This window comes from Myotis yumanensis, unplaced genomic scaffold, assembly GCF_028538775.1.
Source record: "Myotis yumanensis isolate MYYU_CA2020_CCGP unplaced genomic scaffold, mMyoYum1.0.hap1 SCAF_10, whole genome shotgun sequence".
NCBI lineage: Eukaryota > Metazoa > Chordata > Mammalia > Chiroptera > Vespertilionidae > Myotis > Myotis yumanensis.
In genome coordinates, this window is record NW_027223761.1 from 41,120,973 (window position 1) to 41,193,061 (window position 72,089).

At 37.1% G+C, this 72,089-nt stretch overlaps 7 protein-coding genes across 7 annotated transcripts; 4 read left to right on the forward strand and 3 right to left on the reverse strand.

Annotated features, from left to right (window-relative positions):
• Positions 1-4,916: 4,916 nt before the first annotated feature.
• On the reverse strand, positions 4,917-5,867 carry LOC139018130 (olfactory receptor 52A5-like). The gene has a single exon (XM_070426773.1). The coding sequence runs from the start codon at positions 5,865-5,867 to the stop codon at positions 4,917-4,919; it is 951 nt and encodes a 316-aa protein (XP_070282874.1).
• A 15,204-nt stretch (positions 5,868-21,071) lies between these two features.
• On the forward strand, positions 21,072-22,025 carry LOC139018131 (olfactory receptor 52P1-like). Its single transcript, XM_070426774.1, has one exon. It carries the CDS (start codon positions 21,072-21,074, stop codon positions 22,023-22,025), a length of 954 nt encoding a protein of 317 aa, XP_070282875.1.
• A 6,456-nt stretch (positions 22,026-28,481) lies between these two features.
• On the reverse strand, positions 28,482-29,432 carry LOC139018132 (olfactory receptor 52A5-like). The gene has a single exon (XM_070426775.1). The coding sequence runs from the start codon at positions 29,430-29,432 to the stop codon at positions 28,482-28,484; it is 951 nt and encodes a 316-aa protein (XP_070282876.1).
• A 15,302-nt stretch (positions 29,433-44,734) lies between these two features.
• Positions 44,735-45,736, forward strand: LOC139018411 (olfactory receptor 52A5-like). Its single transcript, XM_070427024.1, has one exon. It carries the CDS (start codon positions 44,735-44,737, stop codon positions 45,734-45,736), a length of 1,002 nt encoding a protein of 333 aa, XP_070283125.1.
• A 3,805-nt stretch (positions 45,737-49,541) lies between these two features.
• On the forward strand, positions 49,542-50,489 carry LOC139018412 (olfactory receptor 51V1-like). Its single transcript, XM_070427025.1, has one exon. It carries the CDS (start codon positions 49,542-49,544, stop codon positions 50,487-50,489), a length of 948 nt encoding a protein of 315 aa, XP_070283126.1.
• Positions 50,490-55,712: 5,223 nt separating this feature from the next.
• On the reverse strand, positions 55,713-56,663 carry LOC139018133 (olfactory receptor 52Z1P-like). The gene has a single exon (XM_070426776.1). The coding sequence runs from the start codon at positions 56,661-56,663 to the stop codon at positions 55,713-55,715; it is 951 nt and encodes a 316-aa protein (XP_070282877.1).
• Positions 56,664-68,052: 11,389 nt separating this feature from the next.
• LOC139018134 (olfactory receptor 51G2-like) lies at positions 68,053-69,024 on the forward strand. The gene has a single exon (XM_070426777.1). The coding sequence runs from the start codon at positions 68,053-68,055 to the stop codon at positions 69,022-69,024; it is 972 nt and encodes a 323-aa protein (XP_070282878.1).
• Positions 69,025-72,089: the final 3,065 nt, after the last annotated feature.

Genomic DNA, 72,089 nt, shown 5'->3' on the forward strand with positions numbered 1-72,089 from the left:
TCTGTAAGTAAATTACATCAAGCCTTAATTACTTTAAATTTTTCACCTTGACATTTTTTCACTTGTAATGCTGATAGCAAGACACATGTGGTGTCAGAATAAACCAAAGGAAAATGGTTTGGAAAAATGAAAAGATCTCGAGTCTAATTTATAGAAAGGTCGCTTTATTAACCTTTGGTATAGGATATGCTTATATATTTTCAGAAAACTCCAAGCCTGTGTGGATTCCTACAGCAATGCATCTGAGAGAGAAACTGACCAGGCTATTCCAGCCAGAGATGACTGTGGCCCCAAGCAACATGCTGACAAGACAGAGGAGAAACAGTCCAGAGATGGGGGATAGTAAAGACACCTTGCCATGCCGGCAGTCATTAGCTGTGCATTTCTACAGGTTGCCCAGGAACAAGCCAAAGAAGATCAGACCTGCATTGCCATTGCTCACCGTTTGTCCACCATCCAAAACTAGAGTATCATTGCTGTCATGTCACAGGGGACAGTGATTGGGAAGGGAACTCATAAAAAACCGTTGGACAGTAATTGAGAAGAAAACCCACAAAGAAAACCTTTTGGACAGTGATTGGAAAGGGTACTCAAAGAACAGTTGGCCCATAAAGGAGCTTACTGCAGACTGATCCCTTTGATGCCTGGCAGCAATTTAAAAGGACATAAAAGAACTCAATCCTTTGAATTGAATTTAAAAATCTTAAAAGGACCCGAGCTCTGCAGATGGCATACATTCTTGTTAAATTTATTAAAACAAAAAAGGGGGATATGCTGGGAGCTAAGGACAGTATTTAGCATAATAAATGTGACAAGTTCATCAGAAGGCTGATGAGCTGAAGATCGGCATATTATTACGTGCTGCCAAACAGCTGAGGGCAATTCCCCTAACCTGATAATCCTTTATTGTTTACCAAACCTTACCTTTGATATGTATATCTGCTTTGCTAAAGGGCAAAATAAAAAACTGTGAATAAAAAACTGTGGTTCCGGACATTCGGGAGCCACTCCATTAGAGAGCTGGTTTCTGTCTGGTTCCCCCAATGCCTTCCAAATTTATTTTTCTTGTCTAATCTCTATCCATTTATGTCACAGCCCCTTCTCCAGATTCCTAAACCCTTGCTATGAAAAGACTGCAGCATTTAAGTAGGCCTATAGTGCTATGAATGTCCCTCTCAGGACTGTTTTCATTGTATCCTATAGATTTTTGATTGTGTGTTTCATTTTCATTTGTTTCTAGGATGTTTTCTATTTCTTCTTTGATCTCTTTGATAACCCACTTATTGTTCAATAGCATGCTATTTAGCCTCCTTTTGTTTGATTGTTTTTTATTGTTTTTATTGTCATTGATTTCCAATTATATGCCATTGTGATCTGAGAACATGCTTGGTATAATTTCAATATTCTTGAATTTGTAGACACTTAGCCTGTGCCCTAATATCTGGTCTATCTTTGAAAATATCCCATGTGTTCTTGAGAAGAATGTATGTTCCATGGCTTTAGGGTGAAATGTTCTAAAGATGTCAATTAAATTCATGTGGTCTAGTGAGTCATTTAGGATTGCCGTTTTGTTTTGTGGGGTTTTTTTTTTTGTTTGTCTTTTTTGCTGAATTTTTGTCTAGAGGATGTATCCTTAGATGACAGTGGGGTAATAAAGTCCCCTATAATGATCATATTGCTATTAGATATCTCTCCTTAGATATCTTCCAGAAGATTTTTTGTTTTTTTTTTTTTGTTTTTTTTTAATATATTTGGGTCTCCTGTATTGGGTGCATATATGTTTAACAGAGTTATATCCTCTTTTTGAATAGGTCCCTTTAGTATTATGACGCTGCCTTCCTTATCTCTTGGTATAGCCTTCACTTTGAGACCAATTTTGTCAAATATAAATTTTAATACCCCAGCTTTTTTTTTTATTTCCATTTACCTGAATTTTTTTTTTTCATCCCTTGATTCTTACACATGTTGGTGAATTTATCATCCAGCCTATTGAGCATCCTTATAACCATTACTCTGAATTCTTTCTCTGACAGATTGCTTGCCTCCATTTAATTTATTTCCTTCTCTAGTGATTCCTCATTTTTGTTCATATGGGGATTGTTTCTTTGTCTCCACATTTCTACCATTTCTTTGTGGTTGTTTCTATGTATTAGAACAAACTGCTATGCCACCCAGATTTTTTGAATTTGTCTTATGTAGTATATGTTTTGTTCAGTACAGTGATGCAGGATCTCAGGTCTTCTGGGCTGGGTATCTAGTAATGGCCCCTACTTGAGATATTTGGGTTCTTTTGATGTTGTTGGGTCTTGAATGTTATTGGCCCATTACTGGCTGGAATCTCCTCTCAGGGTGTCATGATGTGGATCGCTCCCTATCACACCATGACAACCATTGTGGAGGGGCTGACTGAACAGCACAAACTACAATACGACAATACACGACACAAAAGTGACAGAACATGAATATACACAAGACACTTATAACCTCAATAAAAGTTACACCAGAGAAAAGAGAACTAGAAGACAGAAAAGAGAACAAAAATGATGTCAAGAAAATCAAAAATTGAAAGAAAGAAAAAGAAAAGAATATGGGGAGAAAACACCACAAAACAAAAAATAAACCAAAAAGCACATGCAAAAAACACACACACACACACACACACACACACACAGAGAGAAAAAGGGCGAGGGGCAGAATCTATAGAGGCTGAGGTTAAATACAGAAAGAAAGGTTAAGGATTTGGATTAACAAATGGATGGACACAGTTTAGTATAGAGGTGGTAAAAAAAGAATGAGTGGAGAAAGAAGGAAAAAACAAAAGCAAAAATAAACAAATAAATAAAATTAAAATATTTTTAAAATTTTTAAATTTATTTATTTATTGAAAAAGAGAATAAAGGAGATAGCATATAGGCTTTAATTTAGGTAGTGAAATTAATTTAAAAATTAGGAGAAGAAAAGAGCAAGATAGGAGAGACAAATGTTTAACTAGCAAAGAAAGAGAAAAGAGAAGGGTGGATGGAGTAGTAGCAGGGTGGAATAAATTAGATATTTGAATAAGCCAACAGAGACTACAATAATAATAATACAGAAGATAAAGAAGATCAATTTTCAACAAGAAGTAAAAAGAAAGGAAAGAGATAAAAACTAAAGTGGGGACAGGAAAAGAAAAAAGTAGGCAGGAAAAGGGAGAAGCAAGAAACAGAAAGATGGGGGAAAAAGAAAAAGAAGAAGATAAAATAAAATAGCAATTAAAATAAAAGTCAAATAAAGAAAAAAATAATACTAGAAAAATTAAAGAATAAATTAATTTAAAAAATTAAAAATGTGAAGTGTCGTTCACTTCAGCCAACTTTTAATGCCCCATGGTCACTGGTTTAGGATCCCTTTTTTCTGTTTTGTCTGCCAATTCTGGGCCTCCTGTAGTTAGGAACTGTCTTTGGCATTTAGCACAGTGCTGAAGCTCCATGCGATCCACCACTCCTCTGTTCCTGCCTGTCTCCACAGGCCTTGGCTGCAAGCAGGCAGGACCAATCTTCCCACTTTGCCTGTCTGCTAGCTGTCAATCTTAATCACTCAAGCTTCTGTTTCCTACAGGGCTTTAGGTGGGGGTGATGCTGTTTCGCTCTCTGAGAATCAGATAGTTATTTCTTCCCTAACCCAGCGCTACTCTTCTGCAATGGCCCAAAGTATTACTCTGTCCTTATTTGGTCAGAGTTCTTTGTATGGAGACTAATGGCATTGGCTGGCAACCTGGAGTTGTCAATCAGTCTGGTTTCCAGAATACTGGGGCTGAACTGGCCTCTCTTCCAACCCAGCCACTGAGAGCTCTTTGAGGCTATTCAGAGCCTTTGTTCCCTTTGTGTAGTTCAAATGGAGGTATGAGGCAGGTGGGGAGGATGATAGGCTGTATTACCTGTCTTGAGGCTACTGGGAGGAGCTGGCTCTTCGGCAGAAAAATGGCCACTTAGGTTTGGAAGTTTACAAGTATCCCAATGCTGGATTTCTGGTCATGTCTCCCTGTCCTACTTCCCTCCACAGCCTCTTCTCAGGCTCCACAAATATGTGCCTCGATCTATGCCACAGCCTCAGGTGAGTGTTTGTAACTGAAAGGTCCTATGAACTGGGTTTAGCAGAAAGCAAAGACAAAACAAAGGCAAAACAACCACAAAACTGCTGGTTTCTCTCCTGCCAGCACTGCACTACTCCGGCCATTTATCAGGCCGCCTTTCTGCAAACAGCCTTTCTCATCTATGGTCTTAGATCTAGATTCCCCGGCTGTAGGCAGCCCTGTGACTTTTCCTCTCCACAGTTGAATGTTACACCTGTCCCCAAGGGAAGGGGCTTCAGTGCAGTGCAGCTTCCTCCTCACCCTCTCAGCCCACTGGTTGTGTATCACTCTCTAGCCCAGATCCCCTTCCCTACCATTCTCCAGGTGTCCTCTGCCCCTCCTGGTTGCAAATTGTCATCTCAGCTTGTTAATCTAACTTGTTAATACTGGGTGGATGATCTCCAATTTAGTTGCTTTTCCAGGATGGTCACAGGAGTAGGTGCACAACACATTAGCCAATTTGGCCACCTTTTTCCTTCTAATTGTCATTTGATATTTTTAAACAGAGGCTAAAACATTAATATTTAGTTGTACTTTTACAGAATGTACTTTACTAAAAGCTGATTTAACTACAAACAGGGATTCATAATTTCTTTTTTATGTCATTTATTGGCTAAACATATGCTCCAAATCTAAATTTATAACAAAATAAATTATTTAAGGAATCAAATCCTTTCTGTCTCTAAAGGAAACCAGGAACTTTAGATTTTAACATATAATAAACTATATAAAGGACAGAATCTCACAAAAAACCTAGTGTTTCTTATGTAAAATTATTGATATTTGAAAAAAGATTAATAAGAAATCAAGAGGCATTCTTAGAATGAAAAATGTGGGACACTCGGTCTCGAATCTGTTTGGTCTTTACACCATACACAATAGGATTGAGCAATGGTGGGACAAGCAGGTAAAGGTTGGACAGAAGAATATGAATATAAGGTGGAATGTGGAAGCCAAACCTGTGTGTAAAGAAGGAGAAGAAAGCCAGGAGGTAAAACTCAAGGAAGACACAAATGTGAGCAATGCAGGTGTTAAAGGCTTTCAGCCTGGCTTCCTTCTGAGGCAGACTGAAGACAGTTATAAATATTTGAATGTAAGATACTGTGATGAAGATTATATCAAAGCCAAGTACACTGAAAGCCACAAACAGACCATAGATCTTGTTGACTCTAGTATCTTCTGCTGCCAATTTCACGATGGCCATGTGCTCACAGTATGAATGGGAGACCACAGTGGTCCAGTAATACTTCAACCGGCATTTGATGAGGATGATACTAGGAATCGCAAGAAGGGCTCCTCTGAGTGTCACCCCAACCCCAATCTGAGTGAGAAGTTGGTGGGTAAAAATGGTTGCATGTCTCAGAGGATGACAGATTGCCACATAGCGGTCCAGGGCCATGGCCAGCAGGATACCTGACTCAATGGCCTGGAAGGTGTGAATAAGCCACATTTGCAAGAGACAGGCATCAAAGTGTATCTTTGACAGATGAAACCAGAATATTCCTAGCGTTTTTGGCAGGATGCAGGTACTGAGAGCAATGTCTGTGGCTCCAAGCATTGCCAGGAAGAGATACATGGGCTCGTGGAGGCTGCGCTCAGATTTGATGATGACCAGGATCAGAGAATTCCCAAACAGAGCAACGATGTACATGGCACAGAAAGGGATGCCAATCCAGGCCTGAACAGACTCCAGACCGGGGATCCCCACCAGTGTCAGCACCGAGGGCATGAAGACTGTGCCATTGAGCTTGAACATGATGGCTTAGACTCCCTGCTTTAAAGCTACTGATTCAAGGTTTCAGTGTGGGTTATCTCTCTTGTATTTTCTGTTCTCACTTAGATTTCTGCAAAATCTGAACTGGAAACATTTTTTACCTAATAGAATAACAGCCATATATTAATATTTGTTGTAGTTGCTTATGTAGAAAGCTTTTTAAAATCACAATCTGATTGATTAATAATATACCTATTTTTTCATATGTGTGCAAAAACATATTATTCAAAATTATTTTACTAGAATAAATCAGTAAACATCAAAACCAAGAATATGAAATGTCAAATATACTCTGCATCATGGACATCCAATTGTAAATGGGCCAAAAATGTGGTCTATTACATTGCTCCCTTAGCCTCATAGTGCTATACATTCAACAGGTTATTTGTTTGTTTGCTTGTTTTTCTGAATCACCCCTCATCTTCGCTAGCGAAAGAACACATCAAGCTCTCTAGCCATTTACCTCTCCCTTATTAATTCTTATTTTCAGCTCCTCATACCTTCACTGAAGTTCTTCATGTAAGACCCATATTCTCTCAGTTTATCGTTGCTGCCTGATTCACATTTTTCCTGATTCACATTCTTTTCTAACTCTTATTCATTATAACACATTAACTACTCCTTGACCATCTGACACAATGTCCTTGTCCCTTTAATTATCTACCAGCAAGTGTCTGAAAACCTCACATTATAATCTATACATTTATTTTATCCAACAAATAAACTAAATAACATTAGAAAAATATCACCATTCTGGAATGGTTGCCACTAAAAATTATGCAGCTCTGAGTTCCATGGCTGATTTCTAGTTATTTCTATTCATACATTTCTCCCTTTTTTCACTCTATAATAATTTATCTCCAGCAGATATATTTGTTACAATTTTACTAATTCATATTTTTTCTCTTTGCCATTCTTCACCTCAGTAGGAACGAAGTCTCTTTAAGCTAATTTCCCTAATTAAGTTCTGATATCTACTTATGATTTCCTACTCCTACTCTATGAACTTATTACTTCCCCCCCAAAAAAACCCTGCATTTTCATCATACACTCAATTACTAATTATTTCCTTTATGATAAAATATGTTTCAGCTTTAAACACATTTTTTATAATAGGTACTGTCATTTCCTCTTGCTAATATTCTCTATGTCATTTTAATTGCCTCTATAATCCTGAGTAATAATTTGCAGTGTTTTGTTAATCAGTATAAGAGATTTTTCAAAACATTGCCATAAACATTTGCATCCACATCTTTTTAAACATTATTACTCTGAAAAAAAAATCAAATTGAAATTCTATCCAAACAAAATGAACTGTTTAAAGGTCTCTCCTAAGTTGGTATTAGTGAGAAGCGCTACATAATTTTCTTTATAAAACTCATGTTTTGTTTCTATAACACACTTTATCCTGTTTTTCTTCCTGTATCAAAACAACTCATTTGTTGCTCTGTCTGAATCCTTTTACACTGCTGATGCTGTGAATTCAATTGAGGACTATGTTCCTCTACATGTTTCTCTTTACACTCATTTTATATATCCCCTGCCCAGCAGTATTGCCCAGTCCATAGTGTCACTAACCACTGCTTAAGAGTAAATAAATATTGCCTCTACATAAATCTAACCTGAACACAGGACACATACACTAAACTGACTTCTAAATAGTTCCAACTTGGTGAAGTGTCTCTACTTCTGGGAGCAGGGACAAGTAGTAAAAACATTACCTTCTGTATAAAGAATCTCCTAATATTCTAGACAAAATTTTTTTTCTGTCCTCAATATATGACTATTAAATACACCTACTTGAAATTAATATTTTATTTTCTCTATAACTATTTAATATGAAAAAAATGCATAAAACTTAATGCAGATGCAAATTCACTTGCCCTGTTTTCAGGTGTATATCTGCATGGAAGGGTGTGGAGATTAGCAAAAGTAAAGAATAAGTCTAGGAAAAATGCTAAGAATCTGAGTATCTTAACATATAAGCTTCCTCTGTTTATCTTTTGGTATTATATTCAAATACTCACCTAAATCAGGAGATATGCTTGCTGTAGTTAAAGATCTAAAGAGATTCACCATATATGACAAGGTAAAAGTGCTAACTAGACCAAGAGGAACTCAGTACTACTTGTTTATCCTCTTATGTCTTAGGTATAATCCTGACAACCTAAGTATCATTCTCCTTTTAGCATTTTATAAGAGTAACCCCTCATGTATAATTATAGGGTGCAATTTCCCACAGTCCCCATAGATCCTTTCTAACATTTCTCTGTGTTGATCCCAGAAATGCCTAGAAAAATATATACTCACTAACTCAATTCTTCGGTCTTTTTATGTGCCTACATTGACATGCTAATGTAACTATATATGCAGTTATAAAGAAATGGTTTTCAATGAGACAAATAGGGGACAAATATAATGTCAGCAGTTGGGCAAGACTATGATGCAATTCTCCTGAGGAATGGAGTTAATAGAGAACATGTCATGTCATAAACAATAAATTTTTTTTTTCAGCTTTCAATAGCTTGTAAAGATGAAGGTACAAATATTGGGGAAAAGAAGCTGAAAGAAAGAAATGGAAGTAGAGCACCCTCCCTAATAAGAGATCATCCAAACACTTTTGAGATACCTATTTAGAACCCATCATTTTTTTTCTCTTTAAATCGGTAAACAACTTTTCTATCTTTTATGGAAATAATTATTCTTAAAACTGTTAAACTATAATATATAGTTAAGAAAGTGAATGAAATATAGAATCAAATAAGTGATAGGAAATATGTGTATTTCATTCCAAATCTTTAATTTCTAGGCACTTCATTACTTTCAAATGTTAATATTTGACACTCTGACTTTGCATTTCAAGAAAAGTCAAGTATCAATTTGAAAATTTTAATAAATATAAAAAATTATTTTAAAATATGAATAAATAGCTGGATTTTTAGCATACCTAGAAACAAAAATTAATTCATTTGCACTTTTATTTCACTAAAGGCCAATGAAAACTTGTTTACCATGTTGAACATTTGGGAAAGTGGAAGTTCATGCCATGGCTTTATTTGATTATTGTTTTTAGGCATAATTTTGTATAAATGAAAAATAAAATATAACTTTTTAATATTTTGGTAAGATGCTATTTAAATATAGATGACTAAAACTAAGAAAACTAAGTGATAACTGATTTAATTCAAAATGTCCAAAATTGCTCAGCTGGCGTGGCTCAGTGGTTGAGCACCAATCTATGAACCAGGAGGTCACAGTTCTATTCCTGGTCAAGGTATATGCTTGGGTTGTGTGCTCCATCCCCAGTGTGGGGGCATGCAGGAGGCAGCTGTTCAATGATTCTCACCATTGATGTTTCTCTCTCTCTCTCCCTCTCCCTTCCTCTCTGAAATCAATAAAATTATGCCATCATAATGCACATGACAACCCAGTTGAGGCAGTAGGTACAGTTCTGGGCTAGCAAGATTATTCTTGTAGGTATTGTGATATTGGCAAATATGTTGGGGTTATTGTCTCAGCATCAAGACGCATTCAGGAATCTGGAGAAGGCTGTTCATAGATTAAATAGTCCAGAGACGAAACATAATTGTGAAAGGCATTAGGGTGTCAGAGGAGCTTAACTAAAGGAGCTAAGTTCTAAGGCCTAAGGTTTTAAAGTCTAAGGACCCATGCTTTTTTTTTTTTTCAAGAGAAACATCAAAAGTGCTTTATTCAAAGTAATTTCCATCGCTAGCTACACATTTCCTCCATCTTTCAGGTAATTTGTGGATACTGTCCCAGTAGAACTTTTGAGGCAAACCATTCAGAGACCCAATTTTCCATTCTTCGTATGTTTTGAAGTGCTGCTCAGAAAGTGTGTGTGCCATCGATCAGAACAAGTGGTAATCTGAAGGAGCAAGGTCTGGTGAATATGGCTGGTGGGTTAATACTGCCCAGGCAAGATCTTTTAACGTGTCTTTAACTGGTTTTTAAGTGTGTGATGGTGCATTATAATGAAGCAAATTTACTTTGCCATATCTTCTGGCACATTCTGGTCATTTCATGATCAAAGCGAGGTTCAAATTGATTATTTGTTGTCAGTAGCAATCAGTATTAACGGTTTCACCTGGTTTTAGAAGCTCATAATACACCACACCTTCCTGATCCCACCAAAAGCAGAGCATTGTCTTCTTTCCCAAGTGATTTGGCCTTGCAGTTGATGCTGATGGTTGACCTGGATCAACCCACGATTTTGTGCATTTGGGATTCTCAAAATAAATCCACTTTTCATCGCCAGTCACAATTCGATTCAAAAAAGATATTCTTTCGTGCTGTTGAAGCAACATTTTACTGATGACTTTTCAGTTTTCCACTTGTCTTTCATTCAGTTGATGTGGCACCCATTTTCCTTCCTTTAAAATCTTTCCCATTGCTTGGAAATGATCAGAAATTGTTTGCTGAGCAACTTTTAACCTTCCTGCAAGTTGTTTTTGAGTTTGACACGCATCTTCATCCAATAATGCTTGTAATTGTTGGTCTTCAAACTTTTTCGGTTGACCTGCATGTTCTTTGTCTTTCACATCAAAATCATCACTTTTAAAGCACTTAAACCAGTGTTTGCAAGTATCTTGAGATGGAGCATGTTCACATAAGCTTCCTGAAGTATACGATAAGTTTTCCTTCAAAATAAAGTAATGAGCAAGTGCCGCTGGTGTAGTAGTATCATGCAAGATTCCCAAAATAAAGTAATGAATTAAAACTTCCTACAAATGTTCTTTTTTTGGCACGAAATTCGACATTTTTAAGTGTAAAAATATCTATGATGTTAACACCTTCAGCAAATTTGACATATAAAGTTTTGAAACTTGCTGTCAATACAACAAAATAGCATACATATCAAATCACATATATATCAACATATGTGTAACTCCATCTATTGAAAAAATCCGAATTATTAACTGGTACACCTAGTAACTTCCCTTTTTCTGGACCCCTTGGGGCACAACCTAATGTGCCTGGGCACCAGGACAGATAACACAAATTCCTTCCAGGTCATCATGTTAATTGTTCCTGCACCTACTAAGCATGTGTCTATCATTTTACTTTTTATCCAATCCCAGGGGTTCTCCTCCTTCCACACACATGCTTTTAATTAACACAACTTGTCCTGAGGAGAGACAGAGGTATACACTTCAATGGGTATACAAAAGCATTGTCAGAATGGGGGAATTATCCTACAGCTGTTTAGGTGTTTGACCAGTAGGAGGCAATAACATGTAGATTAAGATGCCCTTTAGCTGTCTGGTAGCCAAGAAATCAATTTAATATATCCAATTCAGGCTTGGGGAAATGCCTTCAGACATTCCCAGATTCAGCCCTGCTGTCATGCTGGAATTGGTCTCTGACAAAATATACTGTGGATTTTGGAGAACTAGAGTTGTTAAGACCTTGGAGGAAATTTGGTAGAGCACAGCATCAACAGAGCACACTGTTGGTGAAGTTGTGCTTTTTTAATAAGACCTCCATCATTTTTTTTAAACAGTACTGAAAACACAAAGGTAATTCATATGGTGTCTCCATCTTCAAGGCAGTTCCATCGAATTTGAGATGATACAGTCATAAAGAAAGTTCATGATATTAAGGTGCTAAATCTAATAATTGTATCTCCTATGATGAACTCAAGGTCACTGGAATGAAATTAGAAAATCTTTCAAAGCCTTTCTACCTTGAAAGAGAGAGAGAGAGAGAAGTATCAATGATAGGAGAGAATCATTGATCAACTGCTTCTTGCACACTCTACATTGGGGATCATGCCCAGGCATGTGTCCTGACCAGGAATCAAACTATGACCTCCTGGTTCATAGTTCGACACTCAAAAACTGAGCCTCACTGGTCAGGCAGATTGTATTTTTTCTAGGAATATGTACATTTTTTTAGGTTGTCCAGATTTTTGGAGTAGGGTTGTTAATAGTATGTTTTAATAATCCTTTTTATGTATGTGGGGTTGGTTGTTACTTCCCCTCTTTCATTTTTTATTTTGTTTACTTGGGTCCTCCATCTTTGTTTCTTGGTGAGCCTGTCATTTATTTCCACTCTGATCTTAATTATTTCCTTTCTTCTACTTACTCTTGGCTTTTCTTATTGCTCTCTTTTTAGTGCTTTAACTGGTAGGATTAGATACCTTATTACCAGTGCTTTTTTGTTTGTTTGTTTCTTGAAGTACTGGAGGCTAAGAACAGTAGTTAGCATAATAAATGTGAGAAGTTCATCAGAAGGCTTATTATTAAGCATATTATTATCTGCTGCCAAACAGCTGAGGGCAATTCCCCTAACCTGATCATCCTTTATTATTTACCAAACCTTACCTTGGATATGAATATCTGCTTTGCTAAAGGACAAAATGTGTGAGTAAAAAGCCCTGGTTCCCAACATTTGGGGAGCCACTCCACTAGAGAACTGGCTTCCGTCTGGTTCCCCCCTTCTCCAGATTCCTAAACCCTTGCTGTGAAAAGACTGCTGCATTTAAGTAGGACTTTAGTGCAATGAATATCCCACTCAGGACTGCTTTCATTGTTTCCTATAGATTTTTGATTGTTGCGTTTTTATTTTCATTTGTTTCCAGGATGTTTTCTATTTCTTCTTTGATCTCTTTGATAACCCATTCATTGTTCAATAGCATGCTATTTAGCCTGCTTTTGTTTGATTGTTTTTTATTGTTTTTATTGTCACCTGACAGGGTCTTGATGGGGGGGACCTCAGGCTGAACCCCCACCACGTAACCAGGCCAGGGGACCTCAGCCCGTCTCCCCCCCCCCCCCCCCCCGGCAGGGTTTGATGGGGGACGTGAGGCTGGGCCCCCACCTGGCAGGGCTTGACGGGGTATCTCAGACCACGGCCCCACCCATTGGGGCTTCATGGGAGTTCTCAGGCTGCATTCCCACCCAGCAGGGCTTGATTGGATTGCTCATCTTCCTTTTGTTAAGTTGCATGAATTCTCTATAAATTTTGGAGCTTAAACCCTTCTCAAATATATCACTGACAAATACATTCTCGCATGCAGTGGGCTCTCTTGTTATTTTGTTGATGGTTTCTTTTGCTATGCAGAAGCTTTTTATTTTGATATAGTCTCATTTGTTTATTTTTTCCTTGGTTTCCATTGTCCTAGGAGATGTAAAGATAGTGCTACACAATATATCTGATATTTTGCTGCCTATGGATTCTTTTAAGATTTTTATGGTTTCCCGTCTTACGTTTAAGTCTTTTATCCATCTGAGTTTATTTTTGAGTATGGTGTAAGTTGGTGATCTAGTTTCATTTTTTGCATGTATCTGTCCAATTTTCCCAAAACCATTTATTGAAGAGCCTGTCTTGACTCCATTGTATGCTGTTGCCTCCTTTGTCAAACATTAATTGAGCATAATGGCTTGGGTCTATTTCTGGGTTCTCTGTTCTGTCCCATTGGTCTACATGTCTGTTTTTGTGCCAGTACCATTCAGTTTTGAGAATAGTGACTTTGTAATATACCTTAATATCTGGTATTGTGATAACTCCAACTTTGTTCTTCTTTCTCAGTATTGCTTCAGCTATTTGAGGTATTTTTTGATTCCATATAAATTTTTAGGGAGTTCGTTCTAGGTCTGTGAAATATGCTATTGGTATTTTAATTGGGATTGCATTGAATGTATAGATCTCTTGGGTATTATGGACATTTTAAGGATGTTGATTCTACCAATCCATGAACACAGTATGTTCTTCCACTTGTTTATAACTTTCCCTCTCTTTTCTTTTTTTAGCATCCTGTAGTCTAAGTACTGGCCTTTTACCTCATTAGTTAAGTTTATTTCTAGGTATCAATGGTAAATGGAATTCTTTTTTTTTAGTTTCTCTTTCTGTGAGTTCATTATTGTTGTATAAAAGTGCCATAGACTTCTAGGTTTTAATTTTGTATCATATTACATTTCTGAATTCATTTACAAAATCTAGTAGTTTTTGCTGTAGTCTTTAGGATTTTCTATGTACAATATCATGTCATCTATGAATAGCAAGTTTCACTTATTCTTTTCCAATTTGGATACCTATGATTTCTTCTTCTTGCTTGATTGCTATGGCTAGCACTTTTATAATAATAAAAGCATGATATGATAATTAGACCAAATATGCTTCCAGAACACTTCCTTCTGGACAAAGCTGCAGCAGGCAGGGGCTGAGGCAGAGGCACCAGCTTAATATAATGCTAGTGTTGAATAAGAGTGGTGATAGTGAGTATCCCTGTCTTGTTCCTCTTTTTAGAGGAAAAGGTTTTAGTATTTGCCCCTTGAGTATCAAGTTGGCTGTAGATTTGTCATATAAGGCTTTTATTATGTTGAGTTATGATCCCTCTAATCCCCTTTTGCTGAGAGTTTTTATCAAAAACGGGTATTGGATTTTGTCACTTGCTTTTTCAGCATCAATTGATATGCTCATGTAGCTTTCGTCTTTCAATTTGTAGTTGTCTTTCTTTGTAGTGTCTTTATCTGGTTTTGGGATTAGGGTAATGCTGGCTTCATAGAAAGAGTTTGAAGTGTTCCTTCCTCTTGAATTTTTTGGAATAGTCTGAGGAGGATCAGTGTTACTTTTTCTTTGCATATTTATTAAATGTCCCTCGTGAAGCTGTCCAGACCAGGGATTTTGTTTGCTGGAAGTCTTTTGATTACTGCTTCAATTTCATTGGCAATTATAGGCCTATTCAGGTTTTCTGATTCTTCCTGATTGAGTTTTGGAAGGTTGTATTTTTCTAGGAATAGGTACATTTTGTCTAGGTTGTCCAGGTTTTTGGAGTACAGTTGTTAATAGTATTTTTTTTAATAATCCTCTTGGCTTTTCTTATTGCTCTCTTTTTAGTGCTTTAACTGGTAGGATTAGATACCTTATTACCAGTGGTTTTATTTTTTGTTTGTTTGTTTGTTTTTTGAAGTGCTGGAGGCTAAGAACAGTAGTTAGCATAATAAATGTGAGAAGTTCATCAGAAGGCTTATTATTAAGCATATTATTATCTGCTGCCAAACAGCTGAGGGCAATTCCCCTAACCTGATCATCCTTTATTGTTTACCAAATCTTACCTTTGATATGAATATCTGCTTTGCTAAAGGGCAAAATGTGTGAGTAAAAAGCCCTGGTTCCCAACATTTGGGGAGCCACTCCACTAGAGAACTGGCTTTCATCTGGTTCCCCCAATGCCTTCCAAATTTATGTTTCTTGTCTAGTCTCTATCCATTCATGTCACAGCCCCTTCTCCAGATTCCTGAACCCTTGCTGCAAAAAGACTGCGGCATTTAAGTCGGCCTATAATGCTATGAATATCCTACTCAGGACTGGTTTCACTGTCTCCTATAGATTTTTGATTGTTGTGTTTTCATTTTCATTTGTTTTCAGGGTGTTTTCTATTTCTTCTTTGATCTCTTTGATAACCCATTCATTGTTCAATAGCATGCTATTTAGCCTCCTTTTGTTTGATTGTTTTTTATTGTTTTTATTGTTACCTGACAGGGCTTGATGGGGTACCTCAGACCCACCCCCCGCCTGGCAGGGTTTGAAGGGGGACCTGAGGCTGCACCCCCATCCCAGCGCCTGGCTGTGGGACCTGAAGCTGCGGCCCCCACCTGGCGGGACTTGACGGGGTATCTCAGACCTCAGCTACCACCTGGCACGGCTTGACGGGCGCCCTGAGACTGCACCCTCCACCTAGTGCCAGGCCCAGGGATCTGAGTGTGTGTCTCTCACCCAGAGGGGCTTGACAAAGGTGGGGCCGACTGGGTCTGAATCTTCCCCAATTTAGTGGGACATGTTGTGTCTGGGTCTCACGTGATTTTGAGGTGCCAAGGGTGGGCAGGGACTTGCCTCTGGGTCCTGCAATGCTCCCCACACACTGACAGAAGGAAGATTTTCATATACATTTTACTAATTTTCTTTTATCTCTGACATTTCTATTATAGAGAAAGGGCAAATAGCAATATCAAAATATTTCCTCTAATTAATCCCCTTTTAATGTGCACGAATTTTGTGCACCAGGCACTAGTTTATATATAAGATTTGTTTCCTGAATTAGAATTGCCTTGGAAATATACAAAATTATACAGCTGCCAATGTCTAACTTGATGGAGTCTGGGCCCTGCATGAATGTCATATTTGCAAATACCTTGGTGGGAAGGAAGTTTAAGGTAAGGAGAGGCAGTTTTATTGGTGGAATCACAATGCTAGAAAGAGCCTTCAATCAATAATTTATCAAAGAAATGTTGGTATGTTGTATAGAAATACCCGTCCCTGCTTGTCTAAAGTGATGCTAAAAGAGAGAAGTGAGGAGGAGAGAAAAGCAGGGCTCAAGGTATAGTGGATTTCGGTGTTTCTCTGTCTAAAGTATCATTCCAATGTTTGTTTATTTTTTTATTTTTTCTGATTTCCATGAACAGGTAGAAGAAGAAAGAGAAGATGGAATGGGGGAGGAAGAACATCACCAAGCAGCCTGATCACGTTGGCCCAACATAGGCATAGGTGTCCAAATACTCAGTCTTTGCATGTGGGTATCACTGAGTGAGCAGGTGATTTTGCTAATGTATATACTGGGAAAACTTTTTGTTGGGCTAGTGTCCATTGTTTCATTCATTTAAAAAATGCTAAATAAGCTGTTGAGGTTGATTCTCTTATTTCTGTCATTCAATATTTGTGTGACTAATTGAGAATAGGTCACAGACCAGTACAGAGAATCACAGTTTGTCAAATTTGGCTCTTTTTCAAGGAAGGACGCTGACCTGCCATACCTATTCCAAATGGCACCATGTTCATGCCCTCTGTGCTGACCTTTATTGGGATCCCTGGCTTGGAAACTATACAGTGCTGGTTTGGGATTCTATTCTGTGTTATGTACCTCATTGCTTTGATAGGAACTTTCACTCACCATCTAATCTGAACCCAGTCTCCATGAGCCTCTTGGCCATATTGGGAGCCATAGACATTGCACTTAGTACCAGCATTGTCCCCAAGATGCTTGGTATTTTTTGGTTCCACTTGCCAGATATGAATTTTGATGCTTGCCTTTTCCAGATGTGGCTCATCCACACATTTCAGGTTATTGAATCAGGAATCCTGTTGGCCATGGCTCTGGACCACTCTATAGCAATCTGTTATCTTTTGAGGCATGGTACCCTATTCACTCAACAACTAGTCTGGTCTAATTAGCATATTACACTTTTATCATTATAATTGTACACCTGTAACCTATATAATTTCATGACCAATATCACCCTAATATAATCAACAAAATAAAAGAAAATCATAATCTCCCATATGATAGTCAAATAGGTGACAGCTTAATATAATCAAGCAATCTTAATGGACTCAGGGAAAAAGGCAAATTATATGTATGTGTTAGTAATGTCCTGATTATGGCTCTATTCTTAGCTTTGGGATTTCACTTTCTACTGCTCCTCAGAGAAGGTTATGTTTTAATATATTCCACTGTCATTGTACTAAAGATTTGTTGAGGTGGTAGAAGATTTATGTTACTTTCCTCCCCTCTTTCCCTATATTCCCTTCTTTGCATGCAGTGGTTCCAATCTAGTTCTTTGATGACCTATCCTCTATTGACTATATCCCCCCCTGCATCCTCCAGAATGAGATTCAGAAGGAATGAAGTGGGCTGAAATGTTTGACTGTTAGAAGAGATAAGGTCTCAGTATTGCCCTCTAGCTAAGACTTTTCACCTTAGAGACGAAGCTTTTTTTTATTCAGGGTTCGGGAAGTTTCACATTAACTTCTCTTTCAACAGGGGATATTTCTTTGATCCTAACTGTGAATATGTTGGTGTTTTTAGAAGTAAAGTCTATGTAATATGTGGGACACCTCTGAATGAAGACAATGGAGTTTCTCATGCTGATGATAATCTAAATGCAGCCCCCAGCAACTTGTCAGATTTCATAGTGAAGTGTGTTGACTTTTGTAACTTTAAGTGATCTCTTCTCCAAGCAGCTGGATACTGTGAGCTATACCTCCTTGGATGCTCTTCTCTCTCTCTGTTTGAGGTGGATGATTTGCCCTGTGACCTCATTTCTAAGAAGGCTTTAAGAAAAGTCATTGATATTCAGTTTACCTAGCTTTTTCAGGTCAGGACAGGAGTGACAATTCTGAGCTTGTTGCATGTCACAGCTAAAAGAGAAGTCATTAACCATTTCTTTTTAAGTTTACAATGTAAGTACAGTTTTCCAGGGGAGACATTGTTATTGCTTTGTACTTCATCTTGGCCCAGATGTCTTTTCCCTTCAATCTTATTTCTCCTCTGAGACCCATCAGCCTTCCAGAGGGATCTCCTTAACATTGAAATAGCCTATTACAAAGCAACCATAACTACCAACTTAACCACAGAGTCCTCACTACCGATGGCTACACTGCCGTATTTTTTAACCATTCCAGGATATGCATATTGGTCTAGATACTTCAGCAGAAATTATAATTTGATATTTTTCAAAGACTAATATTTATTTTTTAATCATTACCTACAATATGTCAAGGATTGTGAGATTGTATCTCATAAGCAGAAACTATTTTAAAAGGCATATTCTAAGATAGCAGCTGAAATAAATGAAGGGTAGGCAATGACTATGAGTAAGTTATTGCTGGTGGGTCAGAAGCCTGGAGAGCAAGATAAAAATCTGTGAAATTCTTGAGGGACTGTGGAGGACATAGAGAAACATCAGATATTCCTTCAGAATCCACTGAGTGTTTACTGAGATTAAGTGCCCTCTTTTGTGTATTCACAGTTTGATGAAGGCGATGACATGCAAGTAAAAACAGGACGAGCACATGGTAAGACCTTTAACGGAAATGAAGACTCCATGGCTGCTTGACTGGAGTGGTAGAAATAGAGAAGGCAAGGATAGTTGAGATTTCCAAATGGTTGGGTAATATCTGTTGTTGCCAACAAATAAGATATATTTGTATGGAAAAGAATGGGAGACCTTACTGAATTTAGTTTGGGGTATTTTTATGTGTTCTTATTTCAATACCTTAATATAAAATACATAATGTATTCAAAAGAGAATGTAAGAAAAGACCACTGTATTCCAATACAGTTCTCTACTCTTACGTGGCAGATTACAGGCAAGAGAAAATGCTGACTGACTCAGACACAGACAAAACAGCAAAGCTCAGGGTGTCAGAAGAAATAAGGCACTCACATGGTTCAGAAGCAGTTGGAATGGTATTGCTAATAGAAAATTAGAGAAGTCTGGGCAGGTATTTGGGTTACCTGGCAGACTGCTGAAGATATTATAAAGATTTCAAAATAAGCCTGGGAGAAGACAGAAAAAACTTTTGAGGCGAGAGGGGTAACTGTACAAACAGACCATAATTTGGGGTTAGTTCTCCGTAATTTCCTCTCTGTGCCACATTCTATGGCTCTGACTGGAAGCTTCCATTGTTAAGAAGTCACTTTGCTGCTTTTCTCGTGGTACAGATGACATGTTATGATCTTGTAAGTGCTCCTTTTCTCTTGGTGTAGATGACATGTTACTATCTTGTAAGTTAGTTTATTAAAAACTAAAAGATGATTTTAAAATATTTACATATATTTACCAAGAGTGATTATGCTTGTTTGCAATCTTAGGTGCGTTAGCCTTTTGTATGTTTTATTCTCCCAGAAGGAAATATAAGAATGAAACTTGGCCAAACAAATTTCCAAGTAGAAAACAATCATTTGAGAATTTGCAATCAGCAAGAGTTTGATAAATACTTAAAACCTCTTTATACTCTGAATGTCCATTATTTGTAGGTTTTGTCCTAAATTCTTATCTTTGTCTTAGGTTAAAGACTTCATCCCCTTATGCAGTAATTTCCACAAATCTGAGTTTATTTATTTTGGCTGAAGTTTAAATTCTTAATTTTTATGAATTATATGAAAAAATTTTTAACTTTTAACAGGAAACACTTCAGATATTATTCACATAGGTCTAGAATAGCACCAGTTTGATAGTAGATATGTATACCATAAGCACACCATTCCGCCCCCCCCCCCACGCCCACACACATATTGTTTAGATTTAGATATCTACACAAGGAATCATTGACATTAGTAGTATTTATCAATATATTTTGAGTTTTCACATCAGTGGCATTCAGGACTATAAATTGAGATGTTGGGAGCAATTGTAAGTTTAAAAGCATGTTAAGAAGAGTGAAGTGCATATGCCAGAGTTATGATACCAGGAAGAACCTGGATGATAGGAAGAATGATAGGGGTCAGTTACCAAAACAAAAGGACAGGGTCAGAACAAGAGACACAAGAAACTACTCCTGCTGCTGAGACCAAAAGTGCTGAATTGCACTTGCTTTGTCCTTCATATTATTAGTCAGGAAAGATGCTAGAGACAGAAGGAGTGATGCCTGCATCTGGGAGTCAGGGCTTTGCAGAAAATACAGTGGGCTTATTAACACTGTTGGGATTATTTGCAGCAACTTTAAATCATTTGACAGCATGAAGAAATAATATATTCCATTTTTGTATATATGATTGTGTTACGCTGTATATCTTCAGGTCTTCTTAAGGAATGCATTGAAAATAGGGACAAATTTGTCTTTGATCAATGAGAGGGCATTGATTGGCTTTAATTTTTATAAGTACATTCTATATTTTTGGTTAGAAGATCTTATTCTAAATTCTTGATTACTTTGATATGCTCACTATGAATGAATACTATTATTATTTTTGAAACACCTATAACTTATTGTGTGCGTGTTTATGTACATGTATCCACAGTTGATATCAATTTTTTTGAAGGACAACTTGTTTTTGTTTTTTTCTCTAAAACTGTTTATTTCATAGAATCCATGTTGGCTTTGATACAATAATGAAATTATTATATTTCTAACTGATATTCTAATGGGAAATAAAAACTACAGTGTAGAATTGAATACAGTTCCAAAACATAGGAAAAAATATCTAAAGATGTGAACTCAGTCTTATTTGCAGGTGAAGATGCTGCAATTTAGAATGGTGAAGATGTCTCCCTGATTACTGACAGAGGTTTAGGAGGAGCCAGCCCTCCAGGTAGGCTATTAAATCATGTGTCTGGCCTTCCTACTTGCTGGGCCATAGAAGAAGCACTTTGTTACACTGCTTTCTTGTACCGGAGAGTTAACTGGCTATTGTGTACATGAGCATGCAACTTACTGAGTTTTAACATGGCAGACAATTCTACATATCACTACATCTCTTCTTTCTTCCTGGTTGGTATTCCTGGTTTGCAAGACTTTCACTGCTGGATTGGCATCCCTGTCTGCCTCCTGCTTGTCCTGGCTCTGCTGGGGAACAGCATAATCATTGTCACCATCAAACTAGAGCCTAGCCTCCACCAGCCTATGTATTTCTTCCTTTGCATGCTGGCAATGATGGACATGGGTCTTGTCTTGTTCGTAGCCCCCAGGATGCTTTGTATCTTCTGGTTGGAAGCTCATGGGATTGAATTTAATACCTGCCTAGCACAAATGTATTTAATTCACACATTTTGCATAATTGAGTCAGCCCTCCTAGTTGCCATGGCCTTTGATCGGTATGTAGCTATTTGCATCCCACTGCGTTATACAACCATCCTGACAACAACCATGGTCATTAAAATGGGTCTGGGTAGCATGACCCGAGCTACCCTTATGGTTTTGCCCTGCCCTCTTCTCATTAAGAGGCTACCATATTATACCAAAAATGTCATCAATCATACCTATTGTGAGCACATGTCTGTGGTGAAGTTGGCCAGTGCCAATACTCTCATTAACAGAGCATATGGCATCTCAGTGGCCCTTTCAGTGATGGTATTGGACCTAGGGCTCATAGCCACATCCTATATCAAAATCCTCCAGGCTGTCTTTCAGCTCTCTTCCCAGAATGCCCGCTCTAAAGCACTGGGCACCTGTGCTGCCCATGTTTGCACTATTCTTGCCTTCTACACACCTGCACTATTTAGCTTCCTAACTCACCGCATTGGCAAGAAGGTACCTCCAAGCGTCCACATAATTTTTGCAACTTTGTACCTTCTGGTACCCCCTACAGTCAATCCCTTGGTATATGGTGTCAAGACCAAGCAGATTCGTGACCGAGTGATGGGTCACTTCTTCCCAAACAAGAAAATTTCTGAAAACTGAAATATATATATATATATATAATCTCCACTATACAATACAAACTCTTGCTGGTAGAATCTGTTTCCTGAAGTCCTAGTGCATTAACAATACTTGCACCCTTGTCCCCAACATGCTATTTCTCCATTCAGCTGTCTTTCATCATAGATATTTGATGCTGCGATTTATATTTTCTTTCTTTTAGAAATAAAGGACTGCCTCCTTATTGGAAGCTTTCAATAACTGTTAGCAACAATTGTTATTTATTATTATTATTTCATACTAGAGGCTTGGTGCATAAAATTCATGCATGGGGGGGGCGGTGTCCCGCAGCCCAGCCTGCACCCTCTGCAATCTGGGACCCCCTCGAGAGATGTCCGACTGGCCCATTTATGCTGGAACCCACCTAAACGGGCAGTGTGACATCCCTTTCACAATCCAGGACTGCTGGCTCCCAATCTCTCGCTGCCTTCCTGCCTAATTGCCCCTAACCGTTTCTGCCTGCCAGCCTAATCACCCCCTAACCACTCCCCTGCCAGCCTGATTGATGTCTAACTGCTCCCATGCCAGCCAGATTGCCCTTAGCTGCCCTCCCCTGCAGGCCTGGGTCCCCCACAACAGCCCTCCCCTGCAGGCCATCTTGTGGTGGACATCCTGTGTCCCAATGGGAGGAGCCATCTTGTGTGTTGGAGTGATGGTCAATTTGCATATTACCTCTTTATTATATAGGATTTTATATTTATTGATAACATTTTAATATTCCCAAATGTGGAATGACTAGGCTAATTATTGTCACAAATTAAAGCTTCCCAATACACTGGACAATGCATTTTATACAAACAGGTGTGTGTTTTCATTGTTATTTGTCCCATGCTCTGTTTAAAAGTTCTCAAATAAAAATGATTATTCTCAAGTTTCTTTTGATTTATTATGGTAATAATGATTTAATTTTCAAATAATGATCACCGTGTATTTGCCTGTTTACTGAACACTTTACACATATTTACTTCTTTAGTCATAAAACTATACAGTGAGATAGGTGTTTATTATACTCACTGTATCAATTAGTAAACTGAGACACAGTGGTTATATAAGTTGCACAAGGAAGTAGTAAAGTAGAATTTGAACCAGGGACTTGAGCTTCAGAAAACATGCTTTTTACCTTGCAATATTGTCTAGCATGATGGAAGTCTTACACTTATTCACTTTAAGAATATCGAATACTCTTTTAAAATATATTTTATTCTCCTACATCTCATTTTTTTTTTAGATATTGTGGTAGATTTTCTCTAATCTCCCTTAACCCCTTATTATAATTTTCAGGGATTACTTCTATTTTACTTGATAAATGTCCAGTAAAAGTAGCTTTTTATCACTATTACTATGATTTCAAAATTTATGTGAAATTTCCAGAGACACAAAATCCTACTTACTGAAATCAATACCTTTTGAAGGATATAAATTATTGGTCACATTCATTAAGTGCTCCATTTGAAAACAATTATTTTCTTAATTAATAATATTAATTTTATTTTGTATGGAGCACAGGGGAATCTACTTTGGGCATATGTATAAATGATCTGTAGATTACATTCTTTTAAATTTTGCTCATTTTATTGGGTGAGAGTTCACTGAGTTGGAAATTGATGATTTTTGACCAGAGTTGATATGTGTTTTTCAAATACTTAAAGAACATTTGTGTGATTTCAAATAAATTAATTCCTCAAACCTGTCTTTTTATGTGTGTGATTTCTTTGTGTGTGTTTTTATTTTTTTTCTATGGAAATATTCTTGTTTGTTGTTGACTATATATGTATCCATTTAACTTTTATATGCTTTATATAGCAGTGTGTTTCCTTACACTAATATAATTCATTCATTTCCTCAATGAGTATATCTTGAGAGGTCTTATCAGATATTTTAGAGCTAGAGATGTAGGGAGAGAAAAGTCAAGTTCAAATATTGATTCCATCACTTATAGCTGGTGAATTTTATTTTTAAGTTTGTAAATTGTGATTTTTACCATAGATTGAATGTAAAAAAAATATTTTTTTATACTTTATAGAATCAGAGTAAGAATTAAATGAGATAATGAATGGAACACAAGTATCACAATGGTCAACAAAGCCTTCTTTCATATGTACCAATATCAATGCCATGATAGGGAAATCTACACTAATAAAAGAGAAACATGGTAATTAGCGTACGACCACTACCCTTCCCATTGGCTAATCAGCATATCCTTATGCAAATTAACTGTCAGCCAAGATGGCGGCCGGCAGCTAGGCAGCTGGAAGCTAACAGGAGGCTTGCTTGCTGCAGTGACTGCAGACTCCAACGTTCCCCGCCTCACTAGCCGGCCTCTGAGCTTCAGTTGGAAACATTGTAACATTTATAGAAGATAAACAAAACTCCAGAAACCTCCTGTCAGTCAGCCGGGATCTCAGAGCTGGAGTCGCAACATTGTTTCGAATACAGAAAACAAAGGCCAGAAACCTGCTTTCAGCCGAGCCTCAGAGAGAAAGCCGGCTCTCAGCTCCAGTGACAGCCATAGAAGGTAAATAAGTGCCAGAATAAAAAAAAAAGAAAAAAAGGAGAGGTTTGGAGCTCCAGTCGCCCGCCAGCCTGAAAACGGCCCTCAGCCCTTCACCCAGTGGGGACCCCCACCCTGAAGCAACAAGATGGCGGCTAATTTGCACACTGAAGGCAGGCGGCAGCAGGCAAGGCTGTCTGCGGTCTGGGACCCGGATCTGTGACCCTGCCGGGCGGGATCAGCAGAGCTGCGAGGCCTCCCGGCACCGGGATCAGCATGACAAGGGGCAACGCCCAAACGCCCTGATTGCCCTGGGGCTCTGTGTGTGACAGGGGGCAGCGCCCCAACCCCCTGATCGGCCCTGCTCTGTGGGTGATAGAGAGCGGCGTCCCAACCCCCTGATTGCCCTGCGGCTCTGTGTGTGACAGTGGCGGCGCCCCAACCCCCCCACGGGCCCTGCTCTATGTGAGACGGGGTAGAGCCATACCTCCCCATCGGCCCTGCGCTGAGTGTGACAGGGTGTGGTGCCTCAACTACACCCACCCCACCCCACGGGCCCTGCTCTGTATGTGACAGGGGGCGGTGCCCCAGCTCCCCTATTGGGCCTACTCTGTGCATGACACGGGGGAACTCCCAAAACCCCTGATTGACCCTGCTCTGTGCATGACAAGGAAGAGCTCCCCAACCCCCTGATGGGTCCTGCTCTGTGCATGGCAGGGGGTGGCGCTGCAACTTCCCTATCGACCCTACCTTGAGTGTGACAGAGGGCGGTGCCCCAACCCCCAATCGGCCCTACCCTGAGCGTGACTAGGGGTGGCATCGCAACCTCCCCATCTGCCCTGCTCTGTGCATGACAGGGGGCGGCGCCCCAACTCCCCAATCGGCCCTGCTCTGAGCCCGACCAGGGGCTGCACCTAGGGATTGGGCCTGCCCTCTGCCACCTGGGAGCAGGCCTAAGCCAGCAGGTCGTTATCTCCCGAGGGGTCCCAGACTGCGAGAGGGCACAGGCAGGGCTGAGGAACCCCCTCTCCCCCCGAGTGCACAAATTTTTGTGCACCGGGCCTCTAGTATGAAAATAAATTAGCAAAGGTATTTGTCCAGGTGTCTAAATTGAGTTCCTGACTAGTTATCTCTATCCAGAGATCCAATTTCTTTATTTAACATATCCAAAAGTGAGCATTTTGCTCTTATTCACTCACCCAATATATCCTAATAAATTTTCTTATCTTACCAAGTCACTGCAATCAGCAAGAGAGAATCAGTAGTGTCAGAGCATTTATTAAAAGTCACATATATGCTAAAAACATATGAAAAACAAAGTGAGGAAGAAAAAGAAAGGAATTAAGTGAAAAGAAAAATAATCCAGCATCTATTCCAGATAATGTAGAAAAAGATAAATTTAATATAATATAGTTTTTAAAATGTGTAAATAATTATGGAACACCAAAATAATACTCTGTCTGAGAAAAAAAGTAATTAAACATGTTTAAAGAGATACCAAGAAAAAACTAAGTTCAGTCTTAAAGAATGATAATAATATTATCAGGTAACAGGGAAAGGTTTCCCAAGTACAGGTAACATCACAATGGATGTAAATAGGCCAAGTAAGAAAATTGAACATACATCCATAAGTCAATAGTGTCATAAAAATACAATTAGAGAACTTCAAGGAAAAACATATATTTAGAAAAGCAGCAGGGACTTTCAATAGGATATATAATCTGTCACACTATAAAGGGCATTGGTCACCTTGGGAAATAAAGGACAGTGTAATGACACTAGAGAAAATATCCACAGAGTCTGGTACACAATGAATAACGTTGGATCCAGGTCATAAATCTAGTTTAAAACCTGAATATTTTACTAAATGGCTACATGTTATTTTGCACCTATAGAGTCTAATGTTACTCTTGATCAATCACACAGAATATGAACATGCCAGGTCTATGAGACAACCTATAGTACTCAGACCACACCAGCTTGAGGCTTCTTTCTGTGAATAAAATCTGATTTGAGTGTCACCTTATCTATCAATTTATGGAAGCTTTTGCCCTATACAGTAAGTCCTCATTTCACATCATTGATAGGTTCTGAAACTTCTACAGAAACAACATATATTGAAACCAATTTTAACTTTAGGCTAATTGACGAAAACAAGAGTTAAGTTTCTATGGCATCTCAACCACTTTATAAAAAACTTTGTTGAATGAAATAACATTATTCAAGAACATGCTGTAGTGGCAATTAGGACAGAGATCACATGATCATAAAAGCTTAAAATATTTACTCTATCCCTTTACAAATCATTTTTTCACTAGTTGAATAGGTGAAGTTCATAAGATTTTTAGGTTGATTAAACTATTTTGTATGAGACTGTAATGGAGAATACACGTCCTTATACATTTTTGAAAAACACAAAACTTTAAACCACAGAGTGGCCCTTCAATTAAATACAATTATTGAGGATGTTGGAGAGTTCTCAGAGAGATGCCGACTATTACAAAAAAAGTCCAATTGTATAGCAGATGAATGAAATAACCTCCCTGAAGGTGATGGTGGGAAAAGGCACTGATCTAAGTAACTTTGGAAATAAGTAGAGTGTTGGAACTAAAGGGAAAAAGGCTCTCCATAAACCCTTTACTCTAATTGACAAAGGTTTTATCACAGAGGAAAGGATTATCATATCATAGGGGGCTTTAAACTGGAAATTACCAATGAAATAAATGGCTAACAGATGGTTGAAGGAAGGTGTTTCACTGTTGAAGGAGAAATTTACTGATAATCAAGAAGAAGAGGCCAGAAAGATTCATGTGGTAATGAATTAAAGTGGCAGATATTAGTAGGAACTGAAAATTAGCTGAATTTAGATATAAATGGTTACATATAGAAATATTTATTGATATGTTCACTTACCTAGGTTAGCATACACCCAAGATTCCTTGCTCTGTCAGCAGAGAGACCATAAAGAAAGGTAGCAAGCACCAAGCACACCTGTGGTCCAGTTCAAGAAATATCCAAGATAAGAGTGGAGCAATTTTTAATGCCATAAGGTAAGTCACACACACACACACACACACACACACACACACACACACACAATTGAATGACAACGAAAATTAGAAAAATGAGGAAAAAGAGGAAGGTAATTACTGAAATCAAAATAAAACAAAAAGAAGTTAGTAAATTATCATTAGAATTCTCAAGTTCATACTGGATTTATTCAGTTTTTAAAGAACACCACAAACAACATTTTGAATTAGAGGCTAACCAATTACATTTAAGTGTGTTTTTAAAACCCTTTCTCACTGAAAGATTGAGGAAAAAATTTCACAGACTGAATAAAAAGTCTTTATGATTCTTCTGTCTCTTATGGCATCTGTTGATGAATTAATTCCTCATCCATAAAAAAACTGAAATTGTTTAAATAGCACTTAGAGCCTTAGTGTCTTAAATGCAAACTTTTTTTTTTTTGCACACAATGAACTGCAGAAAGCACAGAATTTTGCTAAGAATAAAGGTTTCTCTGAGTGTTATTTATCTATACTAATAAAAGGGTAATATGCTAATTGGACTGGATCCACCAGACATCTTCCAGATGTCCGACTTCCTTCCAAAGACACGTTGACAGGGGCCCAGGCAGAGTCATTTAAGGGTGATCAGGCCTGTGAGGCAGCAAATAATTAAGGGTGAGATCAGGCAGACAGGCAGGCAGAGGTGGTTAGTGGCAATCAGGCCATCAGGGGCACAGTTAGGAGTGATCAGGCAGGCAGGCAAAGGCAGTTAGGAGCCAGAGGTCCTGGATGGTGAGAGGGATGTCTGACTGCTGGTTTAGGCCTGATCCAGACTGCCAGATTGGAGAAGGTGCAGGCCAGGCTACGGAACCCCCAACCCGTGCATAAATTTCATACACCAGGCCTCTAGTATGATATAAAATAAGAAAAAAAAAATCAGGAAGCATCCTTAGAGTGGAAAATTTTGGATGCTCGATCTCGAATCTGTTTGGTCTTCACACCATACACAATAGGATTGAGCAATGGTGGGACAAGCAGGTAAAGATTGGACAGAAGAATATGAATATAAGGTGGAATATGGAAGCCAAACCTGTGTGTAAAGAAGGAAAAAAAAGCCAGGAGATAAAACTCAAGGAAGACACAAATGTGAGCAATGCAGGTGTTAAAGGCTTTCAGCCTGGCTGCCTTCTGAGGCAGACTGAAGACAGTTATAAATATTTGAATGTAGGATACTGTGATGAAGATTATATCAAAGCCAAGTACACTGAAAGCCACAAACAAACCATAGATCTTGTTGATTCTAGTATCTTCTGCTGCCAATTTCACGATGGCCATGTGCTCACAGTATGAATGGGAGACCACAGTGGTCCAGTAATACTTCAACCGGCATTTGATGAGGATGAGACATGGAGCCACAAGAAGGGCTCCTCTGAGGGTCACCCCAACACCAATCTGAGTGAGAAGTTGGTGGGTAAAAATGGTTGCGTGTCTCAGGGGATCACAGATTGCCACATAGCGGTCCAGGGCCATGGCCAGCAGAATACCTGACTCAATGGACTGGAAGGTGTGAATAAGCCACATTTGCAAGAGACAGGCATCAAAGTGTATCTTGGGCAGATGAAACCAGAATATTCCTAGCATTTTTGGCAGGATGCAGGTACTGAGAGCAATGTCTGTGGCTCCAAGCATTGCCAGGAAGAGATACATGGGCTCATGGAGGCTGCGCTCAGATTTGATGATGACCAGGATCAGAGAATTCCCAAACAGAGCAACGATGTACATGGCACAGAAAGGGATGCCAATCCAGGCCTGAACAGACTCCAGACCAGGGATCCCCACCAGTGTCAGCACCGAGGGCATGAAGACTGTGCCATTGAGCTTGAACATGATGGCTTAGACTCCCTGCTTTAGAACTTCTGTTTCAAGGTTTCAGTGTGGGTTATCTCTCTTCTATTTTCTGTTCTCACCTAGATTTCTGCAAAATCTGAACTGGAAAATATTTTACCTAATAGAAACAACCATATATTAAAATTTGTTTCAGTTTTTTACCTAGAAAATTTTTTTTATCACAATCTGATTAATTAATAATATCTCTATTTTTCATATGTATACAAAGCTAATATTATTTAATATTATTTTAGTAGAATAAATCAGTAAACATCAAAACTAAGAACATGAAATGTCAAATATGCTCTGCAATATTAAATACTAATTATATTTGTTCAGTTTATGGTTTGATTTCTGATTAAAATAAATTCTTTTTTAATATATTTTAATATATTTTACAAGAACCTTTGAATACTATTAAACAACTCTGTTTCCATTTATTCGGCTATGGATGAGTAGTCTATGATCCAAATATATATTTGCTGGCAATTCTCATATTTAAGCATTAGTACAATTCCTTGGAAGTTTACTTTTCTCTCACATATTGAAATTAGGCACACAACTAATACAAATTAAGGTCAATATTCTTTTATTGGGTATCTTCTATAGCTGGGGCTCTGTGCAGGGTTTGGATAAACAAACAGCAAAGCTACAGAAATTATCAAAACATGAAGCTGAACTCATTTGACTATTTTGCACTTTAATTTTACACGAGAATATTTGGTTTTAGGATTACACTATATCATGCTTACAGAGTCTATGCTTCAAAGCTAATAATGATCTTGCTGTGTGATAAAAAAGATTTATTTATATTTGCAATAACTTTTTTGGTTATTTTTCTAAATCCATTTAATTCTACTCCAAGGGCCTCTACTCAGAAAGGCTACTAAGGCAAGGTGAAGATACATGAAAAAAATATCTGCTTGTTTCTTGAATTTCAACAAAAATATGAATCTAATTCTGAATGTATATTTCTGTAAAGAGATATTAAATGCACATACATGCAAAAGTTAGATGGTTTCCTTTAAGATTATTTCAGTTTTGAAGAATCAATACATTGAAAATCTCACTTCTCTGCTGTTGTAAACAATTGTTTAAGTGATTACTGAGTAATCCAGGATGCAAGTAATATGTAATCACTAATTACTTGTCCTCCTATCAGTTTAGCTCTCATATATCCCTTGAATCTACATGGACAATCCTATTTCTTAACTCTCATAATTATTCTATTTCTGATCTTTGCCATTCTTCTCATTAATTCTTTCCTCCTAATCCTGGCTATCAGTTATCTTCTCACCACACACACACACACACACACACACACACACACACACACACACACACATCAGTATTTAGAAAATTTGTAGAATCAGGTTCATTTCAAGTATCAGTAGCATGTACTGATTCTTCTTTCTCTTCAAAGTGAAAAGAAAAATGTTGGTTTTCAGAAAAATGTTCTTCTCACCTGTTCATATTGAAGTTTTCACACCTGCTGATCACTGTTTTTGATAGTCTCTTTCAGCTGTGACAGAGCCAGACTGGGTCTGTGACCACATCATACAAGAGTCAACACCACCTGAAGGAAGCTTTCCTCTGAGGATGACTTAATATCAAAGAGAAAGCTCATTTCTACTCTGATGAAGATTTATTACCCCCAGTATCTTAGAATCTTATTTTTGGAAAAAAACTCATAAACATTATAATTCATATTGTTCTTTAAGAAACATTTACTTTTGATCCCTTGGCTTTGTGTGCCTACGCCAAGAGGTACACATCTGAGGAGTCGGTTTTTATTTTTATAAAATAGTTTAGAGAGATCTGTTAAAGGACTACTCCAAATTCCTCCTAGCGCTCTGTCATTCCACCCGGTTTGGTGTTCATTTTTTACTTATGTAGTGTAGCCATCGACTCTCTTTTTTCAAAAGGATTGTATAAAATTATTTTCAGGCATCATGGACATCCAATTGTAAATGGGCCAAAAATATGGTCTACTACATTGCTCCCTTAGCCTCTTAGGGCTATAAATTCAAAAGATTGCTTGTTTGTTTGTTTTTTCCTAATCACCACTCATCTTTGCTAGTGAAGAAATGCACCAAGCCCTCTGACCATTTACCTCTTACTTATTAATTCTATTTTCAACTCCCCATACTTTCACAGAAGTTCTTAATGTGAGACCCATATTCTCTTAGTTTACCATTGCTGCCATTGCTACATCTTCCTGATTCACATTCTTCTCTAACTTTTTATTCATGATAATATATTAACTCCTCCTTTGCCACAATATCCTGTTCTTTTATCTACCACCATGTAACTGAAAATCTCACAATATAATCTATATATTTATTTTATCCAACAAATAAATTAATAATATTAGAAAAAAAAAGTAATTCTGGAAAGGTTGCCACTAAACTTATGCAACTCTGAATTCTATAGCTGGTTTCCAGTTATTTCTATTCATACATTCCTCCTTTTTCCAAACTCTGTAATAACTTATCTCTAGCAGCTATAAGACATTTGTTAAAATTTTTCTAACTCCATCTTTTCTCTCTCTGCCATTCTCTACCCCAGTACGGAAGAAGTCTCTTCCAGCTAGTTTTCCTAATTATGTTCTGATATCCATTTATCGTTTCTTACTCCTATGAAAGAAATTAGATGTTTTTGGTTGTTTATAACCTCCCCCCAAAACCTGCATTTTCCTTATGTACTCATTTACCTATTATTTTCTTTCTGATAATATATATTTTAGGTTTAAACACATTTTCTTATAAGAGGTGCTGCTATTTCCTCTTGCTAATATTCTCTATGTCATTTTAATCACCTCTATAATTCTGAGTGATAACTTGCAATATTTTGCTAATCAGTTTAAGAGACTTTTTAAAACCATTAATGTAAGCCTTTGCATCCATATCTTTTTAAAATTTATTATTCTGAAAAAAATAAAAATGAAATTCTATCCAAACAAAATGAACTGTTTAAAGGTCTCTTCTAAGTTGATATTTGTGCAGTGTTTTTCATCATTTTATTTATAAAACTCATGTTTTATTTCTATTCTGTTTTTCTGCCTTTCTCAAAATAGCCTTTTTATGTTGCTCTATCTGACACCCTTTACACTGCTGATGCTGTGAATTCCATTGAGGACTATATTCCTCTCCATGTTTCTCTTTACACTCATTTTATATATCCGCTGCCCAGCAATATTGCCCAGTCCATAGTGTCACTAACCACTGGTTAAGAGTAAATAAATATTGGCTCTACAAAAAATCTAACCTGAACATGGGACACATACACTAACCTGCTTCTGAAATAGTTCCATCTTGGTGAAGTGTCTCTACTTCAGGGAGCAGGGAGAAGTAGTGAAAAATCAAATTTGGACTTTAGATTCGTTTCTACTTAATATCACTTGCCAGTCATATAGACAATATATTTCAATAGGTTCTGGACTCCTATAAAGAGACCTTTTATTATGTATAACTAGAGGCCCAGTGCACGAAAATCCGTGCATTCTGAAAGGGTCCCTCAGCCCAGCCTGCACCCTCTCGCAAACCAGGAGCCCTTTGGGTAGCATAACTTAGCCACAGTCTGGCCTCCCTCTGCAGGAGGCAACCAGTGGGACAATCGGGGACGGCGCCAGCCCGGTGAGCAGCCAGCCCTGACCCCCCCACATCACCCCTTCACTACCCCAGGTCACCACCATCCCCCAATCGCCATCCCTCTGCCCGTTGGACCCACCTTGGTTGGCCTGGTGCTGCCCACTTGCTGGCCCCGCCCCCCACTGACTGGTCATTCTGCCTTTTGGTCAATTTGTATATTAGGCTTTTATTATATAGGATTACATATGGGGGGAACCTCAGTTTCCCTAGAAGAAAATTGATCAGCCCATCATTTCTTCAAATCCAGCCATAGTTTCAGTAACTAAATACTTAGCAATAGGAGATACAATTTTCATATATGCAAATAATATTACTCATAACATTACATGCCCTTACAAAACTGTCAGTCATAGTAAAATGTATGCTAGAATTCTGTAAACTAACTTAGAATTCTACAACTGTTTTCTTATACTTTCTGTGCTTCTAATCCTTCTTTTAGGCTTTCTCTGGCTCCTCCTTGTCTTTCCCATCTGACAATTACTAATTTATTATTAAACTCTCAACTCAAACATTACCTTCTGTATAAAGAATCTCCTAATATTCTAGACAAAATTCAAATTTTTTATTTCTGTCCTCAATATATGACTATTAAATACACCTTACTAGAAATTAATCAATATTTTATCTGTATCTGTGTAATATAAAAAAACACCTAAAACTTAACAGATGCAAATTCACTTGCTCTGTTTTCAGGTGTATATCTGTATGGAGGAGTGTGCCAATTAGCAAAAGTGAAGAATAAATCTAGGAAAAATGCTAAGAATCTGAGTATCTTAACATATAAGCTTCCACTGTTTATCTTTCAGTATTGTTCAAATACTCACCTAAGTCAGGAGATATACTTGCTGTAGTTAAAGATCTAAAAAGCTACACCACATATGACAAGAAAAACAAATGGTAAAAGTGCTAACTAGACCAAGAGGAACTCAGTACTACTTGTTTACCCTCTTATGTCTTAGGTGAAATCCTGACAACCTAAGTATCATTCTCCTTTTAGCATTTCATAAGAGTGACCCATCATGCATAATTATAGGCTCAATTTCCCGCAGTCCCCATAGATCCTTTCTTAACATTTCTCTGTGCAGATCTTAGAATCCCCTAAAAAAAATACTCACAAGCTCAATTCTTCAATCTTTTTATGTGCCTGCCTTGACCTGCTAATATAGCTATACATGCAGTTATAAAGAAATTGTTTCCAATGAGACAGAGGACAAATATAATATTAGCAGTTGGGTAAGACTATGATGCAATTCTCCTGAGGAATGGAGTTAATAGGAAACATATCAAGGCATGTCATCATATTCAATATAATTTTTTTTTTTTTTTAGATTTCAATGGCTTCTAAAAATGAATGCACAAATATTGGGAAGAAGAAGCAAGTGCCAATCCAGGTACCCCATTCCCAGTATACTCAGAGATTCATTATTTAACTTTATGAAGCTAAAAGAAGTAAAAGTAGAGCACCCTCCCTAACTGGAGCTAATCTAAACATGTTTGAGATACCTATTTTGACCTCATAGAGTTTTTCTCTAAACAACATTTCCATCTTTTATGGAAACAATTATTCTCAGAACTGTTAAACTATCATATATAATATAAGAAAGTGAAGACAATACAGAACCAAATAAATGGTAGCAAATATGTGTATTGAATTAAAATTCTTTAATTTTCTAGGCATTTCTTAATTTTCAAATATTACTGTTTGACACTCTAACTTTGCCTTTCAAGAAAAGTCAAGTACCAACCAAGTAAATTGTAAGCATTTTGAAAGTTTTAATAAGTATAGGAAATTATTTTAAAAGATGAATGAACTCTTGGATTTTCATTGTACCTAGAAACAAAAATTAACTTATTTAAATTTTTATTTTACTAAAGGACAATGAAAAACTGTTCTTGAAACATGTTTATATTTCCAAGAATGACTTTTCTTTCATAATACAAAATTTTCAGTCTCCACTTCTTTATAATGTTACTAGAGGCCCGGTGCATGAAATTTGTGCACAGGGAGGAGGGGTCCCTCAGCCTGGCCTGCATCCTCTCACAATCTAGGACCTGTCGGGGGATGTCCCACTGCCAGTTTAGGCCTGATGGATTGGGCCTAAACCGGCAGTCAGACATCCTCTCACAATCCAGGACCTCTAGCTCCTAACTGCTCAACTGCCTGCCTGCCTGATCGTCCCTAACCACTCTGCCTGCCTTCCTGATTGCCCCTAACGGCGGGTGGCTGCCTGGCATCCACCCTTGCAGCTGAAGAGGCTTCCTGGATATTGTGGCCGCAGCCCGCCCAAAGAGCTAGAAGGTCTGGAAAGGAGGACAGATATCTGGAATGACTTTTTCTTCATCTAATTAGCATATTGCCCTTTTATTATATAGGATGAGAAATTAAAGACACTGAATCAGAGTGCAGAATCTTTCCAGGGTTTATTGTCTGTCTTCCCAATATTTTACAGAAATATATTTGAAAACGGCATCTGCAAAGTAAAAAACAAATGAATCTGCCCTGAACGGTTTGGCTCAGTGGATAGAGCATCGGCGTGCGGACTGAAGGGTCTCAGGTTTGATTCCGGTCAAGGGCATGTACCTTGGTTGCGGGCACATCCCCAGTAAGGAGTGTGCAGGAGGCAGCTGATCGATGTTTCTCTCTCATCGATGTTCCTAATTCTCTATCCCTCTCCCTTCCTCTCTGTAAAAATCAATAAAAGTATATTTTAAAAAAACAAACAAAAAAAATGAATCTTATGCTGTATTTGAGGTTTCCTAAAATATTCAGTTGTACAATTGTTTTAGTTATACTTTTTCTTCTCTACATTCCATATTTTTCTTCTCTATCATGCATTTCTTTATCTTATACAGAATTTTTACTTTTTCTGACCTTCACACTAATTTTACCTCAATATGTTCTATATTACATAAATGACATGCATTTTAAACTGGAAAGTATTAGGCTATTGGGTAATAGGTGGAAATGGAATGGCTAGATCATGAGCTAAATATTTATTTAACTGTTTAAAATAGTGTTAACATGCTTTCCAAAGCAATGGTCCCATCTGACACTGACCAGTAAGTAGTGAGAATTACAGTTCCTCCATCTCTCAGCCATTACTTGGTATGGTCAGATTTCTTATGCTTATTTTATTTTGCTTTGCTATATTGATAGGCATGTAGTGATATGTCATTGTTTTAAATTTGTATTTCCCTTATGACAAATACATTTTTTTGCATTTTTTCATGTGCTTATTTGTCATATATACATCTTCTTGGTGAAGTTCCTGCTTGAATAATTTTCCCTTTAGTGATGAGGTTGTTTTTTGCTTATTGAGGTTGGAGGGTTTTTTAGATATTTTAATTATAAAACCCTTAGCAGATATATGATTTGCAAATTGTTACTTCTTTTTCTTAACTGTGATGTATTATAAAACTGTACACATAAAACCTATATAATTTTATTAACCAATGTCACCCTAATAAATTCAATAAAATTTAAAAAAATAAAGAATATGATGATAACAGAAAGACTCACATTGAGTAAAAGAGGATTTTAGTATTGATTTCCCTTATTAGAAAGAAGTATGTAGGTGAGGACGCTAGAGTGAAGGTAAGTAACCTAATACGCCAGGGGCATATAAAAAGACAAAATTTCAGAGCTTATAAAAAGAAAAGAAAAAATCTTGAGAATACATTAAACATTATACATTCACCTGTATAAAAAAACTGGTGAATAAGTGGCTCTCAAACTCAAGGTGGAAAAGTGAAAGTTAAGAACAGGCTATAAAAGATGAGATTTTAATTCAGTTTTAATTTTTAGGGTAAAGTGCTATTGCTAATAACTTACAATTAGAATGGTTATGTGATCAGAATCAAACATAGATGTTAAGAACATTAGCCCTCCTTCTCAAGAGATGAGAAGAATAAGAGTAAACATAAATTCTATGAGAAATGTGTATATGTTTTTTCAATAATTGTATATAGTTACTGAATTTTTGTAATAATGGAATAAAATTGGGTTTTATGTTATTAGAGGTCTTCTAAAGTATTCACTATAGAAAAAATACAAAGTGAGAGGCTAGCAAGGGATAAAACTAAAAGGTAAGAACTGATGGGATAACAGAGGATTTTAAATCCTACATACGTATTAGCTGTCAATTCTTATGTTCCTCATGTCATAACATTTTCATAGATGACACATTACAAATTTTAATAAGTTTTACAACTTTAAATATTGTTGTTTTTATAGTGAGAGGAATATTGTAACACATTTTAAGTCATTTGACCAATGTCACACAATTGGAGGAGGAGCCTGGACATGAATCACAGTTTGATAAGAAAAAAACAAAACAAAACACACCAATTTTTTTCCTTCATATTTCTTTCAGAATACATTATTTTCCCCCAAGAGGAATCTGAGTCTCAGAATTCTGTCTTTTCACTCATTATTTTATTCTAAGACTACCCTTCCTCTCCAACTCTAGGTTTTTACTACACACAGAATTTAAAGCCAAGTCTAGGTTTTACATTTATTCTCAGTTTATTTTAGTAATATGGGAATTTTTTTAAAAAAAAGCAATAACCAAGGTATTTGCAATTTACATAAATTTAAAAAAATCTAGAACATGTTCTCTTCAGATATCCTTCCCTTCAGCAATGAAGGTAAAGACCCTTGCCTATAGATGTCTATCACAATCTCTGACTGCAAAGTTTTTGTTCAGGTTCTCTGTGTGCAAAGCATCCATTATCAGTTCCCAGTGTTATAGAAAGTTAGGGCAGTCTAGGAGTTTCAAAAAAAAAAAAAAAAAACAAAACTAAATACTACCCCTTTATAGATAAAGAAAACAAGGCCCAAGGAAGGCATGGCTAATGATTAGTACATTTATCAAGGGTTTTAATAGAAATGGATCTGGCCTGGCCAGCATGGCTCAGTGGTTGAGCCTCAACCTATGAACCAGGAGGTCATGGTTAGATTCCTAGTCAGGGTACATGCTCAGGTTGCGGGGTTGATCCCCAGTGTGGGGCATGCACGATGCAGCCGATCAATGATTATCTTTCATCATTGATGTTTCTATCTCTTTCTCTCTCACTCTCTCTCTCTCTCCCTTCCTCTCTGAAATCAATCAAAATATATATTTTTTAAAAAGGCATGGATCTGAATGCACAGACTGGATCACTGTCCCCTGCCAAACAAGAAGCCAAAATTATGTTACAAGTTACTTACTAGTACATGGCTTACCTGTGTGTCAGGACTATTTCTAAAGAGAAAAAATTGTAATAGCGGCAGAGTTATCAATTCACTGTTTAATTGATTATATAGTATTATTGATAGTAATAATGATAATACACTTATGGGAAAATTTTCATTCCATCAGAAACTAGAAAGTACCCTCTTCAGATCAACAACTCTTTTTCTATGTAAAAGAGTAAAGGCTATGTTAACTACTCTTTGATGCTTCAGAATACTAGTAATTTTAAATACACATGTTGGGGAAAGTACCGGGATTATGAATCAATATAAGTACATTTTGTATAAAATGATACTTTTTTAATAACCACAATAAAAATGTGCTTATGACTCAGCTCATATGAAAGACAGAATAGTAGATCCCAGATATTGGGAGTTGCTAGCACCCATTGTTCAAAACTGACAACCACCAGAGGAAATCTCTACACATAAGAGATAGATATTTGTGAAAAAGTCCATCAGGCCCAGATCTGTATCTCAAGAGCATTTATGTAGATAAGCTCTGTTGGAAAGAACAGTTCTTTTCTACCATCTCACTTTTACTTTCATGAAATTAAATTATGAGTCCCTGTGTGTACTAGAAATGGTAATTGGAGCTAACCCATTCTCAGTATTGATACATTTGATTTTAGTAGTCATTCAAATCCAGAATACATATTCTATAGATCGTGATGGCATTCCTTGACCTCTCTTTTATTAACTGAAATGTTAAGGGCTGTCTAAGACTGAACTGGGGCTTACTTTCCTAAAACTTTATGGGAAGAATTGAGTCACTGAAATTCAGGAGGGGGAAACTCAGAGGCCTTGCAATGCTTCTTACATATGCCTTTTTCATACAGAACACTAATTTATATATATATATATATATGCCTAAGCAACCAGCCTACAGCTCGACCGTTCAACTGGTAGCTATAATGTGCACTGACCACCAGGGGGCAGACACTCAATGCACAGGCTAGGAAGCATGGAATAGACTGATGAATCTCAGAGGGACAGGGAGGGTGGGAAGAGATTAACCAAAGATCTTATTTGCATACTAGAGGCCTGGTGCATGGATTCGTGTATCAGTGGAGTCCCTTGGCCTGGTCTGCAGGGATCGGGCCAAAACTGGCTCTCCGACATCCCCCAAGGGGTCCCAGATTGTGAAAGGGCACAGGCCAGGCTGAGGGACCTCACCAGTGCATGAATATGTGCACCGGGCCTCTAGTGATTTACATAAAGAGGTAATTGGATAAATGTTGTGGCCTTTAGAGAAGAGATTTTGTCACATCCATTTCTCAGGAGAATTGCATCACAACCCTTGTCAAGTGTTGATATTATTTTTGTTCTGTATTTGCCTCTGGGAATGGATTTTTTTTTTATCTGCATAGAATGCTATACAATTATGAGCAGATGCATGTGCAAAAGGTTAGAGAATTAAGTTTATGAGCATGTATTCTCTCAGGTGCCTAAAAGATCTGGAGAGAAATGTGTAGAGAGGATCAAAAAAGAGTGTAGGAAATTGAAATTATAATTGTATAAAAGGGGTTAGCTCTGAGTAAGTGTCAGACCTGCATAGACATTCTGAAAAAGAGGTAAATATTTCATTTAAGATCTGAGCTAGGATATGAAGGGTGTTAAAAATAGTGCCAATTTTCTCTTGGTGTAGTGGGTATTTCTCCTTTCTTTTCTTCTCTAAGCAAAAGTAAAATTCTTCAAATCTGCAACTAAAACATGTATGTATCCTTCCTCAGGTCAACATAGGAAAGTAAAGCTCTAATAAAACAAATGATGCTTATAAGTCAAGGTAAGCATTTTACTATTTTTCTATATTTATTCTCCATTTTTTCTAATCCTTGCCCTCCATTTACCCCTGCAGATGTACACCTGGAAAACAACAGGGCAAATGGATTTGCATCTGCATTAAATTTTGAACATTTGGGCATATTTTGAACATTTAATTAATTCGGATAAAATTAAACTCTGATTCACTAGTTTTAAGTGGGAATTATTCGTTAAACAGTACATTTTATTTATTGAAGATACAAAGGGAGGATAAGGACTTCTACATAAGGAAATCAAAAGTTTTCATAGAGGAGGTGATGCTTGAGCAAAGAGTTGAATAATAAACTGCTATTTGTTAGATGGTAAAGTTATGAAGACACAAGAAAATCTAAAAGAAACAGGCTATGTAATACCTTAATCAATAAAGAAAAAATTATATTAAAAAATAAGAGAAACAGGCTAAAAGCATAGGAAAGTATAGGATACATGTTTTAGCATTTTAGATACTTTTATAGAATTCCAAAATGCATCTGCTAATGACTAGTAAAAAGTTTGCAAGGAAGGATGGAGTGAATGGCAATAACAATACTAATAGCATACATTTATATGGTGCTCCCCATAAGTCAAACATTCTCATAAGCATAGTGTTTTCAAATAATGCTTTAAGTAATTTTCTTATTATTAATATGAGGAAGGATGACTATTATCTCTATTGATTAGTTGAGACAAATGAAGTCCGGGGAAACTGTTGGTAACTTGACAGACTACACAGAGCTAGTAAGTGCTGAAGCTTAGACTGAATATCCAGAATTCATGGTCTTAACCACTTTACTATGCTTTCTACATGGACAGTTGCTTTTTATGTAACCTTCCTGCTGGAAGCATAAAATACTACAGCTACATAAATTTTTATATTTCGTTAAAAATAAAACTTTGGGTTGCATAGCAAAGCATGAATTAGGAGGTAGAAAGACTAAAGAGAAAACAAGGAGGATAAAATTCCAGCAATTACAGATGACCCAAAGAGATGTAAGAGTAATCATGGAGTTAAGAGAAGAGAATGGAGAGGTTTCCGAAGCTAAATCTACATGAATTAGCCACTGCATGAGTGAAAAAGTTTAAAGGAATGGGAAACATTCCATTTTCCAATGGAAATTTGGTATTTTGCGTCCATTTACAAAAATAGAAATAAAAGTTTTCTCTACAGAAGTCCTGAGCCCACTGATAAACATGGGATGTGTTGTTGTTGGCAATGTGGAATTGAGAAAGACTAATGAATTTTTAATACTTTCTCCTGAAATGCACACCTTTCCAAATTGAGATCACCCACCATACATAATCAAACCTAGAACTGAGCCTTGGAAATCATAATTGTGTCTAAAACATTGCTATTTCTGTACCCCTGTTATAAAATACATTATGCATTTTCTTTTACTTCTACCTCTTTTGATTTTGAAAATTTAGATGAAATTATGAAACCAGTAATCTGATTAATGAAACTAAATTTTCCCCATTACCAAGAGGAAAAAAGGTTATGGAAGACTTTGTTGGATGGGACAAAACCACATATTCTGAAGTGGAAAAAGATACTACAAAGAACTGAATGGTATGGGAATAATGTTCTATATTAGACTATAATAAAAGGAAATTGCAAGCAAATGTATAAATTGGAACATAAACTGACACTTGCATAACAGAATGAATGGACTGGAAGAACGGGACCTGAGGTAAGTAACACTTCAAAAAAGGATTGTATAGGAAACGGTAGTTGAAGGAGGCATAAAACAGGAAAGGGTTGCATTAAGGATGTGTAAAATCACCACACTTTTTTTTTAAAGGATAATTCCAAATAATTTTAATTTACTGCATTACTTCAACACATTTATATAAAACCTTGTTCAAACACCTTATTTTTTTCTAATTTTTCCAAAGTTAGGTTAGACTTAGGGACATTTTACCCCATCCTATTGAAGCAATTAATAATTAGACTCCATGAAATGTATAAAAACTGTTTTTATATATTTTAGGAAAAATTATAACATGAATTAAATCCCCTGAGTAAATACATTTACCTATTCAGTATTGTAGTGTATTTGAAATATGTTTACTCCCTGCATTGATAATTCATGAGGCATTTTACTAAAATAGCTGAGTGAGATCAGTTTTGTTCTGTATACATTTTCAAATACTAGTAAATACATTATTTATTGATCATATTTTAATAATAAAATTCTTTTCCTAGAGAAATAAACTACATAGCAACTTTTACTTTTTCGATATTATTTTATCAAGTAATTTTTTTCCATATCAAAATTTGTGGTTTTAAATTTTAATCAAGATTTTTTATTTATATATACTTTTTTTCTACCCCTAAAATATCAAATTGTAACCAAGTTTCTGGAGAATAAATTCCCTAGCACCTACCTCCAGGATGAAGGTAGGGTCCAAATACTGTGTCACATCACTTTTATGTGCTTGATAAGCATATTTTTAACACGACACATAGAATATGGTATTGCCCAGATCATTGTCTTTTTGACATTAAGGACCCTACCCTTATTGGCCCCATGCTTGCTATAGTACTTGAAATAGTGAGTATTCCTTTAATTTTTTTGTCTGATCTCTTGACTAATTGCTTATTGGGTAAGGATGAGGAAAAATATTTGGTAACATCAGTATATTACCATAAGTATCTATATTTATTAATAAAGAACACCAAACCAATATTCAATGAAATAGGTTTTAACTGACATTATACAACCATATGCCCTTATATTACTAGAATGTGTTTTCTTTCAATAGTGAGAGTGTTTGTGCCTGTTACTGTCTCTAAGTGTATGAGAGAGAGCGAGAGAAAGAGAGAGAAATGCAGACAGCACAAAGGGAAAAAGACAGGTAAAAAGTGAAGGCGGAGAAAAAATACAGCAGCGGTTGAAATCTGATTGCATTCTTGGACACACTTAATTGCCCCATCAAAGTGAGTATATATCACAAAATGCCATTAGAATCGCATTATTATATAATCAGATTATTATTATACTAGAGGCCCGGTGCACAAAAATTTGTGTACTCGGAGGGGAGGTGGGTGGTCCCTCAGCCCTGCCTATGCCCTCTCACAGTCTGTGACCCCTCGGGAGATAACGACCTGCTGGCTTAGGCCTGCTCCCGGGTGGCAGCGGGCAGGCCCAATCCCTAGGTGCAGCCCCTGGTCCGGCTCAGAGCAGGGCTGATTGGGGAGTTGGGGCGCTGCCCCCTGTCATGCACAGAGCAGGGCAGATGGGGAGGTTGTGATGCCACCCTCAGTCACTCACAGAGCAGGGCCAATCAGGGGGCTTGGGGCTCCGTACCCTGTCACGCACAGAGCAGGGTCAATCAGGGGGTTGGGGAGCTCCCCCCTGTCACTCACAGAGTAGGGCCGATAAGGGAGTTGGGGCACTGCCCCCTGTCACACACAGAGCAGGGCAGATCAGGGGGTTCGGGCGCCACACCCTGTCACACTCAGGGCAGGGCCAATGGGGAGGTTATGGCTCTACCCCATCACACACAGAGCAGGGCACGTGGGGGGGGGGGCAGGGGTTGGGGCACCGCACCCTGTCACACACAGAGCAGGGCGGATCAGGGGGTTGGGGCACTCCCCCCTGTCACACTCAGGGCAGGGCTAAAGAGGAGGTTGCGGCTCTACCCCGTCACACACAGAGCCGCAGGGTGATCAGGGGGTTGGGGAGTTACCCCCTATCAGGCACAGAGCAGGGCTGATCAGGGGGTTGGGGCACCTTCCCCTGTCACAAACAGAGCAGGGCGGATAGGGAGGTTGTGGCCCCGCCCCCTGTTACACACAGAGCTGCAGGGCGATCAGGGGGTTTGGGAGCTGCCCCCTGTCATGCTGATCCCGGTGCCGGGAGGCATATTACCTTTTTACTATATAGGATAGAGGCCTGGTGCATGGGTGGGGCCTGGCTGGTTTGCCCTGAAGGGTGTCCTGGGTTAGGGTGGGGGTCCCGCTTGGGTGCCTGGTCAGCCTCGGTGAGGGGCTGATGGCTGTTTGCAGCTGGTCACACCCCCTTCAGGGTGGGGGTCCCCACTGGGGTGCTTAGCCAGTCTGGGTGAGGGGCTGAGGGCTTTTTTCAGGTTGGTGGGTGACTGAAGCTCCCAACCTGTCCTTTCTTTCTTTTTTTTTTATTCTGGGCCAGCTTTAGCTCTGAGGCTTGGCTCCAGCTCTGAGGCCTCGGCTGCTGAAAGCAGGTATCTGGTTTGTTTGGGTTCTATAATCGAAGCACTGTTTCAACTCCAGCTCTGAGATCCCAGCTGGCTGAAAGCAGGTTTCTGGGGTTTTGTTTAGCTTCTGTATTTGTAACAATGTTTCAAACTGCAAGCTGAGAGGCCGGCAGCGGCAGGCGGGGAACGTTGGCTTCCTCCGTCACTGAAGCAAGCAAGCCTCCTGTTCGCTTCAAGCTGCCTGGCTGCCGGCCGCCATCTTGGCTGGCAGTTAATTTGCATATCGCCCTGATTAGCCAATGGGAAGGGTAGCAGAGGTACGGCTAATTACCATGTTTCTCTTTTATTAGATAGGATAAACTTAGGTAAGAACAGAAAACAGAAGAGAGATAACCCACACTGAAACCTTGAATCAGAAGCTCTAAAGCAGAGAGTTCATCATGTTCAAGCTCAATGGCACAGTCTTCATGCCCTTGGTGCTGACACTGGTGGGGATCCCTGGTCTGGAGTCTGTTCAGGCCTGGATTGGCATCCCTTTCTGTGCCATGTACATCGTTGCTCTGTTTGGGAATTCTCTGATCCTGGTCATCATCAAATCTGAGCGCAGCCTCCACGAGCCCATGTATCTCTTCCTGGCAATGCTTGGAGCCACAGACATTGCTCTCAGTACCTGCATCCTGCCAAAAACGCTAGGAATATTCTGGTTTCATCTGTCAAAGATACACTTTGATGCCTGTCTCTTGCAAATGTGGCTTATTCACACCTTCCAGGCCATTGAGTCAGGTATCCTGCTGGCCATGGCCCTGGACCGCTATGTGGCAATCTGTGATCCCCTGAGACATGCAGCCATTTTTACCCACCAACTGCTCACTCAGATTGGGGTTGGGGTGACGCTCAGAGGAGCCCTTCTTGTGGCTCCTAGTATCATCCTCATCAAATGCCGGTTGAAGTATTACTGGACCACTGTGGTCTCCCATTCATACTGTGAGCACATGGCCATCGTGAAATTGGCAGCAGAAGATACTAGAGTCAACAAGATCTGTGGTCTGTTTGTGGCTTTCAGTGTACTTGGCTTTGATATAATCTTCATCACAGTATCTTACATTCGAATATTTATAACTGTCTTCAGTCTGCCTCAGAAGGAAGCCAGGCTGAAAGCCTTTAACACCTGCATTGCTCACATTTGTGTCTTCCTTGAGTTTTACCTCCTGGCTTTCTTCTCCTTCTTTACACACAGGTTTGGCTTCCACATTCCACCTTACATTCATATTCTTCTGTCCAACCTTTACCTGCTTGTTCCAACTTTGCTCAATCCTATTGTGTATGGTGTGAAGACCAAACAGATTCGAGACCGAGTGTCCCACATTTTTCATTCTAAACATGCCTCTGGATTTCTTATTAATATTTTAACAAATAACAAAATTTTACATGAGAAACCTTAGTTTTTGGTGAGATTCTGTGCTTTAGAAAGTTCATTGTATGCTAAAATATAAAGTTCTAGGTTTGTATTAGATATAGTAAAGCTATGATTACTTAAATAATTTCTTTTGTTATAAATTCAGAATTATTTGGAACATTATTTAGCTGATAAGTGACAAAAGAATAAATTATGAATACTTGTTTGTAGTTAATTCATTCAACTTTTAGTAAAGTACATTCTGTAAAAGCACAACTAAATATTATTATTTTAGCCTCCATTTAAAAATATCAAGTGATATTGATACCACTGCATAGGAAATAGTATAAAGTGTTAGAATGTGGTGTACATGAAATAAAGTTACTAGTATATGTATAATTGTTTATGATCATACTCTTTATAATCTTTATCATTAAGGCTCTAAAATCTTTAACTTGTGATGACCAATTATACTAGTACATTATGTGGATTTACAATTTATCCATTGAAATGTATTTATAATTACTTGTTTTCCACAAAATATTTGCAGAGCATATTAAAAAGACATATGTTTTATTATCATATAATTGAAGTACAAATTTGACTTTGAATTTAAGACAAAGGATGAAGTAGGTATGAAATGATAAGTTTTAACATTTTTTGTGCTAAGATACCATATATAAGAAAATTTTTTTTCAATGAAAGCAAGTTCTACCCATCTGGCATGACTTAGTGTTAGAGCCTCGACCTATGAATCAGGAGGTTATGGTTCTGTTCCCAGCATCCTCTCCTTCATTCTATATGTTGTTTTCTAGTTTCTGTATGTTCTATTCCACCTGCCCAGGTTGCGAGCTCAATCCCCAGTCTCTCTCATCATTGAGTTTCAATCTCTCTTTCCCTCTCAATTTTTATTGACTTTAATCATAAAAATATATAAAAAATAAAAGCAAGTTCTATAACTACAGTTTATGCAGAAAGAGTTGTTTATTTATGGGAGAACATATATATTTTACTTATATTCATTGTTTTGTTGTTATTTTTGTGTTTCCTTGGAAGTTATATCTAAAATAATATTCACACATACTAGATGTATATATTAGAAATGGGCAATAAAGTTTATTAGACTTTTACCTTAAATAAGCATTGTTGTAAATGTGTTTGTGGATTTAAGAAAAAAATGATTCTTCTCAAAAACTTAAATATAAAGTTTAAGTATAATACAGGTGCAGGCTCATACAGACAATTATATAAGGAGGTAAGTAACTTTGACCTAATATACAGTGAACCTATAGCAAATGATAGCATTTGGGATATTTGCATCCTCTCCTTCATTCTATATGCTGTTTTCTGGTTTGTATATGTTTGCATCACATTCTTTATATAAGTTTGACATGTTGACATTTTGTGTAGTTGATTAAACATACTGCCAGAGGGTGTAAGGGCAAAAAGTAGCAGTTTCCTCATATGAATGTGTTCAGGTTTTGTAATAGATTTTTCATGTGGAGCCATGGTCATCTGTCCTACACAATGTTGTGTGAGGTTTTCACCATTAACGCCGCACTCACCATCCTTTAATTCCAAATGTGATCAATGATCTCCATAATGACAAAGGCCAGATTATTTTTACTGGACAACTTTGTTATATACCTAATTGTAATTTTGTTCTTGATGCTCTCTTCTCATTTTGGTCTTAAGACCTTACTCACTTCTGAAAGTGTTTCTATTTTTATTTTTTTCTCACTCTTATTTTAATGTTTATCTAGTAGAAATGACTTACTATTCTTCACATGGTAAAAATCATCTTTATTCTTGAAGATTAAACTCAGACTTTTCTTGGCATCTCTTCTAGAATGCTTTAACAGGTTTCCTCGTGGATTCAGTTCTTTATACAGCTTCCAAACTATATATTATTAAAATGTAGCTTTAGAATTGGGGATTTGTGATGTATATTTAGTGATTTAATATTTTATTACCAGTCTCTTGTAACATTTTGCCGAGTGTATGATAATAAAAATGCCCTATGACTTGAACATTTTTGTTTTTACTGGTCTCAGTAAAAATGTGTTGTATTCTATGAGGTAATGAATTTATTTTGGAAGGTGATTGAAATGAGGAAATACATGCAAAAATACCCTGACCTTATGGAAATGTATAACAAATAACATAGGACTTCCTAATATAAACATTGAATTGGCAGCTATAAAAAGAAATTTAGAAAAAGGACCTTGTCTAAATCATTTTAATATCACCTGTATCTAGTATAATGCTGATGGTGGTATATACAGACTAAGATTTTGTCCAATAAATACAATAATAAAAATGTATTAATTAATTTAGTTTTATTCTCATATCAGCCCTATAAAGCATTTAAGTCATATTAGAGTTGAACCTGAAAACTGAGATTAATCAGATGCCTGTTCCTCACCTCCAGTGTGGAAATTACAAATATCAAAAAGTAGTAGAATAAAGCTTGTATTTGGAAATTTCAAATAAAGGATCATTTAACACTTGAGGTTTTAAATATATATGTTGCGGATATGTATTGTGTGGGTGTGGATGTGGATATATATTTCCAAGATCCTTGTCCTCTGAGAGATACTTTGAGTAGTCATTTCCTGATAGCAATGAAACTAAACAATGCCTTCACTTCTCTGCCAAGCACATTCTAATTGTCACAAGGTAGAAAGGCTTTGAAAGTTTTTCAAATTTCATTCTAGTGATTTTGAGTTCATCATAGGAGCTACTATTACTAGATTTAGCACCTCAATATCATAAACTTTCCTTGTAACTGTGTGATCTCAAAGTTGATGGAACTGCCTTAAAGATAGAGACACCATATGAATTACCTTTGTGTTTTCAGTGCTGTATAAAAAAATGATGGGGGTCTCATTGAAAAAACACAATCTCACTAACAGTGTGCTCTGTTGATGCTGAACACTACCAAATTTCCTGCAAGGTTTTAACAACTCTAGTTCTCCAAATCCACAGTATATTTTCTGATCTCACACACATGCAAGAATAATCTTGCCATCCCTGAAAACTATACCTACTGCCTCAGCTGGGTTGTCATGTACATCTTGAGCCACTTTAAGGTGGCATAATTTTGAACATTTTGAATAAAACTAATTATCACTTAGTATTTTTAGTTTTACACATCCATATTTAAATATTATCTTACCAAAAAACTAAAAAGTTATATTCTATTTTTCATTTATACAAAATTATGCCTAAATACAATATTCAAACCAAGCCATGGCCTAAATTTCCATTTTCCCAAAGGGTAAAGCATTTAGAGAGGGGCAATGAGAAATGTGCAAAAAAGTTTTTATTTCACTTTGTTAAGTTTCTCTTACTTAAATTTTATCTGCAAAGTTAGGGTTCCTTAACCAGTCTACTTCATTTGGGGTCTTATGACCCTTTGGGGGTGGTAAAGGACGAGCTGTGTTACCCAAGAGAAAAATTACCTATTTCACATTTTTCTGAGGATGCTACCAGCCATGAAAGCAGTAAACCCCTGTGATCATATATTATCTTCCTCTGAAAATAAACAGTCCCAGCAGTCCAGCCACAAACCTAATCCCATATGTGCATTAAGATGATTGCTTCTGCATAAAAACCCCTAGTCTTTAGGCATTGCTTGTCGCTAGCAGTGGAAAAATTTATGTCTAGAGAGAGGGATTTTGCCCTAAAGGACAAAGAATCAGGTCTCTATTTTGCTGAGTTTATAACAATAAAGGAAATTGCATTGTGTTTTCTGTTCTTTTCGAAAGCAGACAAACATTTTTCAAAATTAGGGGATCATAAGCTGATCTCATTTTCCACATCTCTAGAAATAATCCAATTGTCTCTTCATGTCTGCTATCGCCATCTCAAACTACAATAGTTCCAGATTTATCCTCACTGGATTCCCTGGCCTGGAAGTTGACTATCTCTGGCTCTCCATCCCTTTCTCCTCCATCTACGCTATGATTTTTCTGGGAAACAGCCTGGTGCTGCATGTGATCCGAACTGAGCCGAGCCTGCATGAGCCCATGTTCTACTTCCTGGCCATGCTGGCCCTCACTGACCTGTGCATGGGACTCTCCACCATGTATACAGTGCTGGGAATCCTATGGGGGATCATTCAAGAGATCAACCTGGATGCCTGCATTGCCCAGTCTTATTTCATCCATGGTCTGTCCTTTATGGAGTCGTCTGTTCTCCTCGCTATGGCTTTTGACCGCTACATTGCCATTTGCCACCCACTACGCTACTCCTCCATCCTCACTAATGACAAAATCATGAAAATTGGGGTCACAATCTTATGTAGAAGTACTTTACTCATACCTCCGGTCATTATTCGCCTAAAGTTCTTAAATTATTGCCGTCCCCACATTCTCTCTCACTCTTTCTGCCTGCACCAAGACTTAATTAGAATGGCCTGCTCAGACATCCGCTTCAACAGCATCTACGGTCTGGCCCTGGTGATCAGCAACTTGCTGTTGGATGCAGTGCTTATACTTGTGTCCTATGTCATGATCTTGCATGCCGTCCTAGCTATTGCATCACAGGAGGAGAGAATCAAGTCCTTGCAGACCTGTGTATCTCACATCTGTGCCGTTTCAGTTTTCTACATCCCAATCATTGGCCTGACTATGGTGCATCGCTTTGGGAAACACCTCTCTCCTTTGGTACATGTGTTCATGGGCAACATCTATATCCTTTTCCCTCCCTTGATGAACCCCATTATTTATAGCATCAAAACCCAGCAAATACGAAGGAGAGTCCAGAGACTGTTTTACTTGAAAGAAATGTGCTGAGATCAAATGTGCATGATTTTAAAAGTCGACAAGTGGAAATCAAAAGGGTAAGAATCAGTATATAATTAAAAATGTATTTAATGACGTCTATTTGTGTAATTGCTATGTTGCAAATAATTTCCTCTTCATTTTGCCCACAGCAATCATAAATCAGTGAGATTGACTGATTTGTATAATTACAAACATTAATTCACTCTGATTTATATTTATATAACTCTGGGTTATATTCTGATCAATTATATAAATCATAATATATACATATACATATTAATATATGAGAAAAATTAGCTGTTAAAATTTCTATCTTACTATGGCTACCTGAGTGAGAATGGTTTTGAATTCACCCAATACAGAAAATGTGAATTTTCTAAGTTAAATTCCTTCAGGTAATTACTAAAGGATCAATAATGATCTTAGTCCATTTTCACTAGTCTAGGCAACATTTTTGTTTATTGTTTAGCCATCATCTCTGCTACCCATGATAATGTAATGGAGTAAGCATATAAGGATACTAGACTATTTGGATGATTTAAAAAGTAGTGAAACAAACAAACAAAAAACTAATCTGATGCTATTTGCCCACCAGCCAAACATTCTTTTCTCACTTGTATCATATGAATAGTAATTGAACTGGAGATATAGAAAACCAGTAATTGCCAGAGTAGAAAGAACCAGACTTTTGTGGTCGGTTTTTTTTTTTATCTAAATAATAATAACAATAGAAACTAGCATTTGGAAACCATTTGAAATGTTTATTATGAGTCCATATCTCATTTAAATCCAAGTCCCAATTAATAAAAAATGGAAGAGCACAGAGTATTATTAAGGCCATATAATATAAATATATTTCTAACTTATTTTTTTCTCCATCAAGATTCTGTCGTAGATATTATTTTCTACTAAATGCATGGATAGTGTTGTATCATAAATCAGCGAATAAGATACATGAAGCCTTAATAAGCCAATTAATTAGGAGTCATTTATTGCGCATGGCCCAGAGGGAGGTGTCTCTTCCAAATCTCTGAGCCCCACATACAAGAAGTTTCCCATATTTATACTTTTCGAGCTTCTTTGTTTGCAAATTTCACAAAGATCTCTGTGTGAATTATTGTTACAGACAGTTATAACCTTGAATACATAATGAGTTAGTACTTGGCATAAGAATATGGGAATTATTATTGGTGTTAGTCTATATTAGTCTAATACATTGGATGGCTAGCTTGCAAGGTCAGACAGTTAAGTTTAATTTTTTTCTATTATTTGAACTAAAAGCAAAATCATTTTCTAGAATAAGAGACTGTCTTAAAGTGATAGAGCTTACAATGACAGAGTTTACAGGACTAGGGACTATCTAACAATAGCAGAAAATTCAAACAGCAGTTTTTTATACAAGATGGAGGTTACTATGCTTCAATAGTTTAAAACATACAGAAGTTAAATGATATGTTCCACTTTTAGGAGGTGATGGGTGATGGGATGTGGAAAAATTTTCTATTTCAGTTTCAAATCAAGTGACAACTTTATTTTCTTCCTTCTGTACTTTTTAATATGAACTCTATTAAATGTTTATGCAATTGTTATAAAACGTTGACATGCTAAATAAAAATGATCAAATTAAATCATGGATGATAATATAGTACATACATTTGGATTCTGTTAGTATGTGTAAGTTTCTTCAAAATATTATTGTCATATGATATTTACATATTCTACTTAATATATTCAAGGCAATTTTTGAAGTATAATTACAAACATTAATTCACTCTATTTAGATATATATGCACAGTTTGATGAGCTTAGAAAATATTTATAGTTATGTAATCACCACCACAATCAAGTATAGAATCTTTTCATCACCCCAAAAAGTGCCTTTTTACTTCTTTGGGATCAGTCTTCTCTCATAACCCCAAGTGCCTGGTAACCAATAATCTGATTTTTATCATATAGTTTGCCTTTAAGAGTAGGTCATAAAAATTAAATCATAAACAATGTAATACTTTATATCTGGAGCCCTTCACTTGCAACAATGCATTTGACATTTATTTTTGTTGTTGTCTGCATCCACAATTTACTTTTATTGTTGAATCCTATTCTTTTGTATCACATATAGCAAATTTATTTATTCATCAATTGATCAACACTTTAGTGTTTAGTAGTTTTAATTTTAAACAAAGCTATCATAAACCTACACACCCCATGATTATCAATGTATTTCCTCAAAATTGGTAGTTTATGTGTAATGTATATATTTTTACTATTAATAATGCAACTACCGCAGTAATAATAATAGTCATAAAAATAATGCTTAGTTTATATTTATCAGAAGCCTTTTATATGCCAGTCATTATGGAAGCACTTAAGAGTGATTGTTGACATTAATCTTTAGAGCAAATCTGTGAGGTAAACAATAATAATTTAATTGTGCAGATGAGGAAATTGAGGTAAAGATATTTTAAATTACTAGAAAATAATTGTGGGATAATTTAGTTTCACAGCATTTTTACTACTGTTATTGCTGTTTTATTTTACATTATAGATATTTCCACATCATTCTATTTGTTTCTGTTGGGGGTGTGTCATGGTGGGAGTTGGGAATTTTAAATTGTGTATTTATCTAAATATAAGTTTCAAATGAATTATTTAATAAGTCATTCCTGTCTAAGCCAGTATTATGATATACCAAAATCCTAAGTAATAGGTTTTGTACTTTATACTTGAAAAGATGTGGTAACTTTTTTTGTTTGTTTGTTTTTTAGGATTATCTTGTTCCAAGGGAACCTATCTATGTCAATGGTTGTCTGAATTTTTAACTTTGCACTTAAGTGTCAATTAAAGTTTTTGAGTTTAAAAGTATCTTTGCTGAAATAAAACCCAATTTTATTTTAACAACTTTTCTGTTATTTGGAAATTGGTATTCTCTGCTAGACTGTTGTGGGGTTTTTTCTACCTCTTCACTTGCTCTCACCTTCATCCAAGTTCCTTACCACCTGCTTTAAAGGGGAACCCTCATGTCCCTGAGAGATTGCATGACAGAATTGGATGAGATGCTGATCTCAATGAGTCTGGGACTTTATCCTTTCTGCACCCCCTACTGAATGTTGACTCATTATTTTCTCTTTAATCCACTTAGTGACACATTCCTAATGTTCTTTACTCCTCCAGTCCTGAAACTGGACCCATTTTCTCTTACTTCCCTGACTTAACATTTGTGTTTATGGCCCTTGACTATGGAATCATTTTTCCCTAGCCAAAGCAACTCCCTTGGCAACGTCACTGCTCAACATGAGCCATGAATTGGGTGTCCCCCTCAGTGCTTTAAAGAACTCCTAGATTCATTTGTTGCCTGGTGGAGGACAAAGACACCAGTTTTCTGACTGACCAATGCACATGGCCATTTTTACTCTAGTGCTGCTCTCTCTAGTTGGCGTGAAATACCTTGCAAGGAAACTTTCTTCAGATATTTAAGCAGAAAAAAAAGGAAGGGATATTAATCTCCCTCTGCTTTTAGCTTTCCCCTATAACCCATTGAGTTTCTATCCTTTCATGTCCTGACTCTTCAAATGAGGGCCTGGGAATGTGCAGCTGAAACTTGGACCTTTGAAGATGATCTTTCTTATTCTCCTTTTCCATCTGTGTTTCTTCTACCCATCTCATGTTCAAAGGAGTCCACTACTTCTTTGTGTCTGAGAGGAACATCCTCTACAACCCAACCTCCTTCCTCCCTACCCTTCTTCTAGCTGGTACCATATAACAGAAGTGTTTAATGACATAATGATGTTAGAACTCTACTGAAAGAAAATAAAAATCAATAGTATTCAAAAGACAAAATCTCTCTCTCTCTCTCTCTCTCTCTCTTAGTTGTCCAGTGCACAAAATTCATGCACAGGGGGAGTCCCTCAGCCCGGCCTACATCCTCACCAATCTGGGACCCTTCGAGGGATGTCCAACTGCCAGTTTAGGCCTAATCCCTCTCTCAATCCGGGACTGCTGGCTTCTAACCACTCACCACCCTGCCTGCCTGCCTGATTGCCCCTAACTACTCTTACAGCCGGCCTGATCAACACCAACTGCCCACCCCTGTCAGACTAATTGCCCCCAATTGCCCCCCCCCCGGCCTGCTTGCCCCCAGCTGCCCTCCTCAGCAAACCTGATCACCCCTGACTGCCTCTGTCTCAGCCCCGCCACCATGGCTTTGTCCAGAAGGATGGCTGGAAGGTCTCCTGGTCTAATTAGCATATTACCCTTTTATTAGTAAAGATACATACATACATTATTTAAAATATAGAGAAAATAGAATATATATATATTCTGATTGGTTTCAAGTAACTTTTATTATGGTAGTATGTCCCAATTTTCGCAACTTTTACTTATTATACAATAATGCTAACATTTTTGGCATGTGTTAGGCTTCTTTCCACTGTATCACATTTAAATCAATTCTGAACCAAACATGATGCTGCAAATGTGCAAACTAAATTTTATTACTATATCTATAAATGATTACTAACATTAAACAATATGTTCCAGATACTATATACTTCCTCAATTTTTTTTAAAAAAATGGATGCATAGGTAGAATAATGTTTCTAAGATTTTATACTTAGAATCAGTGGAGCAGAGATTTGATTATTGGCAGTATGACTTCAGAGATTTCCCCATTAGTCATAATCCTACAATGTAATCTAATAAATAAAACTAGTATTTCCACCCTGGCCAGTTTGGCTCAGTGGATAGAGCGTCGGCCTGCGGACTCAGGGGTCTCAGGTTCGATTCCAGTCAGGGGCATGTGCCTTCGTTGCGGGCACATCCCCGGTGGGAAGTGTTCAGGAGGCAGCTGATCAATGTTTCTCTCTCATCGATGTTTCTAGCTCTCTGTCCCTCTCCCTTCCTCTCTGTGAAAAATCAATAAAATATATTTTTAAAAAAAACCAAAAACTAGTATTTCCTTATTAATTACATGAAAATGATTGCAAGCAATCAATTATACTTTAAGCCTATTGTAACAAAACTCAATATTATATACAATCTAAGGTGTGCTTACTCTGATATTGCCCTGAACAAAATCACAAAAAGAGAAAGTTTTTACTTTTCATCTCATTTACTTAAATGTTACTGTTATTATTCTCTAATACTGAAATGATTTAAGATGTCCAATATAATTTTAGGTACTCTTCAATTAGCAGAGTTACACTGAAAAATGAAGACTAAGTTGTTTAGTCTACATCAGCACAATTTCTTACTCAAAGAAAAGACCTGAATAACCTTCTCCTGAATTTTCTTTGTCTTAACACCATAAATGATGGGATTGAGAGCGGGTGGTACCACCACATAAAGATTGGCCAGAAGAATGTGCACATGGAGCGGTATGCTGTGCCCTCCAAATCGGTGAGCAAAGAATGAAAAAAAGGCTGGGGTATAGAATAGTAGGATAACACAGACATGGGAGCCACAAGTACTCAGAGCCTTGAGTCGAGTTTCTTTGGAAGGAATTCTAAACACAGTACAGAGTATAAGAGAATAAGAGATGATGATAAGCACTACATCCAAGCATGTGGAAAATAGGGCTGCAATCACCCCGTAGTAGATGTTGATTTTGATGTTATCACAAGATAACTTGGCAATGCCCATATGTTCACAGTATGAGTGATGAATAATGTTCTTCCCACAGTAAGTAAGCCGATAAACCAGGAAAACCAAGGGGAAGCAGATAAAGAAACTCCTAATCACAGATGCAATACCCATCTTTCCAATAACTGAGAGGGTTAGAATGGTAGTATATCTTAGTGGGTAACAGATGGCTACATAGCGGTCAAACGCCATGGCCAGTAATATGGCAGACTCTGCCACAAAGATGAAGTGAAGGAAAAACATCTGGGACACACAGCTACCAAAAGAAATACCCCCATCTTGAAACCAGAAGATTGCTAGCATCTTTGGTGTGGTAACTGTGGAGAGAAAAATATCCGACAGGGCCAACATAGAGAGGAAATAGTACATGGGTTCATGAAGACTACGCTCAGTGAAGATCAGAAATAATAAGAGGGTGTTGCCCACAAGAGCAACTATATACATGGAACAGATGGGGATGGATATCCAAGTATGTGCATCTTCCAGTCCTGGGATTCCAATCATGGTGTACCAAATGTCTCTAAGGATGGTAAGGTTTGAAGTCATCGTCTTTTACTGTGTCCTCTGATATTGAGACCTGGAATGAAAAGCTAGAGAGAGAGTGAGAGAAAAACTGAGAGTGAACTTGAGAAAGAATAAGCAAAGTTATTTTATCAAGTTTAGGGTGAATCTTGGCATTGCAGTAAAGTTCGTTACCTTAAGAAAGTACTGGTCATCAGTAATTATTCAAGGATAATGAGCCAGATTAGCTTCATTGACATGAAAGTTACCAAATTTATAGGGCTAATGCTACTGATAATGATAATGGTGACAACAATGTAATAATAAACAGTTAATGGGTTTATAACTCCATGTAGGCACTATAGTCGATACATATACTTATTGACTTAGCATCATTCAAGAAAGTCTCTTGTAAGCTCTTGCACATCAGACTTTTCCTCCTTGTCTGACTGATCATTTCTGGTGAGTAATCATACTTTATTCTCTGGAGCCCCAGAAATATGTTCAGAATATGGGTGTGAATTTTAGGGGAGCTCAAGATCTCTAAATCCAAGAAAATTATTATTTCTTTAATTTAATATGAAGCCTTTCATCATCAAATAAAAATGACTTGGAGAGAGCAAAATGGAAGTCTGAATGGTTTTGCACAGCGCTGTATTCACTTAATGATGTGCATATTAGAACTATGTTCTGTCTTTGCATATTTCCAGTATGCATGCATTTCAACTAAACTACTATTGTGCAAAGCATTCACTCCTATAACATCTGTAACTCAGCAAACAGTGTCCTCTTATCTTCTTCACACACTTCATCCTGCCTCCATTCTCTTTTGCCTACAATGCCTTTTTTCTACTGTTTATTCCTTCCAATTTGTGTTTCGATGTTTGTGTTTTGCTTCCATTTTCAATTTTCTGCTCAAACTTGAGTATTATTACTGCAATATACAAAGTTAAAGCAATCCCCATCAAAATCCTAACGACATTTTTAAAATGTATTTTTATTGATTTCAGAGAGGAAAGGAGAGGGAGAGAGAGATAGAAGCATCAGTTATGAGAGAGAATCATTGATTGGCTGCCTCTTGCACATCCCCTACTGGGAATTGAGCCCACAACCCCAGTGACCCTTTAGTTAGTCCGAAGGCTGATGTCTATCCACTGAGCCAAACTGGCTAGGGCTTTCTGCTGCTCTTAAGGATATCCTCAGGTGAGGATTTTAAAAAAAAATAACAACATCAACAATAAACTACAAAAAAGAAAACATAGGTACTAAGCTTTTGCGTTTTGGTCTTAGAGAAGATTTTATGAATTTGACCCAAAAGGCAAGAGAAGTAAAGGCAAAAATAAATGAATGGGGCTATATCAAACCAAAAATATCTGCACAGCAAAAGAAACCATCAACAAAACAAAAAGGCAACCAACTGAATTGGAGAGAATATTTGCAAACAATAGCTCTGACAATGGGTTAATATTCAAATATATAAAGAACTTATACAACTCAACACCAAACAAACCAACAATCTAATTTTTTAAAAATGGGCAGTGGACATGAACCGACACTTCTCCCAAGAAGATACACAAATGGTTAACTGATATATGAAAAGATGGTCAACTTCTCTAGCTATTAGGGAAATGCAAATCAAAACTACAATGAGATACCACCTCACACCTGTCAGAATGGCTTTTATCAACAAAACAAGTAGTAACAAGTGTTGAAGAAGGTGTGGATCAAAAGGATCCCTCATTCACCGCTGGTGGAAATGTGAACTGGTACAGCCACTATGAAAAACAGTATGAAACTTACCCCCAAATTAAAAATAATATTAGCATATCACCCTGCAATCCTTCTTATAGGCACCAAAATAAATATTTTGAAAACATTTATTCACAGAGGTATATGCACCCTTATGTACACTGCAGCATTTTTCACAGTGGCTAAGATGTGGAAACAACCAAAGTGTCCTTTGATAGATTACTGGATAAAGAAGATGTGGTGCATATATATACAATGGCATACTACTCAGAATAACAAAAGATGAACTATTGCTCTTTGCTGCATGAATGGACCTTTTGAGTATGTTAAGTGAAATAAGTCAGAAAAAGCTAAGAACCATGTGATTTCACTCCTATGTGGGATATAAAATGGAAACTCATAATCACAGACAATAATCTGGTGCTTATCATAGCAAAGGAAGGCAGAGAGATAGTCAAGGATAAAGGGGGCCAAATATTTGGTGGTGGACAATTATTTGATTTGGGGGATTGGGCACACAATGCAATATACTGATCATGTATCATTAAAATGTACACTTGAAACCTATAAAATCTTATTAACCAATGTCACCTTAATATATGTAGTTTGAAAAGATACTTAAAAACACTGAAACAGGAGATAAAGGAGATATGTGTTTTTTAAAAAAACTAAATGAAATAGAGAATTTCAAGTGTTAGATGAGGGATAAATAAAATGTAATATTTTGAGACATACTGTCTGGAAAAAATATTGATGTTACTGATATTATAAAGTAGGGATAGAGATGCAAGATTTAAAGATGGTTGATACAATTCTTAATAAACTATTAATATGTCACTTGTCTAAGAACCATTAAGGAAATAAATTTGTTGGACTGTCTCAAATTTAGAAAGTGCACGGGAAAGAAAACTGGACTAGGCACGAGGCACTATCTGAGCTATAGCCTCAGCTCTGCTACCAATGATCTGGGACCTTGGTGGAAACATTTCACCACGCTGAACTGTCTTCTACATAGATTAGAATGAAACTAGTTCATAAAGATTTATCTTCTAAATAAAAAAAATCTAAAATTCAACCATGGACCAGGAGCTCAAGGCACACAATCAAATAAAAGCCAAAAAAAAACGATAGGCAGATTATTTCAGTTCTACTGTAAATCTATTTATTAGATTCAAAAAAGAATAAAGAAGAGAAAGATTCTTGGTGTTAAATCTCTTCCTTAGCTGTATCTCAATCATACAGTGTATTTGATCACAGTGAAAGCCTTCAATAACCTGGGCTTTTTAATCCAAAAGACACATTTTAGTATATATTATTTATATTTTTAAATTAATTTTTGAGTTTTTACCATGAGCTATGTCTTGTGTTAACCAGTTTCTATAATTTAATCCTCACAAAATATCATTTGCTGATAATAATAACCCAACAAAATGGCTGCTAGTATGATCTTTAATTAACACACCAAAAACTATGGCACGAGGAGGTTGAATAACTTGTCTAAGTTCACACAGCCAGTATCCAATCAAGCACAGATTCAAACTCAGGTCATCTTGCTCTGAATCCCATGCTTTTAATATACTGTTTAATTTGCCACCTTTGAGCAATCTCTTCAAATTTTCTTCTCCTTTGGTTTCCTTAATCCCATTATGTTATTGTCTTCCTACTACATTTTCATAGTCTGTTGCCTGTATTCCAATGCTATTCTTATTTTTATTATTTCCAGTGCTGTTATATTATTACTATTGTTTCACTTCCCAGTTGTATTGAGAGCAGAATTTGAAGTTAAAATATTAGACCTTTACTAGTTTCTAGTGAAAGGTATTAGACCTTCACTAATGTGACCAGTGTTGCTTACCAAAAAGGAAGTTTCACTAAACGTTCTTTTATTTTTTACCTCCTTTTCCCCAACCATTTATATCTATCTCTCTCATATCTTTGGCTTCCAATTTATGTCCTATTTTATCCTTTCCATTTTCTTTACCACCCTAACTCTACCCTGCCCAGATAGATAAGAACCCCCTGCCCCAATTAAAAAAATAAATATAAGCTGGCATGATAGTCTCCTGATATTCCTGCTCTTACTATCCTGGAAAATAGGCTTCTACACCTACTACATCTAGCCTTGTGTCTTAATTCTTTCTCTATTTTTGAATGAAATGAAGCAAACCCATTTTTCCAAAGAGAGATTTAATCAGCAAGCAGACTTAAAATCACACAGAAATCTATGAGATAGAATCCAAAAAAAAATCTCAGTGATCTCTCTTCACTTATAGAAACTCTTACTATAGTTAATGGGACAAAACCCCAGGCCCTTTTCTTCTGTTGATCCTCATTTTAGAATAAGCCCAACTTTCACAAATAATTCATAACTCTTTTTCATAGAGATTGGCTATTTTAAGAGTCATAAACCACCCGTCAACAAACCTTTTATTGATCCAAAAGAGTACGGTCTGGCCATTTCAATCAATAAAATAACAAATATCATTTGACAAGCACAGGTCATGCCTCCACACTCAGCCTTGGATCTGCTTAAGCCATGGCCTTGGGAAGGTGCCACAATATGGACATATATGACAGGAAAAAAGTCACAGGTCCCTTGCTCTGCATCAGGAGTGCTTGCAATAAAAAACCTGAGAAACATGGGACACCTTCTAAACTCAGCAGTAACCTACTGTCCAGTATGGAATACCAGGTGCTTATTACCTCCTTTATTCTGCAGCTGCAGACTTACTGAGGTCCCACAAGTCGAGTGTCTCTCCTTGGTCTAGGTCCCAGTGCTGTCTCAGAAGCTGGTGTTTTCTATAGCTCTTTATCCCAGGAGACCTAAGATCCAGGAGAATTAGGGAATCCAGAAGTGTTTGTGGTCTTCTGAGCTCTTGGACCTTTTACAGGAAAGACCCAGTGAATAGATATATAAGCTTTTGGGAAGAACATAATTCTTAGTCAGCCCTGGGGAATTAACAGCAGCTCTATCAGTGGCATAACTCATAGGGAAACTGCACTGATAGATACAAACAAGTCATAGAAATATGTGCTATTGTTGAGGTTTCCACTTGTTAAATGTATGATTTTTTTCTGAGAGTGTGATTATCACAGCAGAAGAGTTTAGGTTTTAATGTTGAGAGAGCATGCTTCTTAGGAATGCTACCTCCAAAAATGGAAAAGATCCATGAAGGGGGAAATAGAGCAATTTCCCAAACCTTGTTTTCTGTGTTAAATCTAAGTCAAGTACAGATATATAAAGGAATATATAATCATTGACTCCTATGCACTAATATAAGAAGGGAGAGGTAAATGTGTAGAAAAAAATAGTATTTAATATCAACTACCATCACCATGGGTTTATCATTTAAATAACTTTTTATGATATATAATTTATTTTAAATCCACAAAGATTCCTGGTATTATTATTTATTCATTGAAGATGATGAGGACATTGAAGTCCAGAAAGTTGAATCATTTTGTTCCTTTGCATACATAGCAAGTAATCAAGCTGAAAATTAAATGCAGGTTCCCTATTGCCAAATCTCATGCTCTTCTTAAACAACATTTTTTTATTAATAAAAATTTAAAGTACTCAAGTAAAAGAATAAGTGCGTTTTCCAAATCATAAAAGCATTCACTTGAAGGTAGAAAATATTCAGACTAATTTATTCTTTTTATATGTGAAATACTATGCAAATAGTATAGAAATATATAGATTATACATATACTACATGGCAAAGGTCCAACACTCCATTATATACATAATTATAAGATTGAAGTATCCCAGCCAGTGTGGCACCTGTGAACCAGGAAGTCACAGTTCCATTTCTTGTCAGGGCACATGCCCAGTGTGGGTCGTGCAGAAGACAGCTGATCAATGATTCTCTCTCATCATTGATGTTTCTATCTCTCTCTCCCTCTCCCTTCCTCTCTGAAATAAAAATATATTTAAAAAAAAAAAAGATTAAAGGAAAGGACCTCAATTGGAAGGAATGGAATAAATCAGTGTGGAATGAATCTATTTGCCTATCTATCATTTATCTATCTATCTATCTATCTATCTATCTATCATCTATAGATATAGATATTCTATATAATAAGAGCTTAATATGCTAAATGTGTGGTGGTCCAATCGTCCATTCAACTAATCAAAGTATAATATGCTAATGATATGCTAAGGCCGCTCAACTGCTCACTATAATGTTCACTGACCACCAGGGGGCAGACACTCTGACTGGTAGGTTAGCTTGTTGCTGGGGTCCAGTGGATTAGGACTGAGCGAGATGGGCCAGACATGCCCTGGAGCCCTCCCGCGGTCCATCCCCAGCTGACCAACCTCCCGTGTCACTCCTCGGCCCTGATTGCACACCGGTGGGGTCCGTCAGCCTAGCCTGCGCCCCTGGGACCCCTCAAGGGATGTCGGAGAGCTGGTTTTGGCCTGATCCCACAGGCCAGGCTGAGGGACCCCACTGGTGCATGAATTTGTGCACTGAGGCTCTAGTAGATATATAGCACCATATAGCATCATTCAGATGTAACCTGACAGAGGTTGTCTATGCCCAGTGCCATAACTCTGACCCTGGTTCTTTCTGATGCCTATGTGTGTTTTGCCCCCAGGAATCCAATATACTCCAGCAGTACCATGGATGAATCAGGGTCATGATTGATGATGCAACCCATAATAAATTGTGATTTTGGGAAACTAAAAAGGCTGCAAGACCTATCGTTAATCAATACAAAGAGGTTCTTTAAGAAGCATGCCATTACAAGTTGTAATTGTGTTGATACCTTTTCTTTTTCTTATGATGAAAGATATAAGTTTAGCAAAAAAGAGTGCATGTGATAATGTGAAGGGAAACCCCTATTCTGTAAAACTACTGTTTGGAATTCTCTGCTATTCTTTGGACAGCCTCTTATTCTGAAAAAGTAACTTTGCTTTCTAGACTGCTTGAATAGTGGGGGAGATAAACTTAGCTGTCTGACCTTGTAGGCCAGAGACTAGATACACCCAATGCCATGCCAGGTGCATTTTTTAATTGCATGGAACTGTATAGTTTTCAAGGCCGCCACCAGCAAGCACACAAAGGGCTGGCTCTTCTATAAAAAGGGAAGTTCTACTTGTATCTTTGCTTAGATTTGGATTCATTTCCCTAGGCCCGCTGAGGTGAATAAAGTGTAACTCCAAACTCTCAGAGCGCTGTTTGGTTCTTGTCTGGTTTTTCTGTAACATTCCCAGAATAGTTTTATAAACATTGGATACATAAATTATTCTTAGTTCTTTAAAATTTCTCTTCATTTTTTTAGATATGTTTTTATATATTTCAGAGAGAAGAAGAGAGAGAGAAAGAAACATCAATAATGAGAGAGAATCATTGATAGGCTGCTTCCAGCATGCCCCCCACTGGGCATGTGTCCTGACTAGGAATTGAACTGTGACCTGGTTCATAGGTCAATGCTTAAACACTGAGCCACATTAGCCAGGCTTCTCTTCATTTCTGATTAAAAGGGAATCATCTCAAATATGACATTTTAGGCAAGGGATTGGTTCCATAAGCAGTATTTCCAATTATATCATGGTTAAAAAGAGGACCAGATTGACTCTTATTGATCCTTTGCAAATAATTCTATTGCCATGAAAATAAGAATACTTATTAAGATTTTCCAAAATTTGGAGGCATCCATCTTGGAGCATAAAATACATTTACAAATGTTTTATTTTACCTTGAAAAAACAGTCTCCTAAATCACTAGAGTTTATGGCTGGCATAAGAAGAGAGAGAAAAAAAATCATTACATATCCAGAATACAGAGCACTAATATGACATCAACACTACTGGAAGATAAAGCTACACAAATCATTCCTCAACAGTATATTCAGTGCTATGTAATTAATTATTATCCTGCTAGGTCTTGGACCTGTAATCTCATGGTCCCACCTGCTCTACTGGAATTCTGGAAATCATTATTCAGTCCACTAGGATGATTGCAAAGTTGGGTAAGTGATGCCATCATAATCCTGTACCTAATAGTACATACCTGGTACAATTCTTATATATGGGGGGTTCTGAGTAGTCTTTTTTATAATTAGTCTTTTTTTTGTTTTATCCTGTAGTTGATTGTAAGCTCTCTCAGGAAGTGTCAGAGTAAGATAACAAAAACTATTTCTAATGACAACATACCTAAAATGGTTATGGTTATTTTATTACTGATGATTTTCAAAAGTAAAGGATTAGATGAGATTTTATACATTTGATAAGGGCATTTGGCAGTTTCTGTGGCACACAAAACAAATATAATAATGCAAAATTTAAAGAAAAAAACATGTTCAGATAAAAAGTCTATAAGCATAATGATTATGCCTATTTTCAAAGATAGTGAACATCATATCTAATTTATAAAAATGGGTGAATTCAGCCCACTGGTGTAGCTCAGAGGTTGAGTGTTAACCCATGCACCAAGAGGTTACCAGTTTGATTCCTAGTCAAGGCACATGACCAGGTTGCAGGCTCGATCCCCAGTTGGGGGCATGCAAGAGGCAGCCAGTGAATGTTGATGTTTTTCTCTGGTCAATGTTTCTATCTCTTCCTCTCCCTCTTAAAAAAAAAATCCATAAAAAAGAAGTGTTTTTAAAAAAAAAAAAAAAATGGCTGAATTCAATTGTTACAGTGAAAGAAATCTTGAGATATAACAATATAATCCTGAGATATAATATACAATGAATTTATCAAACATATAGCAAGAATATACCAAAAACATAAGACAACTATCAAGTTAAGAGAGTCAGTCCATCTTTATAGCTAATAAATACCTGTATTTTAATTAAACTCCCAATTGAAAACCACTGATATAAAATATATACTTTCAAATTAAAGAAATGAGGTCATGACCAAATAAAATGTTTTTAAGTAACCGAACTTATTAGTGATAACCCTATACTGTTGTTTTTTTCTACCAGGCAAAGTACCTTTCAGACTCTGACAAACAGAAATATAGTAAGTAGAGCAAGAGCTTTAACAAATCTCTGAGAGCTACCAGATAAAAAGAATACAACTAGTAAGATTTTTATATAAACAACATCCAATTATACCAATTTAACTTAAGGAGAGTAGAGCATCTCTTTTCATTTGACTATTCTTCCTGTTAAACTCATTAATGGTACCATACCAAATAAATTTAAATATTTCCAGTCCCTCTCTTTTTATAATATGAAAGAACAAATCATTGTGATTTTTAGTGGTCTTCTGGGAAATCTCAAAGATTATTTAAAGTAAAGTATCCAAAAAGCTTTTGTTAATTGAGGTATAATTAAAAGTTTATATTTTATTTTAGTAAAACTAAGTAGTGATTTATGTCTGAAACATTGGTAAATTGAAGTTATATTAAAATTTAATGAGACTTTGATGAAATAAACTTTTTAGAATTCCCAACATATATTATAAAAAATATGAATGATACCAATGAAAATATGAATTATTTCAGACATATATAAATAATTTTTAAAATTGATTTTGGATGGACAGATTTGAATTCATGCCAACACTTATTGTGAAATTCTGTGTTGATTGGTTAGATTTTGAATTCACCTGATGCAAAAAAAGGCCCCAGAACTCAGGCCATTTGGGGAGCATCCTAAGAAGTGAAAAGGATTAATGAGGACTCTCAGTTCAAGCGGAGATGGAATCCCAGGAGACTCCTATTTTCAGGGGAAAGCTGTATGAATAATAAAGCAACTCAAATCAGGTCACCAACGTTTTTTTATCTTGGACATGGATGAGAAAGCTGACTTTGCATGATTTTAGCAACTATGCTGCCTTAAGATGCCAGGTGAGAATGAAAACAAGGTTTTAACTGACTTGAATTTGAAATATAACAAATTTTAGAGACTTGGAATAAATTAGTGAGTAGGGAAACGGTAGCCTATAATATAAGGAATCATGAGGCTTACAGATTGTTTCTCTTTTTGAAATTAGCCTTCTTCTTTTTTATGTTTGGACAATGACACTGAACCACTTAGAGAAAGTGGGCTTAAAGTATTCTTGAATCAAATAAAAGGAGAACTATCCTTGCCTATGAGAACATTGAACATGAGATTTAGCTTCATCGCTGAACAGGAACATTGATTGAGACTAGAAAATATATATACTCTGAAAATGCCAAGGAACTCCTGGATGAGAAAAGGCACTAAAAAGAAATCTGGCAGCAGACACTGAACTCTAAGAGGCCCCATGATTAGAGGAGGCAGAATGTGCTCCCATAAAATAAAAATGAGTTTTCTACATACTCTTTCATCTGCCCTGTCCCAGCATAATTCTAAATATTTTTTTAAATGTGGTTATAATACTGCTGGGACTAATTTTAACTTTATTTCTCATTCTGTTTGTATTAGACAGCATGTAGGGTATTAATTAATCACTTTGATCACTTCTGAAAGTCTCACCCAAATGACCCAGATTGAGACTTTGATAAATTAAATAGTATTCTAAATGAAAGCCAAAGCAGGGGGCGGGGTCCTAAGCTTCTCATCTTCAACAGGAGGCCAAGGAGAGTGTAAGTCTTGGGAGAAGAGTCTTTTATATTTTTATTGTTTTCTTTAGTAATATTTCCTTATCAAGAATTGGACGCAAGTGAAATTTTTATTAAATCACCTGGGAAATACTTAGGCTATCACAGGTAGAGTCTGTATGTCCCATACAGACAATGAAGATTTCGAAGTGCAAATTTCATAAGGCTCACACACACAATACCAGCCATGATGTTAGTGAGTGAGAATGGTGACAAATCAGGATGAATAGTTTACACAAAAGTTTATTGTTATTGGGGATGACTTCATCGGGCTGTGAAGAGTGTGTATGAAATGCCTATGTAGTTTCATTGTAAAACATAAGTACAAATTAAATGGCACAAAATAATTAAAATGTACCCCAAATACAAAGCCAAAATTTTATTATTAAAGTAACAGAATTATGTCAAATGTATATAACAAATGTATATGAAATGTTTTCTAAATTATTATTTTAACTTTCTGTATCCATCTCTTTGCATAAAAAGCAGATCAGTGCATGCTATTAATCACTAGTCTAACATGTATCATTGTTGACCAAGGCAGAGAAATTTCACAGAATAGTGTGCTACTATAATGATAAGGCAAAGTGTGAATCTATCTTATTTTATTGAGGATTTCAGTACTCAATTTAAAATACCATTATACCATTTGTACGATTTAAGTAATTGCAACCTAAATGTCCATTGATAGATGTATGTATAAAGAAAATATTGCATAAAATGAAATATTCTTCAGCTTTAAAAAGGAAGGAAATCCTGGCATTTGCAACAACATGGATGAACCTGGAAGTGATTAGACTAGTTAAAATAAACCAGATGCAAAAGGACAAATACTACCTGGTATAACTTACATGGTGAATCTAAAATAACTCATGAAAGTAGATAGTAGATTTTTTCCCCTTTCAATTAGCTAGCATATCTGGAGAATTTGACCAACAGAATAGGTATTTTCTAGTTTAGACTCATATTTTATATATGAGTATTATACAAATAAAATCAGTATTAAGTTAAAGTTTTCATAAGGTTAGGAATCATTTATTCCAAGGTATAGCACTAAGAGTGTAAAAAAAAAGTAATTTTTAACATTTGCTTTTGGAACAATGAATTTCCTTTTAGAAAAGGCGTGCTACCCTGGCATCATGCATTATGAAAATAGTACAAACTCTATATTCTCCACCTTCCTGGTGACAGGCATACCTGGGCTGGAGGCTGTGTACATCTGGATCTCCATCCCCTTCTCTGTCATGTTCTTCATTACCTTGGTGGGCAACATGACCATCATTGCAATTATCTGGCGAGAACAGACCCTCCACGTGCCTATGTACCTCTTCTTGGCCATGCTAGCTGCCTCTGATCTGGGTCTGTCCCTCTTCACCTTCCCCACAATGCTGAGGATCTTCTGGCTGGATGCTCGTGAGATCACCTTCTCAGCTTGCTTTACCCAAATGTTTTTTATCCACACCTTCCAGGATTTTGAGTCAGCTGTCATACTGGCAATGGCTTTTGATCGCTATGTGGCCATTTCTTATCCACTGCACTATTCCTCCATCCTTACCCATAGTGTAATTGCCAAGATAGGTCTGGCCATTGCTGTGCGAACCTTCACTATACAGGTACCCCTTCCTATCCTCTTGAGGAGGCTGTGTTTTTGTCGCTCCAATGTACTTTCTCATTCCTACTGTCTGCATCCTGACATCCTAAAGCTCTCCTGCTCCAACACAAGGATAAATAGCATATTTGGACTCTTCGTGCTGCTATCCACTATGGGGCTTGATTTTCTCCTTATTCTGATTTCATACATTCTGATACTAAAAACTGTACTAAGCATTGCATCCCATGGTGGCCGCCTCAAGGCTCTCAACACCTGTATTTCCCACCTCTGTGCTGTGATCCTCTTCTTCACACCCATGATCTGCCTGTCGATACTGCACCGCTTTGGCCCAAAACTTCCCTCACACATTTACGTGACCCTGGCCAACATGCACTTTCTCATTCCACCTGTGATGAACCCCATTGTGTATGTGGTGAAAACCAAGCCGATACAAGATAAAATTCTGAAACTCTTCATCAAGAAAGGATCAGGAAAATCCAAAGTCACATTTATAACATGAGTGAGCACTATCCTAAGAATACTTCATGAAACAAAGAGCTTGTTAATATTCCAAATGCCCACAGAGATTCTGTTTGACCACTGACTGTTCTGAATAATATGGGATGTAAGGCTGGATAACTATTTCTTTTCTATGATTTGAATTAATATATATTGAATAATAAAAATTTGTTCAGTACATTAAAAATTTGAAATAATGAACTAGTTTCATTATTTCTTAGTCCAATGGTTCATTTATTTTTGTCAGAGAAGTTTGTAGTCTTATAGTTCATTTTTCACAAAGTGAATAAATTATTACTTGTTATCATCTGTGTATATATATATATATATCACCCTCGATAAACTGATATTTATTTAGTGAATACCTATTTTATTTTTTTACTTTTTGAGGTACTGGAGATTACTTAATTAAACAAAGTTCTCACCTTCTCAGTGGTTTGTTTTCTTGATGCTATTGTTGTCAAAGTAAGGAGCAACAGATAAAAAACAAACAAACAAGTGAATAGCTAATACTGAAAAGAATTATAAAGCCATGAAACAATGTCAACAATCTCTACTTAAATCTGTATCAACATTGTCCTGCTAGGTGGCTTAGTTGGTTGGAGCATCGTTTGATACACTGAAATGTTGTGGGTTTAATTCCTGGTCAGGGCACATACCCAGCTTTTGGATTCGATTCCCAGGAAGGGGTGTATGGGAGGCAATCAATAGATGTTTCTCTCTCTCTCTCTGTCTCTCTCTCTCTCTCTCTCTCTCAAAAAATAAAAATAAAAATAAATAAACATATCCTTGGGTGAGGATTAAAAATAAAATTGTACCAACATTTCTATTGCCAGTCTCTAAATCTCTAGTATAATGTTCTTTCAAGCATGCTCACACCTTGACTTCAGGGCCTCTGGACTTTTGCCTTGAGATCTGTAATCCTGCTCCTTGGAACTTTCACCTTGTCTAAATCTATGACAACATTGTTAATTCAATGTCTTTCATATTCACTATGGACCTTCAGGAAATGCTCCATCAATATTCATTCTTTCTTGTTGGTTTTTTTTGGGGGGCGTGGAGGAGGGGGCAGGACTGGGTGGGTTTTTTTGTTTGTTTTTTACTTTTCAACTCTAAACTTAATTTTGGAATCAATTTAAATAATCTTCTATTTTCTACTCTTTCACCTGTACATTTTAGTTCTAATTAAGAAAACAATAGAGTTTTAAATTGTAGTACCTACAAAATAATGGTCTTATTGCTTTGGTCTTTCAGTGACTGAATGTATATTTTTGAAACACTTGGTGTTTCCACAATCCACAGCTGCAATTTCACATGTTCACAACTACTTCCCAGTTACTTACACTTCACAGCACTACACTCTTCACTTTTACATACATAAAGAAATCTATTTCTATATATGCCCTAAAATTCTCCCTTCCAATAAAAAAAGGAATTATAACCTCCTTTATTCAAAGAAGATAAGTTTCTTTTAATGTAATCAGAGATGTTCAATTTTGCCCTGCACCCATTCTCTGTTTCTCTTTTTTTGATATATTATCATTATTAGAAAATATTTCAAGAATTACCTTTTGTGACAGCATGGATGGAGCTGGAGAGTATTATGCTATGTGAAATAAGCCAGTCAGAGAAAGATATGTATCACATGATTTCACTTATATGTGAGATCTAATGAACAAAGTAGACTGATGAACAAAGTGGAGACAGACTTATGGATACAGAGAACAGACTGATAGTTGTCATAGGGGAAGGGGTTCAGGGCTGAATGAGATGGGTGAAGGGATTAAGCAAAGAAAAAAAGAAAGACTCATGGACACAGACTTTGGTGATTGCCAGAGTGAATGGGGGTTGGGGAGGTAGAAGGAGGTAAAGAGGGGGATAAATGGTGATGAAAGGAGATTTGACTTGGGTGGTAAATGCACAATACCATATACAGATGATGCATGGTAGAATTGTAAAAGAAACAAAAATAAAAGTAAATAAATAAATAATATTGCAAGCATCCCAAAGATGTAGAAAATAATACAACACACACACACATATATTTTCTCTTAATTCTATTTAATTATAATATTTTGCCTCAAGTGAGTTAGTCTATTACATACTACAAATTATCCTATATAATAAAAGCCTAGCGACCGAACAGCAGAATGACCAGAACGACCAGTTGACTAGTCACTATGACATGCACTGACCACCAGGGGGAAGACGCTCAATGCAGGAGCTGCCCCCTGGTGGTCAGGGAACTACCACAGTGGGATCGCCGCTTGGCTGACTGGGATGAGTGGCTGCTCCTGCTCTGAACCCCGGGCCCACGAACAGGAACCCAGGCTCTAATAGTCGCCTCCTCACTCCAGGCTCCTCTTCCTTTTCCTCATTCCCTGCTGCCTCCTCTGGATGCGTGCAGGCCACGCAGCACAGCTACCGGGCTCGCAGAGCTGACCCCAGAGGCTGAGAGGTGGGTTTGTGGCCGCTGGGGGACTGAAGCCTACTCCGCTGCCTCTCAGTGTTTTTGTTCCTAGGCCCGGCCCCAACCAGGTCTCTTGGAGAGGCGAGTGCTCTGGCTCCACGGAAGATGCTGGACCAGGGAGCAGCCACTCAGTTGACTGAGATGAGCGTCACTCCCACAGTGAGCTGATCCCTACAGGCCATGCCCCCCACCAGTGCACAAATCCTGTGCAACAGGCCTCTAATACCTAATAAAAGCAAATACTTTTTGTATGTCTCTGAATCACAGACTTCATACTCAATCCCCAAAAGTCATCACACACATTTGAGTTTGGTGTTTATCTTTCCCTTCTTTGTTTTATATTTAATGATATAATAAGCATAAACAGGGTTGGGCAAAGTAGGTTTACAGTTGTGAGTATGCAAAACACAGTTTATTCTTGTATTGTTATTTATTAATTATTGTATTATTTTCCATAAGAACAACTATAAACCTACTTTTGCCCCACCCTGTATATGCTATATAACAGTATTTTTAATACTTTCTTTAAAAAATCAAGGATTTTTTTAGTCCCAGTGCATTTTTTTGAAATTTACCCGTATTCTTACGTGTAGCCT

Coding starts and splice junctions, on each gene's coding strand:
- LOC139018130 (XM_070426773.1), bottom strand. CDS start 5,867: ATGTTCAAGCTCAATGGCACAGTCTTCATGCCCTCGGTGCTGACACTG.
- LOC139018131 (XM_070426774.1), top strand. CDS start 21,072: ATGGCAGACAATTCTACATATCACTACATCTCTTCTTTCTTCCTGGTT.
- LOC139018132 (XM_070426775.1), bottom strand. CDS start 29,432: ATGTTCAAGCTCAATGGCACAGTCTTCATGCCCTCGGTGCTGACACTG.
- LOC139018411 (XM_070427024.1), top strand. CDS start 44,735: ATGTTCAAGCTCAATGGCACAGTCTTCATGCCCTTGGTGCTGACACTG.
- LOC139018412 (XM_070427025.1), top strand. CDS start 49,542: ATGTCTGCTATCGCCATCTCAAACTACAATAGTTCCAGATTTATCCTC.
- LOC139018133 (XM_070426776.1), bottom strand. CDS start 56,663: ATGACTTCAAACCTTACCATCCTTAGAGACATTTGGTACACCATGATT.
- LOC139018134 (XM_070426777.1), top strand. CDS start 68,053: ATGCATTATGAAAATAGTACAAACTCTATATTCTCCACCTTCCTGGTG.